Source organism: Bidens hawaiensis, unplaced genomic scaffold, assembly GCF_021521415.1.
Source record: "Bidens hawaiensis isolate Kalapana, Puna unplaced genomic scaffold, B.hawaiensis_p1.1 tig00025169_1, whole genome shotgun sequence".
In the NCBI taxonomy this organism is placed as follows: Eukaryota; Viridiplantae; Streptophyta; class Magnoliopsida; order Asterales; family Asteraceae; genus Bidens; species Bidens hawaiensis.
The window spans coordinates 30,796-102,884 of record NW_027493997.1 but is presented as its reverse complement, the minus strand read 5'-3'; the positions used below and the strand labels follow the sequence as shown (position 1 = coordinate 102,884).

The window sequence follows — 72,089 nt, the reverse complement described above, 5'->3', positions numbered from 1 at the left end:
ACCTATTCTTCATTACCTATAAAACAATTATAAAAATACGTCAGCAACACATGCTGGTGAACACGCTGACACAAAACATTTAAGTTACTTAGTTATCCCCTCGGGTATCTTATGACCCGGCCCATCTTGGCTTAGGAAACAACCAAGTTAAATTTACTATTATAAACCTCCAGTTATACTTGAAACCTCTCAGCGATACCGCAGAATCGAGGTCTTAGCAACTATCAATATACACGAGATAATCCCCTCTCGGACATTACTTAGGTTCGGCCCAACGTGGCGGAGGCATTAGCAAGTGTGGGGTGGTGTGCCCACCGTCTATCCACATATGTAAGGATCCAAACAAACGTATACAATAACCTGAGGGCCAGCATTACTTTTGTTTATAAAGTTTTAAGGATATATAATCCCATGCAAACATTCAAGACTTGTTTTATAAAAAGTTGGACGTATTCACCTTTCTTCTTGGTTAGTGTTTCTCACCAATTTGTATAGCCTTGTTACCTCGGACCTATAGTACGAGAATAACGTTTTATAAGTACTAGATCAATGATCTAGCTTCAGACCTTTAGTCCGATTGCATAACCTTTACCTTGACATTTTATCTCTTTATAAATATAAGGACCTCTAGTCTTTACTTTTGTTATCATTTATAAACTTTTGTTTCTTTTTCGTGAAGAAATGTTTATTTCAAATTTCTTTTACTATAAGAAATATTTAATAAATTCTTTTATATATAATAAAGAAGTATTATTTATCTATAATCTCGACTTTATGAAATCTTATTTTTACTTTATAAAAGCAAGGTACGGGCTATATCCCCGACTAGGGTCTAAGCCATTTATAATATAATAACTGACAGAACCCCTACCTTGAATGGCTTATTACTCGAAATGCTTATGCTTTACTTAGACCGCACTTCTACTTGGAAGAAGGTCGAGAGAGTAACTTAGGAAGAGTCACGGCACGCATTTCAAGGTAAGACTTATCGGGATATCGCCATATCGGGGTCGTGGCACGCTTATCGAGGTTAAATATGTGATTTGGAGTGTGAGGACCACCCCCCATGGCCGGTCTATTTATAGAAATTTTTCTGCATCTTCGCGTTACGCGAAGATGCACTAGCTTCGGTGAGTCGTCGCGTAGGCTTGCCACGTGTCGCTACGGTATCGCCACGTGATGCAACCCAGATTCTTTGCGTATTGCGAAGATGCAAAACTTCAATTCTGTGCGAAGTGCAAAGTGCGCCATCAAAGCGCCACATTGCGCCCATCGCCTTTCACCCGAGCCCGTGCGCGTCGGGTGCTTCGCACCCTCCGCTAGGACTAGGGAGAGTGGTTGGCTACTTAAGAACATTATCATGGAATGTCCTCTCCTTATAAAGTGCTTAATATTTCTTTCTTCTTCCGATGTGGGATGGAGTATCCTTACTTCATTCCCTTAACATAAACTACTTCCATTCTTTGTCTTATTTTCTCTTTACTTTTACCATGAATATTTTTAGTCCAAAAGTTTTATTAGTTTGTGAAATTTGGACCAAATTTTCGTGATGTTACATCAATGGTTATGAAAACAAACTTGTACAAATAATAGGCTACCATCTAATTAGGGTTAATGAATTGAAACCCAACAATTCACGCATGATACTGAAATCAGACAACGATTTTATCGTATCTCTTACAAGGAAACTGAAGCTTTCGGGTATAGATGCTGAAGTTTTATATCCAGTTAGCCCTAATTTCCTCAACACAGATTCAAACCAAATTAACACAAATCAATCACCCAAATCAAACATAAACCAGTCAAATCAACAACTTACCGGCTGTTATTAACCGTGAGAAGCGAGATGTCATCCATCTCTGGCCTACACACCGCGAGCTGTGAGCCGGATGGCGTAAGTGAAATGAAATTAAGGGGGGCTCATATTAGGGGAAAGTTCTGGTTCGTCGTCCTTGTGAATTGCGATAACAATGGTTTTGGTGTTTTGGTTTAATTATTTGATATATATATGGATATAGGGATAGAGAACTGGATGAGAATGCTCTTAGTATGCTACAATTAAGGAAGAAGAAGAGGATGAAACGGTTTTGTATATAACAGATGAACACGTGTGGAAAAGAGTTAGTTTTTAATCCTTATCAAACGGTTAATATTCAATCTTGGTTCTTATCGGACGGTTAATATTCAATCTTGGATGTCCTTATCAAACGGTTAATATTCAATCTTGAATTTTAATTCAACGGTCAGTTTTGAATGAGACTCTATGATAACCTATTAGTATAATTTCAAGTCACAGCCAAATTATTTAGAAACAAAAACATGTTTTAATAGGAAGTTTCGGTTGTGTATTAGACATTTTTTTTTCAATAATTCAAATCTAGGATGCCATGAAAATTAATATATGATCCAAAATCAATTATTTTATTGCAATTGGAGATATTTTAGCTTGTACATCAGTACATCACTTTATTTAATTTGTTCACGCGTTTATAATTATTCGTTTTCTTTTAGAAAAGCATTGGGTCCTTTATTACCCTATTAAAATAATCACGGGTCCATTACTCCAGGTATAATATTTAAATCCTAATATTATCTTGGTTAACGTGTTTATGAATTTTATTATCTTGTTACGATCAAGAATATAATCTTGGTTAACGTGTTTAACAATTTAAAGTAACTTTAAAGGCCATTGTGTTAAAAAAGATGAGGAAATTACTGTTTGCGTTCATATGGTTTTAAAGCGGAGGCTCAATGAGTCTTTGAAAATTTTTTTGAACTGGTTGAGTCCCTGTGGTTTCAAAAATGAACAATTTGAGTCCTTTCCGTTACTTAACTTTCAGGGCAAACTTTCATTTTATTGAAACAACATGGACTCAAATTGTTCGTTTCTGAAACCACAGGGACTTAAATTGTTTGTTTATGAAACCAAGGGGACTCAACCAGTTCAAAAAATTTTTCAGGGACTCATTGTGTCTCCGTCCTAAAACCACAGGGACGCAAGCAGTAATTTTCTCAAAAAAGAATAAATGGATAACTCACATATAGCAAAAAGCCGACATATATAACGAAAAAACAAGCCGTTCAAATAAATAAATAAAATAATAAAAAAACAATTAACATAACGTAGAACAACCAACTTACAATGAAAAATTTACGAAGTTGAATTTGCACCAACTTTCCCTTAAAAATGATTTTTTTTTTTATTTCGTTTATCATATTGGCCATCATGAAAGCTTTACCCTTGAAAATTTTGTCATTCATTGATTTCCAAATCATCCGACAAGTAATAGCCGAACCCACGTGTGCCGCTAGCAAGGCATTCCTGCTTGTTACTTTTGTGTTTGCTTGGATATTCCTGATTGAGCCGAGAGACTTGTTTTGGGACTTTGACACAATCCTGAATTATTGACCAAATCACCTTGGCAAGCGAACATCGCACGATCAGATACAGAGCCGTTTATAGGACGGTTTAAAGTAACTTCTACATTAGCATCGGAATCATCCTAGTTAATAAGTGTTATTTCAACTTTTATATGCAAACTAGATAGATTCTTTAAACACTTTTTGTTTGATACTATTACATTTTAGTCTGCCATAGTCATAGAATTAGTTACACTAAGATATATATAGCCCCTAAACTGATATATGTCAACTGTGACTGTTAATTAAGTGGATATGAAATAAGCAATTCTACATATTGCTTTTCCTTTCTATAGACAAAAATTACCGGCCACCACCTTATTCAGAGCATGTTTGGGATTGAGTTTGAAAGGTGCTTATTGGCTTATTGTTTTTTCAAAAAGCCATTTTGAAAAGCTAGGATTTGGGTTTTTGAAACCTGCTTTTTAACCCTTTCAAAAAGCTAAAATAAGAAAGATTTTTTGTGATTGCCAAACATTTTAATTTATTGGCTTTCTAAAAACATTAATAAACCAATAAGTATTTTTTCAAACGCAATCCCAAACATGCTCTCAAACCGTAGTTTTAAAATAACCAAAACCGTCCATCCACATGAGACAACTCTTCACCGTTGCCCAACTGATGTCACATGAAACATACACATTCTTAAAGAAGACATAGAATATGTTTTAAGAAAATAATGTCAGGCACGAGGCCTTAGTATAGTTTCTTATACTCGTTCTTTGCATTATTGTTACTTCAATTGTATAGTTAGTTTTTGAAATGTGTTAATTTTCATTCCATATAAAATTGTGAACGGTACTCTACTCGTTAATCCAAGTCTATGTATCTTATAACTTAATTCATATTTATTCTCAAGGGAACATTTGTGGTGGTAAAGAGTATTCGATCGCTAATGGTGAGTGTTCTAATCATGCAATATGCATGCTGGATGATTTAGTTAATAGGATAATTTTGGTCTCGTTTAAAAGAAAATTTATTCATATATTTTGGAATTTGATATTCCTTTTTACTCCACATTCCTTATTTTTTTAAATTTTCAATTTAAAATGTGGTTGTGGTTGGATTTTTAGTTTTTTACTAATAAAAACCAAATTGATGTTTTGGTGCATGCAAATAAAAACGATGAATCTTTTCCCTATAATTTAGTAGTCACCTTTAAATAGTCCTCAAATAAAAATTAACCTAACTTTTCTTATTCATTTTAACAATTATGTCAAACTCAAAAACCTCAATAACGAGGGTTAAATTATTCTATAAAAGAAGACAAAAATAAAAAAGGATGAGAAGAATTTATAGAAAAAAAACCTTCCAAAAAAGATAACAAAAAATTAATAAAAAAAAATCATAACTCAAGATTTAATAGAAAAACGAAAAATATAAAAACACAAAAATGTTTCCACCGTCTTCATCGTTCACAAAAAAAAATTTACTTAACATTGTGTTATATTTTAAGACATATTGTGTCTTTTTTTTATTTATCATTGTGTTGCTTGTTCATTTTTTACGGTGGGTATTTTCTTGATAATAATGTGGCAAAACCGGGAGGTAAGGCTAATGATGATGAGTTAGCCAAGAAACTATGTGAAGAAACACTAATTGACCCCGGATAGATTACGGATAATCTGGGGGTTAAATAGATGTTTCCCACGAGGGTTAGGTCCGGCAAAGATGATTGTTCTTCTGATGACCTGCAAAACAGACACTGTGAGCTCGTCACTGAGAAGGGGAGGGTACCTCCTTGTGACCACCCTCCGGTGTGAGAATCAGACTAGATTGCTCTGAATATAAGTGTATATATTGAGAGATTGCTAGAGAAGATAAGATAAGATCAGATAATCCTACCATTCCAAGGTGTTGGAGTATTTATAGCCGAAGGTAGGTTTCCAAGAAGGTACAGCCGGCTGAATAGTATTCCTGTTCTGCCAACTGTGGGCTACGCATATGCCATGCTGGTGGTTGGTGGGTAGGCAGCGGCTGATAGTGACCAGGCCGGCTGTGTACTATTCCTTTTCCACCAACTGCAGACTATGCACGTGCTACGACAGGTTGGTGAGTAGGCAGCGGCTGATAGTGACATTAAGTAATAGAGCATGCTGCTCGTTGTACTGTTGTCAGTGAGCTGTCGCAGCTTTGGTCAGATCTTTTGTCCATACCTCGTCAGGTACAGTACAAAAGATCCTCCAGTATCGTACGAACTGGCTCATTTGGGCGGGAGTATTCCCGGCTTTGGGCGGGAGTGTTCCCGGCTTGCTCATTCCCTCTTCAGGTGACATTACTGAATTATTTGAGAGTTAAGTGCCTTGTGCGTGTAGCCTTGCTGCGCGGGTAGCCTTCCCTGATGGCTAGTATCCGTAGCTGCGGGAACAGGCGGAGTACGTCACCATTGGGAGGCTTTTCCTGCGGAAACAGCTTGCGTACCGCGCGTAAGGACGTCACGTCTCTGAGCATGGTTGGTCCTGCGGATCCAGTTGGTTTCTGCGCAGACGTCTCTCTTCAAGGTGAGTCTTGCGAGTTTAGCCTTTGCGCAGACGTCCCTGTTGAAGGTGAGTCTTGCGGGTTCAACTGCGCAGACGTCCCTCTTTGAGGTGAGTCTTAAGGGTCCAACTGGGCTCTGCTGGGACCTACCTCTTCAAGTCCCCCCCAGTCCAATGTTCTTCTCATGAATTGTTAATAAGTGAGGTGAACTTTTGGACTTAAGCAAAGGGTTTTGAAAAGGGTTTTTAGTTTTAAGGTTTTCTATGGGGATTCTTCCCGCGGAAGTCCAAATGTCACGTGCAGAAATTCCCGACTTTTCTGCTTGATCTTTGGGTATGATGCGGGTAGGTCTGTAACCTCCTCGCAAGTCAGGAGCGTTGAGTTCCACTTGTGTAGATTCTCCATGAGGTTTTGGTAGTTTTGAACATAGTGATCAATTATGTTAAAACAACCAATTCCATCTTGGAGCCTCAAACAATCTAGTTCTCGACGTTCCCGCTATGCGGGGATGTTATTCCCGTTTCCGCAAGCATGGCCCAGAAGATCCTTCTTGGTTTCAATTCCCTGCGGAGTGCTAGGTATGTGAAGGGTTTCGCCTTGACACTGTACCCGCACTCGTCTTATAGTTACTTTACTTCCAAGGTATTCCTGGCTTCAGTTCCCTGCGGGTGCTAAGTATGTGAAGGGTTTTGCCTTGACACTGTACCCGCACCCGTCTTATAGTTACTTGGTTGCCGAGGTATTCTTGGCTTCAATTCCCTGCAGGTGCTAAGTATGTGAAGGGTTTTGCCTTAACACTGTACTCGCACCTGTCTTATTGTTACTTGGTTGCCAAGGTAAGGGGTATAGTCCTGCTTACTTTTGAATCTTTTTGAATCTTTTTGAAATTCGAAGAGTTGGTGAAAGGATAAGAACAGTCCAAACTGTTGAAGGGACGGTTGCGTAGTCCGACGGTTTCTTCTGACAGTTTCAGGACGTGCAGGAAGTTATGGCGTCGTGACAGTATTTGGTCGTTCCAGACGCTTTTTCAGGCGCGTGGGCGCGAATTTTCGGGCGCGTGGCCGCGAAGTTTACGGCGCGCGTCCTGTCAACAGCTGTTGCCAGCTTGCTTTTCCACGTGTCATAGTTTCATTGCACCTGCGTTTTCCTCTCTCTTCCGCATTAAATTCATCGCATTCATTGCGATGAGTATATAAAGGGAGGAGGGGATGCATCTCAACTCACAGTTTCACTTCTTCTTCTTCTAAACGATTTCCGGTGAATACTCTAACCTTTCCGTCGAGCATTCTCCTGAAATCGTTCTTCACATCCAAAACATGTCTTCCGTTCATGATTTTGAGGCTACCACCGAGGAGTCTGACGTATATGCCGAGAATCCGTCGTCTACTTCTGATAAGGACGATAAGAGTGCTGCTGGTGAGTGCCAGTGTGCTCTTACCGTCGACCGGTACCAGTACATTGTTAGGAAGTTCATGCTCGAGCCTTTCGAGCCTGAGTTTCCTAAGCCTCATCAGACGGTGTACGATGCCCCCAAGGGCAAGATAGGGGTGTATGCCGCATTCTTCGTCTATTGGAATCTCAGGTTCCCATTGATGAAGTTTGTGTACCGTGTTTTGGAGAGACACGGTGTACATCCGACGGAGGTACACCCAATGGCGATCGCCAAGATTCGCCATTTTGAATGGGTGTGCCTCATTCTGGGCGTGGAGCCCCATGTCAACCGCCTGATGACCTTCTATTCCTGGAGGTGCATCCAGGGGTGGTATACCTTGGTCACTCGGATCAAGGGTTTGAAGATCTGCGCTACCGAGCGCAGTCTTCGGTCTTGGAAGCGGGAGTTCTTCTATATCTCCGCTCGCGTCGTCCCCATAGCGATGACGTTCAAGAACGGGAGAGCTCTCCCGAACCTTCACGCCTCCAACTACCAGGAGGCGGAATGGTTCTCCAAGATTTCCCGGGTCCAGTCTCCGGTTTACCGCTTTGCGGAGTCCGGGATGGTGATGCTCGGGATGAGCCAGGTGTGGAAGGATGCTGGGGCGGAGGCGCCACAGGTTCCCATCGTCCTTGAATACGGTTTGAACTCTATCCCTTACGGTATGCTTCATCTTCTTTGCTGATTTAAAGTTTTCTTCTAACTGTTTTTCTTTTGTTTTCAGAGGGAAACGACCTACAATCTCCTACATCCGCGGGAAGCTGGTGGTCCCGCTCGGATGGGTACCCGTGCTCTTGATGAGAACGATTTGCCCATCTTGGAGCAAATGGCGGATCGGTTTGTGGAGGTCTACCCGCCGGGCCACCCGATTCTGAGATCCACGCGGCCAGGTAAGGAGTTATTTAACCCTCGCCCTGTCAATGCTCAAACCTCTGCTGGAATTCCTCTAATTTTGTCATCTTCTGATGAGGAATCCGCAGATGGTCCTTTCTTCACGCGGAAGAAGAAGGCTGCTGGCGGGAAGGGTAAGGCGAAGGCTGCCTCCACTGCCGATTAGGGGAATCGGTCAGAGTCGGAGACCGAGAGTGAAGAGGTGGCGGGGAACCCTGGTGGTGATGAGACCACTGTTCCGGAGGTTGAGACAGCTGTCACCTCCGGGCAGCCTAGTACAACGACGGTGACCGGCGTGAAGAGGCCGGCTAAATAGGGTTCGTCCCCGCTTATTCGCACCTTCAAGCTCAAGAGGACTCGTAAGTGTAAACTTTAACTTTAACTTCATATCTTTCCGCCATTATATTTAAATATGTTTTCATGCAGGCGTGGATGCAACCGCATTCCAAAGTGGAGCGGGGAGGAGCACCTCTGGACCCATGACGGTAGGTTTGGTCAACCTATCCGAGGCGATGACCCAGGCGGCTGCGCCTGCTTCAAGTGTTGGTTCAGTTGCTCACTCGGTTGAGGCAACTGTTCTAACTGTGACGTCGTCTCCGCCGGCTATCAGTGCCATATTCACTGATTCCTTCACTGAGTCGGCGGTGAATTTTTCTGCGGGCTCTTCCGCAGCGGCGACCACGATTGTGAGTTCACCTCCGGTGAGTTCACCTCCGTTGGTTTCTACGACGGCGGCTTCAACCGTGCCCCCGGCACCGGCGACTACCTCGTCCCCGGCCGGTTCAGCAGGTATGTTCGGGGCTTCTAGCCAATCTCTGCCTCCTTCCCATCTGCCTGACCTCTTGGATGGATATCCGTTAGGTTCGGGTGATGGGTTTGGCGGCTACCGGCCTACTGTCGACCCTATAGGTGCGTAGGGTTATTTTGGCCTTTTTATATATATTTTTGTTTTTTATCATCTTTTCCTAACTGCTTTTTGTTTTTGCAGTGTCGGATTCGATTGAGGTGTTTGTTCCGCGGTGGAACATCCGCCGGGGAACCACCCTTCGGACGGCTGTGGACTGCGTCGAGTGGGGTGCACTGGGAGAGGCTATGTCCAGCTACCAGGAGGGTAGGCTGACAAACGAGCTTCGAATTCTCATTGCCCGGATGCAGCCGCGCGTCGAGCTGCTTTGTCGTGAAAACGACAAGTTAAAGGCGGCTCGTATCCAAGAAGTAGCTTAGGCGCGGGCTATCCAGGAGGAGAACAGGAGACTCTCCGCCGTTGCTGCGGAGAAGGAGAAGGCCTTCAAGGCCCTCGAGGTTGAAGTTCAGGCCCGTCTCAAGGCCCGTTCCAAGGCTGCCCAAGCTGTTAACGAACAGCTTCGGTTGGCTAAGGAAACTGCACGGAACGCGACTGAGAGGGCCACCAAGGCTGAAGCCGTTGCTGAACCTCTGCGCGCCGAAAATGAGGAGCTCAAAGCCAAACTAGAGGGGCTTCAGCAGGCTCATGATGCTTTGGCTATGGAAGACGCCAAGAAGCTTCAAGAAATCTTAGACCAGAGGGGTATGCTTGACCATACTGAGCGTAAGCTGAAGGGCGTTGAAGAGGCTGCTGCTAAGGAGGTGTTGCTTGCCAACCTTAACAAAAATAAAGCCGAACGCGCCCGCAACCAAGCTCAAGCTGCCCTCCAAGAAGCTCTGATTACCAAGGAATGACTTCTACGAGAAGCGTTGTCGCAGGTATGCATAGTTTCATTATGTCTTTACGCTTTTCATGATACTTAGAAAAGGTTGACACTTGTATTTTTGTTTTGTAGGTTGTGCATCGGGTCTGAACGGACACATCTTACGACGATGCCATGAGCGCAGCCCTCAACGCTTCTCATGAGGATGGGGAAAAGGCTGGCTTCTTGCTTGGTCTGGGGTTTGTTGAGAAGGGCATCCCGCCTTCCAACTTCCCTCTATATGATGTGGATACTGAAGCTGCGTATGACCAAGCAGTGAACCAGTATGCTGCCTTCCCGCATCCGGTGGTGGAGAAGGTGAACGAAGTTGCTGCTGCTGATGATGGGTTAACCATTCTCAAGACCTTCCTTGAACCGCCAAAGCCAACTGATGGTGCGGGTACAAGTGGGTTTGGAGGGAGTGGTCCTGAAGCTTGACCCTTTAGATCCCTTCCCACTGTTAGGATAGGTTTATGTTTTTGTATAGATTTACACTCTTGTGGGCGGGTAGATACCCGGCCATTCTTGTAATACTTGGATTTTTATGAAATATAAATGTTTGTGCGGGTAAGACCCCCACTTTCACTGTATGACTTGCTTTATAAACGTTATATGACCTGCTCATGCATATTATAGCTTAATTTGGTACTTGTTTTGCCGCATAAACAATATATGATTCGCTTGTGCATACTTTAGTTTAACTCAGCAATTTCTTAAGTACTTTGGATAAGTTAACCTTTCAACGTGGTAGATAATAGGTTAAAGTTTTGCTTCCTCTTTCGTGATTGTGCGGGTAAGACCGTCACTTTCACTTAGTAGGATGGCTAAACTTTACCTATATCTGGCCTGCGTGGAGGTTTTCCTCATCTTTTCCTTAGAATTTTTCTAAGTGTTTTGAATAACTTAACCGTTCGACGCGCGATTGTCAATAGGTTAGTGTTCAGTTTCCTCTATCATGATTGTGCGGGTAGGACCGTCACTTTCATTTAGTGGGATGACCTATCTTCACCTATAACTGACCTGCGTGAAGGTTTTTTGTGTTTATGCGGGTTTTGCAGCCGTCCACACGCAACGACTTTTCACACTTATTTATGCGGTGAAAACCGGCATATCAGTGTTTTGAATAAATTAACCGTTCGACGCTCGGTTGTCAATAGGTTAGTTCGGTTTCCTCTATCACGATTTGTGCGGGTAGGACCGGCACTTTCATTTAGTGGGATGACCCAACTTTACCTATAACTGACCTGCGTGAATGTTGGCCGTTTTTTGTGTTTATGCGGGTTTTGCCGCCTTCCACACGCAACGACTTCTTCACACTTATTTATGCGGTGAAAACCGGCATATCAGTGTTTTGAATAAATTAACCATTCGACGCGCGGTTGTCAATAGGTTAGTTCGGTTTCCTCTATCATGATTTGTGCGGGTAGGACCGGCACTTTTATTTAGTGGGATGACCCAACTTTACCTATAACTGACCTGCGTGAAGGTTGGCCGTTTTTTGTGTTTATGCGGGTTTTGCCGCCTTCCACACGCAACGACTTACTTCACACTTATTTATGCGGTGAAAACCGGCATATCAGTGAGGAAAGTTCATAAAGTATAAATGTAAGATCATCAGCGTCAATGTGATAAGGAGAATCATTTCCATTAGAAGTGGCTCTGGGCCTTTTCTTTTACAAGTTTGGAATTGATCTACATGCAGACTGTGTAATTGAGCTCCCTTCCATGTTGTTTGTACGGGAGTGCCATCGAGCCGATATGCACTTGGTTCGGAATCTCGTTGTTTACGCAGTATGTAGTCTCCAACATTGTAGCTGCAGTTTCGTCCGTGTTTTCCCCAACTGGGGTTCTACACGCGTTGGCCTCCTCAGCATCCTTTACGCCACGAGGTGTGCGAGTTCTCCATCTCTGACGAATGTCTCGATGATGTCCTTCAGATCTATGCATTCGTCGGCGGTGTGGCCTTTTGTCCTGTGGAAGTCACAGAATTTCCTCTGATCAGCGTTGTGACATCTCGGATTATTGGAGCCTTTGGCCATGGGAGCCTCTCGGTGTCAAATATTTCGGTGACGGTTTTGGTGAGTGGCGTCCATCTGGAGTTCCGGTTCGACGACCGCATGTTATCCTTTCCGCCTAACCGAGGGTGCGAGCCGGATGAGGTGTCAAAGTTTACCATTGACTTCCAAATACCTAGCTTCCTCTTTTTGTTTAGTCGGGCGGTAAGGACATTGTTTTCTCTTGTTTTCTGGGTGTAGAGGTTTGTGCTCTGGGGAAGATCTCTACCCAGTTGCTTTTCCGTTTTCGCGAAGCGTTTAGCTGCTGTCATGATGGCATCCCATGTGGATGACATGCCATCTTTACCCGTTAAGGTGCGGATGAGCTCTGGGTCTTTCGCGCCCTGGAAGAAAGCAGCGCGAACAAGATCTTCGCTAATACTGCCCAGACTTAGCTTCTTTGAATTGAAGCGCGTGATAAAGTCTAGTAAAGACTCATCTTCCTCTCGGATGCAGTTGAGGATTGTCCATTGCTCTTCAGTGTACTTTCTTTGTTGACTGAAGTGTTGGCTGAACTTCTGTTGGAAGTCTGCCCAATCGTAGATGTGGTGGACCGGTAGACGGTCGAACCACGGTCTGGCTGCTCCAACCAGCGTCATCTGGAACATATAACACCACGTGGGTTCCGTCCAGTTGCTGACGGTTGCCCCCGCTATGAATCTGTTCAAAAGATCGTCTGGGTCGGATATACCATCATAATTGCCGATGTTGGACATCTGTTTGGCACTTCTTGGGGCGATTGCTTCTGCAATGTCCCTTGCAAACTTGGAGGTTCCCGCATTTGCAGCGGTTGGTCTGAAGGTTTTAGAGAAGTCACGTGGGTTTCCACCCGCGTTTTTTGGTTTGAAGGTTTCTCCAAAATTCCTTCTCGGTTGGAAGTCTGTTTCCTTACGCTTCCCTTTCGCCCTATGGCGAGGGTTTGCGTCGGAGTCGGATTCCTCCGAATCATCGTCCAAGTACTCGCACTCATTGCTCATGTTGAGCTGTTGAGTGCTTCCGAATTCGTCAGCCTGTTGGAGTGAAAGTAAGCGTTCATCCAACTCAGCTTGGAATTCTTTTTGACGTGCTTCCGCCCACGCTTTAACTTGTTCAAGTGTTTGGCCGGGGAGCCTCGTCTGTTGTCTCTCCAACTGGGCATTGGTGAATCCCAGTGAAGGATTGTTTACTGCACTTGCCCTGGCTCGGGTAACCGGGGTAGTGTTCGTAAAATTTACTACACTTGCCCCGGCTTGGGTAACCGGGGTAGTGTTCGTAAAATTTGTGTACTCGCCGGTATTCCCCCCAGTAGCTGGGGTTTTAGTTACCGGGGTTTCTTGGTTACTTGCTGGCCCTGTGACCGGAGTAACGTTAACCATCTTTCTAGAAGTTTTGAAAAAACTGAAAAAGTAGTTCTAGCTTTTATGCACGGATGGCGCCAATGAAGAAACACTAATTGACCCCGGACAGATTACGGATAATCTGGGGGTTAAATAGATGTTTCCCACGAGGGTTAGGTCCGGCAAATATGGTTGTTCTTCTGATGACCTGCAAAACAGACACCGTGAGCTCGTCACTGAGAAGGGGGGGGGTACCTCCTTGTGACCACCCTCCGGCGTGAGAATCAGACTAGATTGCTCTGAATATATGTGTGTATATTGAGAGATTGCTAGAGAAGATAAGATAAGATCAGATAATCCTACTATTCCAAGGTGTTGGAGTATTTATAGCCGAAGGTAGGTTTCCAAGAAGGTACAGCCGGCTGAATAGTATTCCTGTTCTGCCAACTGTGGGCTACAAACATGCCATGCTGGTGGTTGGTGGGTAGGCAGCGGCTGATAGTGACCAGGCCGGCTGTGTACTATTCCTTTTCCACCAACTGCAGGCTATGCACGTGCTACGACGGTTGGTGGGTAGGCAGCGGCTGATAGTGACATTAAGTAATAGAGCATGCTGCTCGTTGTACTGTTGTCAGTGAGCTGTCGCAGCTTTGGTCAGATCTTTTGTCCATACCTCGTCAGGTACAGTACAAAAGATCCTCCAGTATCGTACGAACTGGCTCATTTGGGCGGGAGTATTCCCGGCTTTGGGCGGGAGTGTTCCCGGCTTGCTCACACCTTCTTCAGGTGACATTACTGAATTATTTAAGAGTTAAGTGCCTTGTGCGTGTAGCCTTGCTGCGCGGGTAGCCTTCCCTGATGGCTTGTATCCGCAGCTGCGGGAACAGGCGGGGTACTTCACCATTGGGAGGCTTTTCCTGCGGGAACAGCTTGCGTACTGCGCGTAAGGACGTCACGTCTCTGAGCATGGTTGGTCCTGCGGATCCAGTTGGTTTCTGCGCAGACGTCTCTCTTCAAGGTGAGTCTTGCGAGTTTAGCCTTTGCGCAGACGTCCCTGTTGAAGGTGAGTCTTGCGGGTTCAACTGCGCAGACGTCCCTCTTTGAGGTGAGTCTTGCGGGTCCAACTGGGCTCTGCTGGGACCTACCTCTTCAGTATGCCTTTGACCAATGTTATCATGTATTGTGCATGATTCATTTCACATGTCATACTTTTGTTTCTCCTAGAATAGATTTTCATTATGGAAAGCATTTTTCTAATTCTTGTAATGTAGGACACTTTCATTTGGCGAATCTGTTGTTGGATACGATGAAAAATACTGCTAAGAACTGTGGACAAGAAGGGAGGATTGTCTTAGTTGCATCAGACTTTCATAAGTTGACTTACAAAGGTGGAATCATGTTTGACAAGCTAAATGATGAAAAAAGGTATTAACTGTGAAGTATATTTAATTTCCTTAATTAGAGATTAAAACAGGATCCACTTAAATCATTCCAAACTTAATGATGATCAATTTCTTAGATTTGATAATATTTATGATACTAGAATTCAACTAATATATTCCTTTGTGTCAACTTTTCAGCTACAATAGTTTGTATGCTTATGGGCAATCAAAGCTTGCTAATATTCTGCATGCTAAGGAGCTAGCAAGGCGCCTCAAGGTAATTCTTAGAATTTTTGGTTTTAGTTTAGTCAGTATTTTGGTCTTAGTTTTGTGTTGTGACTAAAACATGTTTATAACCGAGTACAGGAAGAAGGGGCCGATGTAACTATCAATGCATTGCATCCTGGAATCATTGCAACCGATATCTCACGTCATTCGAACTTTTTGTCAAGTAATTACAAATTTTTCCATTTTAGTTTTTCTGAACAATTATCATTTTTCTTGTTCAAGATGTTAAGCTTATTTTTCAACTTTCTTGACATATGTAGTCTGCATATACGGAGTCTTCAAACATGTTCAAAAGAATGTCCAACAGGTTTGTTCCTTTTCACTTTTTTACATTTTTCCATGATCTTTATTTTTTTAATATGGATTAAATGGAGACCAATTGACCAAATATTGGTGTATAACATATCATTGTTACTTGATTTTGGTTTCAGGGAGCTTCAACCACATGCTATTTGGCATTAAACCCAAATGTGAAAGGAGTTAGCGGCGGATACTTTCTCGATAATAATAAGGCGAAACCCGGCAGTAAGGCCAGAGATAATGAGTTGGCAAAGAAGCTATGGGAATGCAGTATGGAGTTGACCAAGTCAAAGTGAATACAATTATAAATGGTGTTTCCTATGTAATATAAGCCCATGTATTTATTCTTTTGTCACTTATTTTATTTGTGAACATTGTGAATGATTGTTTTGAGTGTGTGTTTGGCTTGTTTTGTATAGAACTGGGGCTTTGTGGTGTGATGTGCAAATATCCAATTATATGTAATGGTGTATTTGAGCATGTATAATTTTTTTTATTATTATTAGGTTGTTTATTTAGCTTGGTTAAGAAGAATAGATATTAATTAACTTATTGTTTCTAATTAACAAATTAAAATAACCCATCAACAGGAGTTGATGGTCATGGCGTAACTGTAATCGTTACGGATTTCTCTCTCTAACTCTCTCTGTCTATATATATATATACATATATTTTGCAACTTTTAGGTGATTTTACTAAAAAGAATTCATCTGCGACTTACTTTATCATTCACTAGGGCTATTTTTGAGGGTGCATGGACCCTTAAGGGCCTATACGAGTGAAAAAGAATGAACATAATTTATTTTATAAAGTTACACGAATTGTGAGGCTCCTTTACCAATTTTTTTAGAGCAATCAACTCTTCATATATTTTAAACTCTTTAATATCTCGTTCTCGGTAGATATCAATGTAAATCCATTAAGTCTTTCTACATATTTTACTAGGTTATAGACCCGTGTATTACACAGGTTTGAAAAATTAAATCTCATTCATTATCTTATAATATGATTTTGGTTCTTCAAGTTGCAATAATCATATACAAAAAACATATCAAGACTCTTGAAAAATCACAAGAGTTGAAAAATGTAAAGTATTTTGTTGTGTAGTTTCAACATATCTTGTTACTGAATTAACAACTGCAAGAGTTTATATCGAAAAAAAAAATTACCAAAGGATTCTAATTGACGGTTTAATGATATTAAATTATTAACCATTCATAACCAACAAAAAATAAACTTGTGTGGCTTACTTCATATCTTTTTTTCTAATTCATGCCTTAGGTTTTAAAATTAGAAGGAAGGGCAACTACATATTTGGTAATATCGGCAAAAAAGTGTAATAATACTAAAGTTATATGTATTTCATCGATGTTTTTTTTTTGTTTCAAGCATGTCATCTTACTAAACTTTTAATTTTAGATGATCTTGACACACTTTGATCAACTCCAACATACAAGAAACTAAACATTTTTAGTGAGTTTTATACTTGTGTGTAAAAGTAAGAACAAAAAAGTGTAAAAAAACATGTTCCGAACCAAAAGTAATATTTTTCTTAAAATGGCCAGTTTTGACCCTAACTTGTACCGACCAAACCGGTTCTTATGCATTGCGCTGATTGACATGACCCGTCCGTTTTGCCAGAGAAAACAAGTAGCAAATTTGACCCGTTTACTTAAAGGGTCGAATACAAGTTTAACTTGCCCAAAATGTTCCAAGTCATACTAAAAGTGGGCCTGTTTCAAGTGAAACTTGTTGTGACCATTATGTAAATCAGAGTAAAAAAACCGTTGGAAGGTTTTATTTACAAAAAATAAGTATCTCATTGAAAACCAAACCAACATCCCTCCCATATATCAAACAAGTTTGAGATTCTTGTATAGATGATAGAACACAAACAAATCATAATAATAAACAACCATCTTAAAAGAAACAAATTAATATCTTGAACACACGTTTGCTCATGATCACCTCTTACAATGATTTTTGTATAAAATCGGATTCGGATTGCAACACACATAATTACAATCATTTTCCTATCATTTATAATAGTCAAGTATATTTTATGGCATTAACTTGCAAGATTTGAAATTAAAAAAAAAAAAAAGTGATGTGCCTATAACTAACAACACAATGTCTTGCTTCATGAAAACTAATATGGATATAAACATATTATCAAGGAAACAAAACTCACTATGACACCACTTGTAACATTCGTTACTTTTCAAACATGAAAACCCGACCCATTTAAATTTTCGGTTTTTGTTTATAAATATATTATTAATATTCTCAAGTTTCACTTCATGTGACATTTGTCATTTTTGAGTTAGTATTGTGTTCGTTAAACCGACCCGGTTTTTCATTTTAATGTACTCTTGTTCGTCGTTTATCATACCTTCATTTTCTATTCGTATTGAATTCCGAGGATTTACGGTTATCATTTGTCGCTTTCAATTCATTTGCGCAATTAACGAAAGTTAATGTTTTAAAGATAAAACAATTTGCAAACTGTGCGGGTAAAATATAAAAATATCCAAGTTATATAAATTCTATTTCATATAGATTGCACCTCAAAATTCAAGGACTAAAGAGTAAATATATTTTGAAAACTAATCCGTTTTATTAGTCGAGGTGATCCATTTAATTATAAATACAATCATATGTTACATATTTCATATGTAATAGCTTTTCCTAAAGTTATTTAAACATATTAACCATTACTAATATATATATATATATATATACACTTTATTCAAATGTCGCATAGATAACGTTACTTACGTATAACCAAAGTACATTTTTTTTATTATTATTTAATTATGTCACATTTTTTTTTATTTAGTTGGTTTTAAAAGATGAAGAAAAATACATTCCTACTACATTTAAATCTTGGTCAAAATTCTTTATGATGATAATAAATGTGTTTGAATATAAATTGTAGGTTACAATTTAATTTTTATGACCAATTACAAGTTTTAAATGGCATTCATGACCCATTAAGTATTTTGACCAATTTAATACAATTGAAACAACTCTAGCTCACTTCACTTATAAATAGAGCTCCATTCATTCCTATTTCCTCACAACTCAATTTACAAAAAATTCTTGTTATTTTCTCATTTTGGTGATTTTCACATACTTTGATTTATGAAGTCAAACCGTGAAATTCAAGATTTCTTCTTTTATTATCTAAGTTCTTGTTCCGGGTATGTTTTTAGTTTCTGCTTGTTCGTGTCGTTTAGAACTTAATGTTATATTATTTATTTAACATTAGTGTAGTTCATCAAAAACGATCTTGACTCGCTTATGTATTTATTCGGTTCGGTTTAGTTAATTTATTTATCCAACATCTAAAACTAATTCTTTTCATCTCACTCTCTAAAATATAATACCTTTTACCATGTCGGAAACGAACCCAACCTAAAGTTGAGTCCGGGTCCGACCGGAAATGAACCGAATTCTTTTAAGTCGTCTTTATTATTAAATAAACCAAATAGATTATTAAAAATTATTTTAAATCAAATAAAATCATTTTAACATAAATAAATTATGTATAAATCTAAGTTTAACATTTTTCACCTAAAAACTAACGTTCACCTTCATTAAACCCGATAAAATTATTTTATTTTTCCGTTTCGTTGACTATAGCTCGTTACCTTTTATAAATTGTAAACATAATCATTTTTTTTAGATAAAACTATAGTTAAAATCCGTGATTCGCAAATATCATAATTCTCGTATGAGCGTTAAGTTATTAATAAAATATTAATTTAAATCGTTAAAGCTTAAACAATATTATTAAAATATAAAAATGCCATAAAATAATAAAAGTTACATTAAATAATGCTTAACTCCGTTAACAAAATAATTTTAACCTTTTCAATCCCGATAGTTAGACTTTGCTTTTATTTTAATTATAGTTCGAGAAGTTCAATCGTTTCGGATTTCTTTAACGCATGTTCAACCGCTTCGGTTTCGTTATCATGCTTTCGGTTTTCATTGCAACGTTTATCTTCAATTTCAAGGTGAGTTTTTCACCACCCCTTTTTAATATTTTTATTGTTTTGGGGTAGCATATGTATCCATATTAAAATTCAAGTATTGTTACTTCTAGTACAAAACTACAATTCGTATATGGACTTGTGTGTTACTTGTATTACTTGCACAAATATTACTTGCACGAATATTACTTGCACGATTGGGAAGCCTCATTAAGTATGATCATACGCCCCCCTTTGCACTCCGGTCCATTTGTATCGAGTGGAAAAGGGCCTCATTATCCGAGTACGTTGATTGCTATCAACTGGAAAGGACCTTACTTGCGCGATTTCTCGAGTACGTTGGTTGTTACCAATTGGAAAGGACTTACTTGCTCGTTTATCACTTGTCCATGAGTTGTATGGTTTTGACGTACGTATTTAAACTGTGGAAGCTCACCAGCTATGTTCGTAGCTGACTTTATTATATACATATGTTACAGGTGTAAAGATACGAGGATGAAAGTTAGAAGACACATAGCATGCCTATAGGATATTCAAAGAATAACTTTTCATTTGTTTATTTATTTGTTACAACTTGTATTATTTGATAAACTTGTGTTACATGAAGATTTAAATGAAGTAATGTTATTATGGTCACCTAATAGTGTCACGTGTGTTTGAGCAATCTGTACGTCACACTCAGGCGTTTCCGCTTTAGCCGGGGTGTTACACCACTCTATTTTAGGGATCAAAAGAACTCATTTTCCATATCAGCTTGGCCTGAAACTTTAGTTAATGCAAGTTTATGACAATGAATAAGCACAATGAATTTCATTATTGGTTAAATGTGACAAAAAATGCACATAATTATTAGATCTGAAAGAAAGAGTAGAAAGAGTACTGATATGCACCATTATCAATCTACTATTCACTGTGAGTACAAAATTATGTCACTTTAGCAAAAGTTATCAATACATATAAAATAGTTTATTATATAAAATTAATAGCGAAAAATAATCAAATGAGATGAACCAATTTTTGCATTGCTCAGAGTAAAGACGAATCGTGTCACCTTCTGAACCAGTCACTAATAAACTAAAAAATGCAACAAAAATTTACACACACTAAAATGAGTTTTAGAAGTTTTACATCCGTTTTTTTGTTTCTAATTTTTTTTACTTTATTTAATACTATAAAATTATAGATATATCATTAATATGGCATGTTTAAAATATATATTAATTGCTTAATTAGATAGTTATGACTAGGGATGAGCAACAATCGGTATGATACCGATTGGTACCGGTACTGATTTTTGGTACCGTCGGTGCTGAATCGGTACCAAGGTTTTGAGTTTTCGGGACCGGTGCGGTACAGTACGGTACTGGTATTTCCTAAATTTTAACTTAAATACCGGTACCAAACAACTTGGTACCAGTACAAAAAATTTACGATTTTCAGGATCGGGATTTTCGGTACTGGTACCGGTCGGTATCGGTACGATACCGAGTTCATCCCTAGTTATGACTTTCTAAATTGAACAATAATAATGCCACTTGACAAAAAATGAGACAATTAAGTGCCATGTAACACAACAATGATTTTTATTTATTATAATAGTAGATACTCTTTTAGTTAGATGCTTTTTAAATAATAGTAGACAACATGCTTTGTAACATTTCGTTTAGTATCAGTTTTTGTTTAAAAGACAAATTATATATAAAATATATATAATTTTTTGAAATTATGGGTCACTCGGTTTAGTGACCTCTTCGCACATACCTAAAGACGGCTCTGCAATTCACTAGAAAACAAGTCAATACACGATGAACATTGAAAAGAATCTTGATTTGTGCTTTGCTTTATGAATCAAGTGGGTTATGAATATTGCTTCTCGATTTGATTTAGGTATTGCTTAAATCTTGTACAAGTTGAGTAATATAATTAAGTGGGTGATGAATGTTAATTGCGCCAATCATAGCTTGCAACTTATTGAAACTTGATTCATGAAATGGAACACCAAATTAGATGGCTTTACTGATGGGGCCAGAGGACCAACAAACACTTTCAATATTAATATTAGTCTATTATTCGTTTTGTCCACTGACAATAAAGTTTTATAATTTAATGCTCAAACTTTGAAAAACTCACTCCTTTAGACCAGTTATGTATTTTATAAATGGGATTTTATGTAAATAATGACCAAACTTTGAAAACTCACGCAATTGCAAAAGACTGGGACCGGTAAAACATAGCTTACACTTTCTATAGGTAACTTAAAGATCTGGAGTTTACATCTTAACATTTTGTACTGTATACCGGATTAATTAGTATTGGTTCGTTGGTTAAGCCCAATGTCCATAAATAGTTATACGTATAAACATTTTGAATTTATTATATATATATATAATTTTTGACATCTAAAAGATTTGTTGTTTTTAGGACCTACAAGTGGTATTGGCCTAGAAACGTACCGTGCGTGTGTTAGCTTTGAATGTGGAAGCTATGAATGTGGAAGCCGCTGCAAAATGTAAGGAAACCATAATAAAGGGTTGCCCTAGTGCTACCATTGATGTTATGTAGCTTGATTTAAGTTCACTGGAATCTGTGACAAACTTTGCGAATGAAACATTTCAATGGGTCTACCCTCAACATCTCATGTAATTTATATAATCAGAATCATACATTTACAAAGTTATATTTATATATAATTCAACTCCCAAATTGGTAAGAACTTAAGATAGCATTTGGGAAAACATTCTACACTTTCTAATCATCCATCAAGCCTTCAATCACAACGCCTCTTCGACTGATTTTTTGTTGCAAACACTGGCTTTTCTTGCCGCGTGGTGTTTGTGGATTAACGCAATTTCACAAGGTAAATTTCTTCCGGCTTAGACACATGATGGCGGTATGTGGGGACCAGGGGTGTCCGTGATACTCTTAACTTTCTTGACGAAGGGCAATTTTATGCATCTTTACCTCAAAACTTTAAGATCCGTCATTTTCATATAACAAAACTCTTTCTTAATACAAAAAAAGAATTTCTCTTCTATATCCGTCTCTGACACTTCCCTTGTTTTTGTTCAAAAATTAGCCACATATTATCCTGTTTCCAATTTTTAAACCATGCATTAGTTGTCACTCTCTATTTTCTCCATGTTCTCTATATTTTTTTAATTTTACATGAAAAATTTTCCATAAGTGGAGAATTTGTCCCCCACGTACACACCTCTACAAGATCAACCAACGGTCATTAATCCAACGGTCACTAATTAGTAGTATTAGCGAGTGTGTTATGTGGGGGGGGGGGGGGGAATTTTTGAAATTTAATAACATCATGATTCATATGTAACCAGCAAAAATTATAATATCAAGTATACCCATTTTTATATTTTTGGCATAAATAACTTTCTCATGTGTGCTACAAATGTTTGTATTTGATATTACATTTTTTTAGTTGATTAATATCATGTCAAGGGTTGAGTTATTCTATAAAGACCAACAAAAATGAGAAGTGTAAGAAGTCATAATTAATTGGCATGTGTCAAGTATAGACAAAAGAAAAAAATGGTATAAAAGTAATAGTATACATTTTCGCTCTTCACATGCAAGTCACATGTTAATTTCCCAATCATTGTAAAGCTTCTATAACTTTCTCCACAATGACTAAAATATAATGATAAGTAGAAAGACATATGACAAACAAAAAAACACAATGACGTAATTTTTGTTTTAATTTTTATCTTTAATATGAGTACCAATTGAAAAACACAATAATCAAAATCTATAACACAATGCATAGAAAAACATAATGAACAACCAAATAACACAATATCAAAAAACCCACTACTTTTTTTAATTTTTATATAAAAATATGATATTCATATTAAAGATAAAAAAACGTTTGTTATTATGGTGAAATTTTTTTTTAAATGCCGTATGAAAAAGTTATGGACGTTTAAAATGATAGGGGAATTGACATATGTCTTGCATGTGGAGAGAGAATGTCATCATAAGTAAGTTATTACCTTTATGTCATTTTCATCAATTTTTATTTTTAAATTAATCTCCACCATCCAAATCTAAGATCAATGAATCAGATACATTCTCACCCTTTTTATTTTTGTTGTACTTTGTATTTTAACTTTACCCTCATATTAATACATGGGTATATAAGTATATCTGAAATTGGTCATACATATTATCTATATATAGAAGTAAAGTCGAGGGTTGGTGCCGCAAGGCCCTAATTGGGCTAAGTGGCACCATCTCAATGGTTCAAAATTTTGTTTTTATTTTTTTATTGGTCAAATGTTTTTTCTTTTTGTTTTTTTTAGGTTCATAACAAACATTATGTTTTTTTGTTTTACTGAAATCGTGTTGTCTTACCGTCACATCATTCGGCACTGACAATGCTCGGGTTTTACCGACTGACCGTGCAACGTCCGAGACTAACAATGCTCAGGTTTTACCGACTCACCGCGTAACGTCCAATACCGACAACACTCGGATTTTACCAACTCCCAGGTTTTGCCTAACTTTATTTTAGTTCCGATACCGTAACAAATTTAAACGAAATCTATGAAATTTACGTTGACCCACCGCTGAAAAACTCGAATTTTTACCAGCGCCCCCGTGTTACCGACTCACCACCACAAACGCCCGAATACGAGTCGACTTCACGTTTCGATGATCGGATTTTACCAACGCTCGGGTTTACTGACCAAATAAACATTGTTTTAAATATGGTAACAAAAAAAATATATAATATGTTATACGAGTGTCCTAGAGTCACTACCTCAGCGTATGGGACCGACTGACGTCACCCTATTGGCTCACCTTAATTTTAATTTTAATTTTTTGTTTTTATTTTGTTTTAGTTCCAGTACCATAATGAACGTAACTAATACTGACTAAATTCGCGTTGCCTCGCTGCGGTCATCTGGGACCAACCGATGCCACCCTATTGGCCTACCTCAATTTTTATTTTTATTTTTTTGTTTCCATTTTGTTTTATTTCCAATACTGTGACGAACACAGCTACTATTGACTGAATTCGTGTTGATTCGCCACTGTAACACCTGAGTTTTGCTGACCGATATTACCGCGCAGCGCACGGATAAATCACTAGTTATATGTAAAACAAAAGAAAGGAAGATGTTACTACCCAAAAAATGTAGTCCTTATTTGATGTAAAGAAATTTCATTTATTATTTTATTTATAAGAAATTTCCGGTGCTCTTAAATGGGGTAATGTATCCGAAGCCACCATTGCTGACCAACATTTTTGTATGAGTAGAAGATATTGTTTTACATATTTCTCTGGTTTTTTTAAGAAGTCAATGATTAAAAAGTCATGCAGGAAATTTCCTCCTTATTTACTTGATTATTTCTTTATTGATTTTAATTTGGATACCACATCATCTCACACCTCTGTATATTCTCCACTTATACAGATCAGAGCACATCAATGGCATCTTCATCGTCTTATTCTCAACCCACACCAGCCACTTCTTCTCAGTCATGTAATTACGATGTATTTCTTAGCTTTAGAGGAGAAGATACCCGTAAGACCTTTGTAGATCATCTCTACACAGCCCTTGTAGATCGAAATATCTATACTTACAAGGATGATGAAGCACTTGCCCGAGGTGAATCCATCTGTCAATCCCTCTTCAAGGCTATCAAAGGATCGCGGATTGCTGTCATTATATTCTCAAAAAGTTATGCAGACTCTTCTTGGTGTTTGGAAGAACTTGCATATATTATGAAATGCAAGGATCAAAGAGGGCTAATTGTTGTGCCAATATTTTATGACGTGGTTCCCTCGGAAGTCAGGAAACAAGAAGGGGAGTTCGGAAGAGGATTTTCCAAACAAGAGGTGCGGAACATTAGCAAAGTAGAATCATGGAGAAAAGCACTTGTTGATGCATGTGAAATTGCTGGATGGGAACCAAAAAACATTGCAAACGGCTACTTTACTTTCGTTACTATTTGAAAAGTTTTTACATATGCTTACGCACAATGCCATTATAACAAGTATGCGTAAAGTTGATTTTGGTGTAGTGGTCCTGGTTCATTTACAGATCTAAGTTGCATTATAAAGCATTGCCTTATTTTGTTGGTCATTAAAACTGCGAACAAATGTGAGCGTACACTAATTATCTATCTTATTTGATATGCAGCCATGAATCGAAAGTAATCAAAGAAATTGTTGATACAGTTTCTGATAAGCTATTTTCCATATATTCATGTGTTGAGGAAGACCTTGTTGGGATGAGTACTCGCTTGCAAGAGCTGGAGGCACAAATAGATATTGGATCACATGATGTGCGCATGGTTGGGTTATGGGGGATCGGGGGCAGTGGTAAGACTACTCTTGCATCTTCACTTTATATGAAAATTAATCGCCATTTTCAAGGTCATTGCATTATTGACAATATTCGAGAGGAATCAAGCAAACGTGGTGTAAAAACTCTGCAAGAAAATTTGCTATCGAGACTTTTGAAAACAAAAATTGAATTGCAGAGTGTTGGAGAAGGAAAACACATGATAAGAAGTAGGCTAAAACATAGCAATGCCTTAATTCTTCTTGATGATGTTGATGCTTGTGAGCAACTAGAAGCTTTAGTTGGATCACACAATTGGTTTGGTAGTGGGAGCCGAATAATCATTACAACTAGAGACGAACATTTGCTAATAGCCCACAAGGTAGACCTTGTATATCCGGTCACATTATTATCACATGAAGAGGGTCTTATGCTTTTCAATAAACATGCATATAACAAAGATAACCCTGTAAATGATTATGAGATGCTTTCATCACATGTGGTTTCATATGCTGCCGGGCTCCCGTTAGCACTCAAAGTTTTAGGTTCCTTCTTATATGACAAAAACAAGAAGGAATGGTTGAGTTCCTTGTCTAGACTAAAAGACATTCCAGAAATGGAAATTGTCGAAAGGCTCAAAATTAGCTATGATGGACTTAAAACTGTGGAGAAACAATTATTCTTGGATATTGCATGTTTCTTTAGAGGGAAAAGCACAAAAAACACTCATGTTATTGATGATGCAATAGAGGTATTTGAAGCTTGTGGTTATCATCCTGATATAGGAATAAAGGTGTTAAGACAAAGGCTCTCATAACTATCGTGGACGGTAAGTTTGATATGCATGATCTAGTCCAAGAAATGGGACATTACATTGTTAGAGGGAAACATGTGTCTTGGGGATGCAACAATGGTATACATTAAGTTATCCAACTTTTCAAAATACAAACTATATGTGATGCACACGCACACTTAACTCCATCATACGTTGATTTTTTCCTCTACTATAGGAAAATGACAAAACTGAGGCGATACAACATCTACATCACTTTCCTCCTTACGGTCATTTATCACTTTTTTGCAAGAGTGTATCAAACATGAAGAAACTAAGGTGGCTTAGTTTGACTCTGTACAATAATTGTAACGAGAATGTCGAAGGACCTACTTTTCTTTCAAATGAGTTGCAATATATTAGATGGTACAGTTATTCCAGAAGCCCATTTCCGGACTGTTTCCAACCTATGAAGCTTGTTGTTCTTAAACTGTCTCACAGCTTGCAAAAACAACTTTGGAAAGGTTACAAGGTATTTCAATTCCTCATTTAATTAAAATATATAGTTAAGAGGATCTCGGGTGGCTAATTCAATTCACACCTTAATAATTGGCGTACATGTATTAATACAACCTCCAAAGAGGTAGCAATGAAACCTTGAACCATGCTATCTATAGTCATAATAGTTTTCATAAATTATGTTATTAACTTGTGTATTCTTTTGCATATTAATAGCACCTACCCCGTTTGAAAGTGCTTGAACTCCAATACATGAAGAATCTACTCAGCACGCCAAATTTTGATGGAATCCCGTGTCTTCAAAAGTTGACACTCCATGATTGTGAAGAGTTACAAGAAATTCACCCATCACTTGGAAAGCATGCCTGTCTTGAACATGTTAGTGTAATGTATTGTTGCATGTTACGAAAATTTCCAACGATTGTCCATATGGGAAAACTTGAGACCCTTGTAATCGCGCATTGCCACAAAAGTTTGGAGTTCCCAGAGATCAAATCAAACATGAAAAGCTTGGTAAAGTTGTACTTGGGTAATATGGGGATAGATGTTCTCCTCGCATCAATTGGAGACCGATGTCCTAACCTTATCTCTCTAGACTTGGCTAACTGTTCTTACTTAAAGAACAAAGAAGTCAACTTTTATGGATTAAAACATTTAGAAGAGTTCAGATTACATGGATCGAGTCGTTTGAAGACGCTTGACTGTATTTGTAGCTCATGGCGTATTATTAAAGTTGTTTGTGGAAGAGATTGGTATAGAAGTCGACTTTCTAACTTTTGGTTGTGGTTGGTGTTCCCGCAATTGACGCATAACTTACAAAAGTTGAATCTGAGTTGCTGCCATTTGAAAGATGGAGAAATCCCGTGTGATATTGGTGAATTATCCAACTTAGAAGTGTTAAATCTACAACACAACGATTTTACACGATTAGATTTTAGCCTCTTGCAACTTACTCGCCTCAAAATCCTCACCCTTAGTTATTGCAAGTGGCTTGTTGAATTGCCCAAGCTCCCACAAGGTATAGTTATTTTAATAGCAGACACTTGCAAATCGCTTGCAACAGTAGGAGACTTTTACACAAATTGTAAATGGTTATGCCATGTCTCACTTGTGAGAGGAGGTGATGTAATCAACGGCAACAGATTTCTACAATCCATGCTGGCCATGCTTGAGGTATGTAATATGTATAGCCTCTTTTTTTTTGTTTTTTTTGAATATTTATTAATAGGATCAACTGAATTTGTGTTTATTAATTAGGTAAATGCTATTAAAAAACACTCTATGCTTCTGAAACTTGAAGGCCTTGAGGTTGCAAACGGGTTTAGACCTCTTCTTCGAGGAAGTAGATGTAGATTAATACTTCCAGAGAATTGGTTCAATGATTTTTCTGGATTCTTAATGTGCGCGGTTGGGGCATATGACGACTCCTATATTGCTCAAAGGATAAGTATGGAGCAGGAGAATAGTGGTATGGATTCGGAAGATGATGTGGTCTGGGAAGCGAGTGATAGTGATAAAAGAACGTTAGTTTGGTATGTTCCATTTGCTTCATTCAGGCACATTGCATGGTGGGACTCGACAAACAAAGAGATTTTGTTCTCCTTGGGACTTGGAGATGCTAATAGGTCATTTAGCGGGTTTGGAGTAAGATTGGTTGCCATGAAAATCGGAAATGGTCCGTTAGAAACATCAACAACACAAGAAGAATCTGAAATTTCTAATTATACACCTAACTTCAGTATTGTGCAAGACTCGCAATATGCTTTAAAGATCGCGTTCCCATGTAAGTATGAAGCTTGTGGTGAGTGGGGGTATGCACTATGAAGATGTGGATTGGATTGAGGATCGACTCAAACCCAACCCGCAACATTTTTGTCCAACTTTTTGAGTTTAAAAGTAGTATTTAAATATGATAACTAAATAATTTTATTTGTTCTATGAAGCGATTTAAAAGTATGTGTTTGAACAGTGGCGGAGCCACGTTCTTTCCACCGGGTTCAGCCGAACTCGGTATTTTTTCGGTTTTATATATAACCTATAGTGTCGAATTAACAAGCGAACCCATTCTTTTTCGACGAACGAACCCAGTACCATTCTAAAAGAATATAGTCGAACCCGTTGTTTGTGAAAAATTTAGTTATATTCTTTTAGTAATGAATATTCTTTTTATAAAATACAAAAAGCTTTTAGAAAAACTATAAATTTTATTAACACACATCATATATGGGCTAATAATAATCCATATATAGATTATTAAAAACCCAAAATTACTCATAAAATGGGTCAATAAGCCCAACCCAATTAGCATTTTTAAACATATTACTTAAATAATAAATAAACAAACAAACAAAAACATCGGTCATTGCTTCAGCAACCAATCAGCTTCTTTTTGTCGACCAAACGATCATTGCCTCATCACCTTTGCCGGTTCGCCTCAAGGTTTCAGCGATCGCCAACAACCAATATCCATTGGTCTATCGTTTCTGAAATGTTTTTTTACAATGAAGTATGTGAAGACGAATTTGCGTAATTATTTGGGTGACAATTATATGAATGATGCTTGTATTTGTTATATTAAAAATGAGTTCTTTTTTACAGTCATGATTGAAGATATTGTTTTCAAAACATATAAGCGCGTAGAGAACAATTATGATATTTAATATTTTTTAATTTAATATGACTTTGTATTTTATTGATTGTTAAAGATATATTTTTGTTATGATAGTGATATTGTATTTTATTTATCGGACCCAATGATCGACCCGAACCATTCAGGTCCGAAAACTTTGATGCTGGAAAAAAATCAAGCGCTAAAAAATTTCCGAACCCAAAAGAAAAATTCCTGGCTACGCCACTGTGTTTGAATACAATTCATGTTTAGCTTGTATCATTTGTTAAATGTTCTAGTTCAACCCATTTGGCCCGTTATTATAGAAAAACTTATTAACAACACATCTGTAAAAAGTGGGTGGAAGTTGCCACCTCAAAGTAATACTACGCGCCTACAATCACGGGTCTTAATATTATATAACATATCAGTGTGAAATAAGCGAATTAAAATAAACCTCTTAGCATAATAAATACAAAAGAAGTCATTGAACTTAATTGAACCTAAAACGTACATGTTTAACTTGTTACACATCCCATTTTGTCACGCCACACACGGGTTGAGCAACCACGATTTAGCGATTCCATGAAGTTTGACTTTGACCCAATGGAAAAAAAAAAGAAAGAAAGAAATTATAACTGTGAGTTTTTTTCTTGGTTTAATAGAAGAGAGTCATTTTTCTCAGCTCAATCTTTTATCATTTCCTTCTCTATAATAATTTCTTCATTGCTGCATTAATCAAATTAAGGGTGGCAAAACAAACCCATTTGGGTGGTTTTAGGTCAATTTGAATAACTTTTAAAATTGAGATGGGTCAGGATGGATCAAAAAAATTTTGCAAGAAGGTCAAGATGGGTTGGGAAAATGCTAGTGACTTTTTGTGATAGGTTAGAATGGGTTTGTTTATGGGTTAGAATGGATTAAAACAAGTTTTATCTAATTTTATTTCAAACAAAACCCACGGAACCGAATAGAAACCAAGAAATCGAAACCGAAATCGTTGAAACCGAACATATACCGAAACCAACCGAAATGAAAAAAAGCAAAACCGAAGCGACAAAAAACTAAAAAAACCGAATCTGAACCGAGACAAAACCGAGGTTTTTTTTTATGAACGAGAAAGACGGGTGAAACATTTTAGTTATTTTACTTTTTGTGTTTTCGATTTATATTTTGAGTTATTATTTTTTTATTAATTTTTTTGAATATTTTTTTGAGGGGTTTTTGAACCCTTTGTATTTTAACCATTACTTGGTTCAAGATAGAGGTTAACTTTACCCATCTTGACCTATATCCATCCTAAACCGAATGAAACCGAGAAAACGAAACCAAACAAAAACCAAAAACATTGACACCGAACAGATACCAAAACGAAAAAAAACAAAATCGAACCGAAAAAAACCGAGCCTAAACCGAGACAAAACCGAATTTTTTTTTAATGAATCGAGGACAACGCAATGACATTTTAGTTATTTTACATTTTGCGTTTTTGATTTATATTTTGAGTTATTAAATTTTTTGAATATTTTTTTGAGGGGTTTTTGAAACTCTTTGCATTTTAATCTTTACTTGGGTTAAGATGGATTAACTTTACCCATCTTGACCCATACCCATCCTAACCCTCTATTTTAAAAATCCATCCTGACTCATACCCATCCTGACCCAAACTCATCCTAACCCATCACCCAAATCCAACCCAACCCACTCATATTACCACCTCTAGATAAAATTATCTCAAAATCAATTACAGTTAGCAAAACAAAAACTAGAACAGTAATTTCAATTCAAAACCAGGTGCACATATATAACTCATTTATCCATAGACCTAATTGTGCTCTTCACCAAATAATTTTACTTCGTAATTTAAATTCATGAAATTTAAGGAACTAGGATGAATGGATGATGTACCTTAATTGTCATGTCTATTCCTAGACAAACTATCCTTGTGAGTTATAACTGGCAGTAATATTGCTATTCAAAGTTCACGATGTGGCCATGACTTACTTGAGCGTAGGAGCCTCCTCGGCCAGGGCCGGACCAAAGACTATATTATAAACAAGGCCATGTATGTGGGGACCAGGAGTGCCTGGGCGAAGGCCAATTTTATGCATCTTTCGCCTCAAAACTTTAAGATCCGTCATTTTCGTATAACAAAACTCTTTCTTGATATGAAAATTAAAAATTTCTTCTATATCAGCGACATCTTGATATAACTTGACTTTCCCTGTTTTGGTTGAAAAATTAGCCACATTTTACTCTGTTTCCAATTTTTTAAACCATGCATTAGTTGTCACTCTCCATTTTCTCCACATTCTCTATATTTTTTTAATTTTACATTGAAAGTTTTAAATAAGTGGAGAATTTGTCCCCCGCGTACACACCTCTACAAGATCAACAGTCATTAATCCAGCCTGTGTGTACATAACTGATCCATGTTGGCATACATGACTTGGAGCACAATCTTGAGCAAACTACTACAAAAACCCTAATAGTATCCGGTTTTGTTGTCACCCTTTTTCTGCTAATTCTTGTAACAAAACAGTGTAAAAACATGCCTTGGCTATTTTGATTTAAAGGAGAATCCGAGTTCTCTGCCAAAAACACAGCTGAAGATGTTACAAAAGGAGTTGATGGCCATGGTTTAACTGCTATCGTTACAGGTTTCTCTCTCTCTCTCTAATAGTCTGCGACTTTTTAGGTAATTTTACTAAAACAGGTACCAGAGATTCAAGAAAGATGATAACAAACAAACGAAATTTTATTATAATCGAGAAAAAGGAATTAACAAACTAACTCATGATACAAGCCCTAACATCTATATAACAGAGACTTGTTTACAAAATTGCATAACAAACCCTGACTTTACTTGGAATTACAAACTGACCCCTGCACTCTAAAAAACTCACCTCTAATTCCAAGTCTTTATTTCATCAGCTTTGTAGATTCTCTACCCCAAGCATAAATCTCATGTAACATCTCGAAATTTCAAGATAATATTAATTATATTACTTAATAATAGAGGGAAAGTTTACTCGGGTTATCTGGAAATATATAATAGAATAGGAGTTGGTATGGGTCGGGCTAGCGTTGGGTATCGGACGTGGGTTATGGATTTGGATTAATAGAGATGGGTTAAATGAGAATGGACCTTAGGTCCATGGGATTTCAGGGATATAAATATCCCCTAAACCCAAAATATCTTTCATTTTCACCAAACTCCCTAACACTCCAAAAACACACACACACACCGCACACATACCGCCGGCCGACCGAGCCAAGGGAAGAATCGGGCAGGACCGAGAGAGAGCGATTAGTGTGCTAGCAAGTTAAACAAGATCCAAACAAGCTCAAAAAGGTATGATTCTTGGCCTTTAAGGTTTAAAGATCCAAGGTTTTTAGTGTATAAGCGACCGAAGATGGTCGGGAAGCGTAGTGGGTGATATTGAACCATAGCAAGGGTGTTAAAATCGCTCAAAATGCTGGAAAGAAACTGAACAGCGGCTGTCTGGATAACTTCGCCTGCATCTGGGCAACTTCGCCTTCAACGCGATGAACTTCGCCTGCAAGCTAAGTTCGCCTGATGAACTTCGCCTGCAAGCTAAGTTCGCCTAATGGCAACTTCGCTGTAAAGTTAAGTTCGCCTAACTGGTAACTTCGCCTGAGGCCAAGTTCGCCTGATGATAACTTCGCCTGAAGCCAAGTTCGCCTGATGGCAACTTCGCTGTAAAGCTAAGTTCGCCTAGCTGGTAACTTCGCCTACAGCTAAGTTCGCCTAAGCTAACTTCGCCTAGAGCTAAGTTTGATTAGAAAATAAATTATAAAGCGATAAGTTAAAGTAAGCTAATACTAGGCCACTAGATTAGATCAGACGAGTATTGATACGTGTAACTTGTACAGTCAGCCGAGCTCAGATAGAGAAGGGATTTACAGCTATCAGAAAAAGAAGCAGAATTCAGGTGAGTTTCTAGCCCCATTTATGTGTTACGTTTTCGGGGCTGTGTGCATACTCAATATGTTTGTTAATACACTTATCCTAAGAGATAAGTGTATGCCTTATATGGATAATGTGAAATATATGAATGAATGCTTGATGGTACGTGAACGATCTTCGGATATTGCACGTACTGTCAGGTTGCAGCGCTAAGAATAAGGTAAGTATGTTATGTAGGTTTATGTGTATGAATATGATAGAGATAGTAGAAGAAAGAAATGATAACGTATGGTTGTATGGTTACGAAGAGGGTACCGAGCCCTAGTAATACTCGAGGAATGTAGGGCGTAATGCTCTTTATAACGTAAGATATGAAAGTAAGATAATACAAAAGAAAGTAAGAAAGTATGAACGAAAGGATATAATTTTATGTGTATGCCGTGTATGGTATATGTGATCGATATGAATGATTGCTTGACGGTACGTGAACGATCTTCGGATATTGCACGTATCGTCAAGGGAAGTGACTAGCTCCTTACATGGATATTAAATAATAAAGTATAGTGTTCCTTTTATGGAAGGTATAGTGTTCCTTTTATGGAAGGTATAGTGTTCCTTTTATGGATAGTAAAGTGTTCCTTCTATGGATAGTATAGTGTTCCTCCTATGGAAATTATATATGGTAGGGTAATGGTAATGGTTCTTTTAATAAATATTACGTGACGATCCTCCTATGGATAATTATACAAGGTTAAGGTAGTAATATGTGTCTTCGGATACGGGAAGTAATATATGGGAATAAATTGTATGATACCTGATTAACTAGAACTCACTCAGCGTAGCTGACTTTTAGTATGCACGCAGGTGAGCTGATTACAGAGCTAGCAAGAGGATGACGCATGGCATGGATTGAACGGCTGGCATCTGAAGAAAGAAGTAAAGATGTTTTAAATATAAAGTTTTGTGTTATGGTATCAAAGAAAAGATTTAATGTTTTGTAACAAATGATTGATGTTTTATATTCCGCGAAAAGTTTTAGTAAACTCTGAATTGAAGGACTGTGTTTATGAGTAAATCCGACGCTAAAGTAGGGCTACCGGGTTCGGGGCCTTACATCTCATCTCTGCAAATTTCAATCTACCCAATGCTTTAGTTAGTACATCTGCTCTTTGCATATTACCACTTACAAAGTCAACAAGAATTTGACCTTTCTCTATACTCTCTCTAATAAAATGGTATCTTGTACTTATATGCTTACTCCTCCCATGAAAAACTGGATTTTTCATAAGAGAAATAGCTGATTTGTTATCAACCAACAAAGTCACTATGTCTTGTTTTTTTCCAGTAATTTCTTCCAATAAACCATTTAACCAAATGGCCTGACAAGCTGCAGATGCAGCTGCCATGAACTCTGCCTCACAACTAGACAAAGCCACTGTTTGTTGCTTCTAGGAATGCCATGACACTGCAGCTTCATTGTAATAAAACACATTCCCAGATGTACTCCTTCCATCATCAGTATTTGTCAAGTGACTGTTGTCACTATATCCCACCAAACCACCACCATCTATCCTCCCATATTTTATACCAAAGTTAATTGTACCTTTAACATATCGGATCAGTGTTTTACAGCTTTCATATAATCTTCTTTAGGTTCTTGCATAAACCTACTAACATAGCCCACCGCAAATGCTATATCTGGCCTTGTTTGTGTTAGGTACCTCAATGATCCAACCAACCTTCTGTAAACTGTTGGGTCCACATTATTTCCACCTTCTTCTTTAAACAATCTCAAGCCAGGTTCCATAGGTGTCTTCGTCTCATTACACCCCTATAGTCCTGCCAACTTTATCACTTTGTTAGCATACCCTGACCGCTTCACAAAGATTCCATATTTGTTTTGATCAACCTCAATTCCAAGATAATAACACAACAATCCTAAATCTGTCATTTCAAATCTAGATTTCATCTGTTGTTTAAACCCTTGTACCTCTTCTTGATCACTTCCTGTAACTAGTAGATCATCTACATACACAGCCACAATTAGTACAGAACTTGCTTTAATCTTTACATACACTGCCTGCTCATGCTTGCACTTTTTAAATCCCAGTTCTTTTAAGACTGCATCTAACTTCAAGTTCCAAGCTCTTGGTGCTTGTCTTAGACCATAAAGTGCTTTTGACAACTTATAGATCTTTGACTCAGCTCCCTTTTTTACATATCCTTCTAGCTGCTTGACAGACACATCTTCCTTTAGATCACCATGGAGGAATGCAGCTTTAACATCCATGTGATATACCTTCCAGTTTCTTTTAGCTGACAAAGCAAGAATCAGCCTGATTGTCTCAATCCTAGCAACTGGAGCAAATGCCTCCTCAAAGTCAATCCCCATTTGTTGCACATACCCTTTGGCAACCAAACGGGCTTTATACTTTGTCACATTTCCAAGTGCATCTTTCTTTACCTTGTATACCCATTTTAGACTAACTGGATTACACTTTGGTGGCCTTTTAGTTAGTACCCATGTATGATTCCTTTCAATGGCTTGTATTTCCTCTTCCATTGCCTGTTTCCACACCTTTTCCTTGATTGCCTCTTCAAAAGACACCGGTTCTTCTTCTTGTGCAAGTGACAGTTCAAGATTATGAGGTTCTTCTTCTCTACTACTCACATAGTTTATCCCACCACTTAGAACATAATCGTTTAGTCTAAATGGTAAAATATGTGTACGAGTAGACCTTCTCACATCTAACTGTTCTTGAGTAGCAGGTATTGGTTCTTGTGCAGATTGACTTTGACTATTTGAACTCTGACCATGTTTATATTGTTGTCTTGAACTCACTGTTCTTTATGTAAGCTCATCCCTGTCAACACCACTTTCTTGGTCCAAATCAAAATCCTGAACAAAGTCATTCTGTATAGAAAAGTCAACCCATTTAGGACTGTTATCACCCACAGCTTTTAAATAGTTTGACCAATCCCATTTCCTACCCTCCTCAAACTGCACATCTCTACTAACCACTATCTTTCTTTTGGAAACATCATACATCCTATAACCCTTTGTACCAGCCTCAGTGCCCAAATGAACCATAGGAACACTCCTATCATCCAACTTCTTTAATCCAGGTCGTGTTATCTTTACATGCCCAACACAACCAAAAATTCTTAAATGTTGCAGATTAGGTTTCTTTCCTTTCAAAGCCTCATAAGGAGTACAACTTTTCAAGGCTGTTGTATAAACTCTATTGAGAATGTATACTGAATGCCTTACTGCTTCTGCCCAAAAATCTTGTGGCATTCCCATTGCTTTTAATATGCTTCTTGTAACATTGAGAATTGACCTATTCCTCCTTTCCATTGTACCATTCTGTTGAGGAGAGTAAGGAGCAGTTAATAACCTTACTATTCCCTCCTTCTCACAGAAATGGTTAAAGTCTAGAGAGGTAAACTCCCCTCCACGATCAGATCTTAGTGCTTTGACCTTGAAATTGTACTCACTCTCAACTTGCAACTTGAATTTTCTGAAAGTGTCAAAGGCCTGATCCTTCGACTTGAGTATATAACACCACATGAATCTTGTACAATCATCCACTATTAGCATAAAGTACCTATTTCCAGCTTGTGTAGTAGGCAGTATTGGTCCACACAAATCTATGGAGACCAATTTCAGAGGATAATCTGCCCTGTACACAGCTTGAGATGGAAAAGGTTTCCTTGTCTGTTTACCTGCTAGGCAGGCTTCACAAACTTGCATAGGATGACTAATAATGGGAACTCCCTTCACCATTTGTTTTCTAGTCATGTAGCCTAAAAACTCAAAATTGACATGTCCCAACCTACCATGCCATAACCATGGTGACTTATCCAAATGTGCAAGAAAACACATCGGACTTCCTACTTTCAAACTAATCTTATACAACCTATTTGGTGACTTTTTCACTTTCATAAGAAGTTTCCCGTCCTTCTCAAAAAGCCACAAATAATCATCTTTCATCCAAACTACACAACCTCCTTCAGTAGCTTGCCCTAGACTTAAGATATTGTTTTTCAAATGAGGAATATAGTACACCTTTGTGAGTACCCTTTGTTCATTATTCTTACCCTCTAAGACAATTGAACCTCTTCCCTTTATGACCACACAAGATCCATCTCCAAACCTAACCGTACCACCTACATTCTTATCTAGATCACAAAATATTGAGCCATTACCTGACATATGGTTTAATGCTTCATTATCAAGAAACCATACTTGCTCATCTTTTGAATCTGACTCAAACGTTGCAGGTTTTACACTTTGTTCATTCAGAAATACCATTTCCTTCTTGTCTTCTGACTGCATCATATACAAAGCAGGTTCTTCATCCTTTCCTCTTTCTTCAGTTTGTGTTAAGTTGGCTTCCTGGTTCTTGGCATCAATTCCTGGACATTCACTGGCATAATGTCCAAGAAGGTCACATTTGAAACACTTAATCTTGGACTTATCTTTCTTTGTACGATCAATTTGTTTTCTTGAATCATTGTTTTTACCCTTTCCCTTCTGGTTAAACCGTGAACTATTTCCCACATCATCATTGTTCTTATTCCATTTCTTGCCTTTAGACTCATTCTTTTGCCTATTTTGCCACTGAGAATAGGTAAGCAACAATTGATCTTCATCTTTACCTAATGATTGCTTACTTTTCAAATTAGTTCTTTCCTCAAACGTTTTCAATCGACCTATTGCTTCTTGAAGGAGCATAGAGTCAAGATCGATGAATTGTTCGATTCCAGCAACTATATTAATGAATTCTCAGGTACTGAATTAAGAAGTTTACTAACCAATACATTCTCTTCGTATGGTTCACCCAGATTGGTAGCCCTAGATGAAATTGCACTGATCTTGCCTGCAAATTCATCAATTGTTTCTCCCTTCTCATTCTTAGGGTTTTGAATTCGTTTTTCAAGGTTGCCAATCGGGCCTTCTTAACACGGTCAACTCCAACAAATCTTGTTTTGAGAAAAGCCCAAATCTCTCTCGCAGTGGTGAGATTAGCGACTTGAAGAATCATGTCTTCCGGCATGGCCTGAAATAGGTAAGCAATTGCTGCGGCGTTCTTCTTTGCATCGACAACCCCCGGAGTTGTCGGCTCAACCACCTCCCATAGGCCGTGAACACTGAAGATTGCCTTCAGTTTCACCGCACAGATTGTATAATTTGTTGTCGTAAGAACAGGGCATTGTAATGGAATCGTCATGTAGTTCTCTCTGTTGTTGTTTGCCGGTGCCGAAGTGCCCATCTTTGATCTCCGATCGTACTTCCTTCCAAATCGAGAATCAGAATCCAGTCCTTTGGATTAATTGAGCGATTAATCTCCTTCGCTCTGATACCAATTGAAACAGGTACCAGAGATTCAAGAAAGATGATAACGAACAAACTAAATTTTATTATAATCGAGAAAAAGGAATTAACAAACTAACTAACTTATGATACAAGTCCTAACATCTATATAACAGAGACTTGTTTACAAAATTGCATAACAGACCCTGACTTTACTTGGAATTACAAACTGACCCTTGCACTCTAACATTTACTTCAAGAATTTATATGGGATTTTCTTTATCATTCACTAGAAACAAGTGAACACATGAACTTTGTAATTAAAGAACCTTGATTTGTGCCTTGTTTGATGAATATTGTTTTGTGATTTGATAAACTAAGCTTGCACAAGTTGACTAGTTTGGAGCAATCACAGCTTGCAACTTTTCCACCATATTTCTTAATTTATACATAAAAGATTAAAACTTGTATCATGAAATGGAACACCAAATTAGAAAATGTAGATAGGCTTGCTAATGGGGCCCAGGATGAAGTCTGAAAAACATATATACAGTCTATTCTTCGTTTTGTCCATGGCAATAAAGTTTCATAAATTAATGCTCAAACTTTGAATACTCACGTCCTGTCCTTTCCACCAATTATATTTGTCCACCGTGTGAAGTGAGAGCGATGACATTTTCTTAATTAATGTTAGCAAATAACTATTATATAACAACATAACTATTAACTAAATTAATAATAATTACGCTATAATTTACAAATATCATAATTGTTATCATTACTTAAATTCATTTTGTTGTAGACTAACAATTATTATACTATAACAACGTAAACTACATACCATAGTATCAATAGAGTGATCAATTACACTAAAGTTACACATGGTGTAATTATTATTACTTTACCTATATTTTGTTGTAGCGTAACTACTCTATTCATAGTAATTACGAAAGCGTCGATGTGTGGACTTTTTTTTTTTCACTTCGTATACTTCGAAAGCTTAAAGTTATTTGTATATGATCTCAACCCTATATATATATATATATATATATATATATATATATGCTAAGTATAAAATGAAAACCTACTTGAGCTGTGAAAACTCTAGAAACTCATTCTCAGTCACATGTTTTTAATTAATGTTTAAATCTTGTGGTCCACAATTAAAGTGAATAAAAAATGTAAATATTACAACATATATTAATGTAACAAAAAAAAAACGATGTTACATAGGGTTTTCGTGAGTTTTTATTTTCACCTTACCCTATATATATATATATATATATATATAGACTAGATTTTATCCCCCGTATTACGGAGGTTGTTTTACATTTTCGTTTTCAATATTTATATATGTATATTTGGATTTTAATTTTATTTATTGTAAGAAAGTTAATAATTAATATACTTGAGGTTTGATGATAAAATGGTTTCACAAATAGATGATATGTTATAATCCGGTTTAAAAGCTATCTGGGTTTGGTGATACTCATTACCCGTTTATTTTCTTTATTATAAAATTATTTCTTATTATAAATAATAACTTTTTTTAAATAAAATAGGATATTATTTTTTAGTATATCCATGTTTTATAGGATTTTCATATCAAATGGTTTTATGAGATTAATTTTTAATATAATGAGATGTTACCCGTTTAAGAGCTATCTGGGTTTGGTGAGACTTTTACCTGTGAATTCGGGTCAAATGTGTGAGAAGCCTCCATTTACAAATAAAGCAATTTGATGGCTTGAGAGAATGGTTGTTTTACATTTTTTATTTTTTAATATTTATTTTTGGGGTTTTAATTTTCTTTATTGTAAAAAAGTTAATAATATACTTAGGGTTTGATGATGAAAGAGTTTCATAAATAAATGATATGTTATAACCCGTTTAAAAGCTATCTGGATTTGGTGACCCATGTCCCGCTTATGTTTTTTACTATAAAATCGTTTATTAATTATAAATAATATCTTTTTCTTTTTAAATTGGATATTAAATTTTAGTATATCCCTGTTTTATAGGATTTTCACATCAAATAATTGGTAAGATTAATTTTTAATTTAATGAGATGTTATAATCCGTTTAAGAGCTATTTAGTTTTGGTAAGACCCATACCCATGAATTTGGGTTAAATTAATGAGAGACCTCCATTTAAAAATCAAGTAATCTGGTGGCTTCCATAAAAGGGGGGAGCGACCACATCGCGACACATAGGATTTTTGGGTTTTCGTTTATATATATTATAGATATAGGCTAAGTATAAAATGAAAACTCATTTGAGCTGTGAAAACTCTAGAAACTTATTCTCAACCACATGTTTTTAATTAATGTTTAAATCTTGTGGTACACAATTAAAGTGAATAAAAAATGTAAATATTACAACATATATTAATGTAACAAAAAAAACGATGTTACATAGGGTTTTCGTGGGTTTTCATTTTAACCTTACATATATATATATATATATATATATATATAGGGGAAGGTTCATGTGCATTTTAGTCTTAACATGAGAACGTAAGAAATAATACCAACTACAGTACCAATCTACATAAACAATTATTTTATAATAACAAAGAAAAAAACCTAAAAATTACAACAAAAGAATCAAAATCAAGAACAAAATAATAACAGCAAATACCAACAAATATTTATATCAGCAAAAGAAAAAAATCTAATAATAACAATAAAATATAAATAAGCAAATACTTATAACGTCTCATAATCGAAAATTAGCAAATACGAACAAAAAATAACATCAAACACTTATAAAAATAAACCTAATAATAACAGCAAATTGATTCTTACTGTTTTCATGTTAAGAATAAAATGTATTTGATCATGTTTCTATATATATATATATAATTTTCATCATCTAAGAATATTGATGTTCCCAAGACCCACGAGTGGTATAGGCCTAGAAACCGTGCGCGTGCTAGCTTTGCGCGGTGTACATGTAGTTGTGGCGGCTAGGAATGTGGAAGCCGCAGCAAAATGTAAGGAAACCATAATAAAGGGTTGTCCTAGTGCAACCATTGATGTTATAGAGCTTGATTTAAGTTCATTGGAATCTGTCACAAACTTTGCAAATGAGTGCATTTCCATGAATCTACCCCTCAACATCCTTATTTAAGATACATTACACTTTTCATTGATCGTATCCAAAATTTGATTAAAATATATAAGTCTAGACAATTGATTTTTGTCGTTTTAGTTGTAATGCAGGGGTGTTCGCTCCTCCATTTTCCCTTACCAAAGACGGAATTGAGAGTCAGTTTGCAACTAACTATCTTGGTACGTCTCTGACCAATGTTTTCATATATTGTGATGATTTGTTTCACATGTAATATATACGTTTGTTTCTCCAAGGAAATATTTTCACATTGAAAAACATGTTTTCGTCTTATAATTTAGGGCACTTTCATCTGACGAATCTGTTGTTGGATAAGATGAAAACTACTGCTAAGAATTGTGGACAAGAAGGGAGGATTGTCTTAGTTTCATCAGAAGCTCATAACATGACTTACAAAGGAGGAATCATGTTCGACAAGATAAATGATGCAAAATGGTATTAACCATTATGTATATCTTCCTTATTACAGATTAAAACGTAACCCACATTTAAAATTCAAACCATACTATTGAAGATTTGCTAGATTTGGTACATTTATAGTACTAGAATTCACATAATATCGTTTTCTCAACATTTTAGTTACAATAGTTTGTATGCTTACGGGCAGTCAAAGCTTGCTAATATTTTACACGCTAAGGAACTAGCAAGGCGCCTCAAGGTAATTATTAGTGTTGACAATCTCAAGCATAATAATAAACTAGCTAGGCTACCTTTTTATCTGTAAATTTGGCTTAGTTTTGTCAATTTACGGGTTGTTTCTTAGTTGTTTTGTGACAAACTACATGCTTATGATCATGAGTATAGGAAGAAGGGGCTGACATAACTGTCAATGCATTGCATCCCGGTCATTGCAACTAATATATCACGTCACTCGAGCTTTTTGTCAAGTAATTACAAATTTTTCCACTTTGGCTTTTCATAACAGTTCATTTTTCTTGTTCATGATGTTAAGTTTATTTTACAACTTTCTTGGTATATATATAGTTTGCATAAATGGAGTCTTCAAACATGTTCTAAAGAATGTCCAACAGGTTTGTTCCTTTTGTCTTTTTGCATGTTTTCCTAATTTCATTTTGTGGATAGCCCATCATTGTAACCGATAGCCATCATTGTTACTTAAATATGATTAAATGAGATAGTACGGCCACACGATGTAACTGATAGCCCATCATTGTTACTTAAAAATGGTTTTAGGGAGCTTCAACCACATGTTATTTGGCATTAAACCCAAAGGTGAAAGGAGTTAGCGACGAGTATTTTGTTGACAATAATGTGGCAAAACCAAGCTGTAAGGCCAGAGATGCCAATTGGCAAAGAAACTATGGGAATGCGGTATGGAGTTTACCAAGTCTAAGTGAATCAAACATGTATAATATGGTGTGTCGTTTGTAATATAGTCCATGCTTTCTATTATTTTGTCATATTGTTTATGCGAATATTGTGAATGATTATTTGTTTGTTGTTTTTGCATGTTCTTTTTTAGAACCGAGGTGGTGTGGTGTAATGTGTGTGTATCCAATTATATGTAATGTTATATTTGAACATGTCTGTCAATTGATATGTATGTCAAACATTATAAACCAGGGTTGGTAATTAGCTTGAATTTGTTCTTAGACTACATTAGAATATTTTATAGAAAAAAAACTTTATTCTATTATTATCTAATCTAATCTAACTAATATATTAAAGCAACACAATTTTGTCCACATGCCCTTCATCTAGGTTGTTCACATAGACTTCCATGTCATCAACCTTCCATAAATCTAATTTCCACATATTCACAATAAAATTTTAATCAATGATATTAACTTTTATATTTTTGTAATTTATTAATGTAATTATGATATTAATTAGTATTGTATTTTAATATATAATGCTCAGGTGAATTTTAGTAACGATTTGGTAAATCATACATATAACCAAATCTAAATAATTAATTTGCAAACTTTAGCATGTAAAGAATGTTTGTTTGCTTAGTTTATTCTTACTCTTTAAGTTTATTGACTGATCATAAAAAAAACATAAAAATGATGGCTGATCAGTTCTTTAATTTCTATCGAGACATTGGTTCAATGTTTACTTTTGTTTAGCATGCTCCATGTTTGATACATTAATGATTTTATGAACACTTGAACTAATCATGTTTATGGTTAGGCTGCATCGCATGATTAATGACATAACTTCTCATCTATGGTCAATTCTTTCATTTCGACAGAGATAAGTAAAATAATCCGTTACCTTTATTCAAATATAAATGTATATGCATGTTTAATTGACTATTTTTTATATTTCCACCCGTAAAATACACGGGTTAATAACCTATAAACTAATGTAGCAATGTTTTACATGTGAATGATAAAACTATGATAGTCATGTGCTAATTGATTTCCAGCATTAAATATACATCAGTTCGACAGTTCTAGAAACACTTTGGCGGAGTCGATGGCCAAGAATCAAGATAAGTGGAATGTTTGTTCACATCTTCAACTTAGAAGTCATTTTTTTTCCATACAAAAGAGATTAGAGAGTGTATATATTGCTTGTGATTTGATCTACTTAATGCTTAAAGCTTATGAAAGTGGACTAATTAATTTGGAGCAATTGCAGCTTGCAACTTTTCCACCATTTTTCTTTGTACAGAAAAGACTGAAACTTGGAACATGAAATTTTGTTTACATTTTTGGTAACACAAGAACAGAAATGGAGCACCGTATAGATAAAAACCATTACCTGGTTCACATAATTTGCTAATTTTGTCATTGAACCATGTTTTCTATATTGGGATGTGTTGGTCAACTTAATTTCATGAAGTCAATTTAGCTAAGCGAATTACTTAGAAGTTAGAACCAAAGAGAACCATGTTTTCTATATTGGGATGTGTTCTTAAACAGTTTATTCTATAAACATTATGGACTTTGTTATGTTTTCATATCATATGAGTTGCTTTCAGGTGCTACAAGTGGTATTGGTCTAGAAACCGTCTAATCGATTACTTTTATCGTTTGTAGTTGTAATGCAGGTGTGACGGCTCCTCCATTTTCTCTTTCTAAAGATGGAACCGAGAGCCGTCTTTAGAAAGAGAAACTAGATAATACTCGGGCGTTGCAACAACTATTCGACGCGAATTCAGTCAGTATCGGTTAGATATATTACGGTGCCAGAACGAAACCCAAATAATAAATTAGTAAATTAACATTTTTAAAACAAAACAGAATCAACAACAAAAGTTCAAAAAACCCTAGACATTTCGGCAACTATTCGACGCAAATTATCAACAGCCTTCGGTTGGTATGTTCGTTCCATTCCGCGTATACCCTTTCTTTTAACACATTCTTTCGTCCCCAAGAGCAAGTGCAATGATCACCAATTAATCATGTTATTATCATCCCTTATAACCTCTCTCAAAGAATCAACAACTCAATCCAACTTATCAAAAGCCTTCAACACATTCTCTCTAATAATAATCCACCACACCCAAAAATCACCAAACCCTGACATCTTATTACACTCACTAGCTTCTTTAATCGCATGCTGCACCCAGATTAACGCACTTTCACAAGGCAAGCAGCTGCACGCCTACGCAATTTCATCTGGGTTTCACGCATCCCCTGTTTTAGTCCCAAAATTAGCCACATTTTACTCTGTTTCTAATCTTTTAAATGATGCGTTAATTGTTGTAAAAAGTTGTAATTTTTTACACCCTTTGCCTTGGAATGTGGTGATTTCTGGGTATGTGAAAGCTGGGTTTTGTAAAGAAGGGTTGCTGGTGTTTCGAAAGATGGTTTCGAAAGGGGTTAAACCCGATAATTTTACGTATCCGTCGGTTCTTAAAGCGTGTGGTGAAGAATTTGATTTGGGGTTTGGGAGGGAGGTTCATGGGCATGTTGTGGAGTCCGGGTTGGAGTGGAATTTGTTCGTGTGTAACGCGTTGGTGTTTATGTATGCGAAATGTGGTGAATTGGACGTTGCGCGCCGGGTGTTCGATGAAATGCCGGTGAGAGATTGTGTGTCTTGGAATTCGATGATTTCGGGGTATGCGTGTAAGGGTATGTGGAGAGAGGCATTTGAGGTTTTTGAGTGGATGGAGAATGAAAATGTGGAAGTGAATATGGTCATCTGGAATACAGTTGCTGGAGGGTACTTGAAGACCGGTAAGTATGGACAAGTGTTGGAGTTAATGTCTCGGTTGAGGGCGTGTGAGTTGGATTCCGTGGCGGTGATTAATGGTTTGGGTGCGTGTTCTCATCTTGGTGCGTTGAATATAGGTAAGGAAATTCATGGTTTAGCTGTTATAACTTGTTGTCATGATTACGATAATGTTAAAAACGCGTTGATCACTATGTACTCAAGGTGTAAGGATCTTAAATATGCTTGCATTGTATTCGATTCGGTTGAAAACAAGAGTGTGATCACTTGGAACTCGATAATATCAGGTTTTGCACATTGTGACTACTCAGAGGACGCCACTTTTCTATTTCGTGAAATGCTAGTTTCCAATATTAAACCTACTTACGTGACGATAGCAAGCATACTACCCGTATGTGCTCGAGTGGCAAATTTACAACATGGTAAAGAATTCCATTGTTACATTACAAAGCATGAAGAGTTTAAAGACTATTTGTTATTGTTTAACTCACTTATCGACATGTATGCACGATCGGGTAAAATCTTGCTTGCTAAAAGACTGTTTGACTCTTTGACCAATCGAGATGAAGTGACCTACACTTCACTCATAGCTGGTTATGGAATTCAAGGCGATGGCCAAACGGCTGTTGACTTGTTTGACGAGATGATTTGGTCAAACATAAAACCAGACCATGTGACCATGGTTGCGGTTCTGTCAGCTTGTAGTCATTCGGCTCTTGTTGACCAAGGTCAAACTTTATTCAAAAAGATGTATAACGTATATAATATAAAACCTCGTTTGGAGCATTATTCTTGCATGCTTGATCTTTATGCGAGAGCTGGATTATTGAGTAAAGCAGAAGGAATAATAAGTACAATGCCGTATACACCGACACCTGCCATGTGGGCGACTGTGATCGGAGGGTGTAGAATTCACGGAAACAAAGAGTTAGGGGAAATTGCAGCCGAAAAACTGTTGGAAATGAGACCGCGAAATGCAGGGTATTATGTTTTGATGGCTAATTTGTATGCTGATTACGGGTGTTGGGAAAAACTAGCTAAAGTTCGGGTTTTGATGAGGGAATTGGGTGTGAATAAGGTCCCTGGTTGTGCTTGGTTAGATGTCGGGTCGGGATTTACTGAGTTTTTGGCGGCGGATACTAGAAATATTAAGGCGGTTGAGATTTATAATTTGTTGGATGGATTGAGTCAACAGCTGAAAGAAGCTGGGTATATTATGTCTTGTGATAAAGATGAGTTTTTGGAGGCATAAATGATGAGTTTATCTGGTTGTATATGTATTGTTTGGGTATATGGGTTTAATACAAGCAACATGGATTTGTTGGCTGCAGTACTATATTATTAGAATATAAGAATGCTGATTGGTAGTATTAGTGAGTGCATTATATAGGGGAAATTTCTTATTATCATTTTTGAAATTTAATAACATGTATACCCATTTTTCCTTGATTTTTAGGAATTGTTTCTTGGTTATAGTTTGGTTTCTCACTTTCTTCTATGGGTTCTTGTTTCTGCACTGTTTTAACCTATATTTATGTTTGCATCTTTTTCTATTCTATAAAATGTTGTTCAAAAATATTAATTAATTGCTTTTAAAGTATACTACTTTAGTATTAAGAGGGCCTCATTTGATTTATTTTGATACTTCTATTTTAACTTAGGGTATGTTGGTCTTTGAATACAAGCTTCACAGATAGTTAACGTTAATCCATTTCAAAGACTAAATACGTTACATTCGTGCAAACTATTGGTCTAAATCTGTAATTTCTCAAATATCATTATGCAACATATCATTCATGACGCGGCCTCCATTGACTTGAGCGTTGGAGTCCCCATGGGGTTTAAGCCACTGCACCCTCTAGCAAGTATCTTGTGGTTGCGTGTTATGACCTTATAGCAAGTATCTTGTGGTTGCGTGTTATGACCTTAGAAGAGGATAGCGATATCGCATTCACACCAACAACAATCTTAATCGGAGTTGTCTTCTCCTAGCATTGCTGCCAAGTTGTTGCTATAGCAAAACGCCAACAACAATAAAGTCCTTAGATTTCAGTATTTCACTTGTGGTGTAATATTCTTGCCATCAAGATTCTCACAAAGGTTATTATAACATATACATATAATAATAATAATAATAATAATAATACTAGAGAGAAAATAGAGAGTATTCATTAATTATAGCGCGTCACCATTACTATCACAGCCATAACTATATACACGTACAGCTCAAACCACAAAACACTCATATAATAAGCCGGGGCCATAAAACGACTACTTTCTAACATTATAACAATAATAAGATTCATCTAAAAGTTTCTTTTTTTTGAACGACCAACAAAAATTCCATTAAAACCAAATGAAACAGCAAGTTGGCATCCAGGCCCACCAGTACAAACACCACAGCTTACGCAATCGGAAACCAAAAACAACTAAAGACAACACTAAAAGTTACAAATTAAAAGTTGTTCAATTTCCCTCGTAATCACCTCCGAATTTGATAAAAAAAAACCCAAAGGTTTTATTCCTCCCACCTGGTAATCGCCCCAGCTAATTTGCCACACTTATTTTTAATATTAAGATACTAGGTTATATCCTGTTTTGCACACAGATGAAAAAATATATAAAACTTCATATATATGTGTGTGTACGCGCACATGTGTGTTATATACATTTTAACAAATTGTAAATGTCAGATAATCTGGCATTATTATTATAAGGTATTACATTGTTACTTTAATTAAAAGAACCCAACATATAAAAACAAACAGAGCAAAATAACAATTTAAAACATAATTTTAAGCTATGTCACATATTTCTAATTTATATCATGAAAAAAAAACATATTAGTTAAAACTTCATCATCTATTGAAGTTATATGTTATAAACTATGAACCGTAAACATTTAGATGTTATAACATAAGTTGTGTGTTACAAAAACTATTTTTATTGAAATTATAAAACATTTAAGTATACAACATAAAAATGATAAAAATATGAATATAACAATGAGATATAATTATAATTTTAATTAAACCGCGCGTTTAATAAAGCAACAATATAATCCAAATCTCGTGACTTAAACACCCATTTCAATCCAAACATCCAGTCCAAATGTTTATAAATAATTTCCTAAAATCCAAAAAATAATAATAATAACGTCTCAAAATTTTTTTTAAAAATAACAATGAAAACAATTAATTATCTCTATTACCCAATAAATGATGATTTTAACATTTTTTTTTTTTTTGAAACTTTTTTCAACTTAAGAGTTAATGTTCAAATTAACATTTAAAAAATTAATGAGTTGGAAGGCATGCATGTGTCATATGAAATTTTGTAAAGCTTCAATGGTATAACAGAAAGAGTAGTAATTAATTTATAACATTTATTTTCCTTCCTGTATATAAATCATGTTTTTTTCTTTTGGTCGCCGCCGGAATACGCAGATTATCAACCTAGTGCAAGTGACTGACTAAACACACTTTCCCTTTGTTTTTCTTCAAACCTAGGGTTCAAATTGTCGCCACAAGAACATGTGGATATTTGGTCGAAAAGGAGCATCTGGGTTTTCAGCTTCTTCAACAGCAGAAGATGTCACCAAAGGAATCGATGCGGCTGGTTTAACTGCCATTGTTACAGGTACTTGCTTTGTTTTCTGTAATGTATTGTATCCTGACACTGATAACAATAATAATATTTGACCAATCAGTGAGGGTTTTTAGAAACATAGGGTTTCATTCTGCTGAGATTTTGTGATGTTATGATATCGATTCATGTATAATTTGATTCATGATTCTAATAAATTCTGCTTACTAGGGGTGTGTACAGTTTGGTTTGGGCTGGAATCGAAAATCTTTGAATTTTAGAAAACCGTGAGGTTTCGGTTTTTTTTTTTTCGGTGTGTGCGGTTTTGGCCTAAGACCGCAACTTTGGTTTTTGAATTTTTGAAAAATCGTTTGGTTTCGGTTTTTTGGTTTGGGGCGGTTTTGGCCTAAAACTGAAAGTTCCGTTTTTTTGGTTTGGGTTCAGTTCGGTGCGGTTTCAGTTTTTTGGGTTGAGCTTGGTTTTTTGGGTTGAGCTTGAAAGTTTTGGGCCGAAACAAAGTCTTTGCCCAAAATAATAAATTTGGGCGTAAATCAATTTGGGATTTAATAACTAATTGATTATTATACATTTTGGCTGAAATATTTTAGTCATAGTTATCAAATGCGCTAGGCTCACTCAGGGCGCATAGGCCTCGCCTGGGCCTAGGCGCAAGAAAAATGAGAGACTAAGGAAAAATAGCGCACTTAAATAAAAAATATATTACGTGTATGAAAAATAATACCAATCTTCAAATAGAATAAACAAAAGCTATTATATAACATATAATATCATCTAATTAGTACAAAAGGTTCTAAAATAGTCATGATTCAAATGCAAGTTTACCTCTCTTAGACCTAAGCTTCAATAGCACTCCTTGCGTTTCTTTTTCTAGGCTTTTATCTTCTCATGTTCTTGGCATAGATAATGCTGAAGCGCTCGCCTAGGAACTAGACGCGCATGTATTGAGCCTTGCTTGAAAAGTGGGCCTAGGCGCAAGAAGCGAGGGCTTTTAATAACTATGATTTTAGTTGCCTAGCTGTTAAAATCTTTTAAATTACTTAAAATAAAAGATAAAATATGAAAATTTATAAATTGTGTTCGGTTTCGGTTTTTAGTACATAAAAAACCAAAACCGAACCATAAGTTTGGTTTTTTACAAAAATGTAAAGCCAAACTGCCGGTTTTGGTTTCGATTTTTTTTCGGTTTCATGCACGCTGTGTTTACCAGTTTACTTCATATTTTGTGTATGTTCAGGAGCTTCAAGTGGTATCGGTCTTGAAACGACCCGTGTGCTAGCATTGCACGGTGTACATGTGGTTATGGCGGTTAGAAACACCGAAAGCGGTCAAAAAGTCAAAGAAACTATAGTCAATGAAATCCCTACTGCTAAAATTGATGTAATGGAGTTAGATCTTAGCTCTCTTGCATCTGTTAGTAAATTTGCAGCTGAATTCGTGTCTTCAAACCTTCCTTTGAATATTCTCATGTAAGAAACTGTATATTATTATCATTATATTATGATTATGATTTCTGATTATAATTGTTTTGTATTCTTGGAAGTAATAATGCAGGGATTATGGCTTCACCATTCATGCTCTCAAAAGACGGGATTGAACTACAATTTGCAACGAACCATATAGGTCATTTTCTGTTGACACAACTTTTACTCGATACCATGAAGCGTACGTCTCATGAACAGAATAAAGAAGGAAGAATAGTCAACGTGTCATCCGAAGGTCATCGGTTTGCTTACAAAGGAATATTTTTTGATGATTTAAACAAAGAATCGAGGTATATTAAATTAATGAATCTATATATTTTAATTAGCTAATACAAAACCAATTTTAAATATACAGAACTGAATTGTACTATGCAGTTACAACCCGGTATATGCATATGGACAGTCAAAGCTTGCCAACATACTGCATGCTAAAGAACTAACCAAACACTTCAAGGTGAAATTTGTGATGTCTGGCTTACATGATTTAATAATTTATTAAATGTGAAATAAATTTTTTTGTATAAAAAATCAGGAAAATGGAGTGAATATAACTGCAAATGCGCTTCATCCGGGCTCGATTGCAACTAATCTTCTACGTTACCACAACTTTATCAATGGTAAAAATCAAAATCCTTCGAAAGTTTAATTTAGACGCTATTTTATTAAATCTTTTGTTCAAAATCTTGATTTGTTTTTTATTTAGGTGTGGTTGAATGGGTTGGGAAGTACTTTCTCAAAAACATTCCACAGGTTCGATAAAATTCTTAAGCGCTATTATCCATTTATTATGTTTTAACTGAATAACAATGTGGAGAAAGTAATATATTTAAACTTAAATGATGTTTAGGGAGCAGCAACTACATGCTATGTCGCGTTGCACCCGCAAGTTAAGGGGGTTAGTGGTGAATATTTCATGGATAGTAACATAGCCGAACCGAATTCATATGCCAAAGATGCAAAACTGGCTAAAGAACTGTGGGATATCAGCTTGACCATGGTGACTCCATAGTATATATATTGTTAAATGTTATGGTATGTTTTTGAGGGCATATGGTGGCCAGTTTGATATGTATTTTTATGGTTGGATTTTGTCACATTTTTCTATTTATACAAGACAAATGAAAGTTTTATATTTTGTTAATTTGTTAGCTATAGGTAATTGTGTGTATACATTCATATGTGAATATTTTGAATCATCTAAACAACTTATTCAAACCAACTAGAAAGGACTAAGGAGGTTATTTATTACTTGCATTTAAGTATTTAAGTTGGAGGCTCACCAAACACGAACTGGTCGGTCTCAAAATTTTTAGAACCTTAGAGTCCATGCGTAATTGTGTATGTACGTTTCTACATATGTGGCTGTGGCTTAAAGTGGTAAAGACTGAATGGACATTATCTATTACACATGTTTTTTTTTTCTTAGAAAGAATGACGATGGCGTGACAAAAAATGTCCGTAAGGGATATTAGCCGTTATGTATAGTCTAAGTGAACGATATATGGTTTTCACTACACTTATTTAATTTTTATTAGGGAAAATTCCCAAAATAAGTATTTATGAAAACAAAGTTCTTATTTTAGGTATCATTTGTAAAAAATTCCAGAAATATGTATTATAAACTAATCGTGACGAGTAGTTTGCAGAACCAATTAAAAGTTGCCATGTGTCCTTAAACTAACCGTAACGAGCACGTTCACTAATCAATTACTCGTCACGACTAAATAAGTTTCATGCCTCGTAATCAACGTCCACAAGTTATTTATAAATCCTTTAGTCGCGACGACTAGTTTACCTGGTTTACATTCCCTACACGAGTAGTTTATTAGTAGTTAACTCGTCGCGACTAGTTTAACCTTATAATCTATTCTTCGCGACTAAAGAACTTATGAATTACTCGTGGGCGTTGATTACGAGGCATGAAACTCATTTAGTCGTGACGAGTAATTGATTAGTGAATGTGCTCATTAAGGTTAGTTTAAGGACACGTGGCAAGCTCGAATTGGTTTCTACAAACTACTCGTCACGACTGGTTTATGTAACAACTCGGGTTTTTTCACACCTTAATTTACACCTACTACCCGACCCGTTTTAGGTTCGGGAAATTTTAACACTAAAAAGTATAACGTTTGTTGAGGAATTTCTATACAATTTATATTTGTTTGTTATATTTATTTAATATATATATATAACTTTGAAAGATATACATTTTTAGCCCAAATTAAACTTAAATCCCTTATTGTTCCCACCTTGGAAACTCCAAGGACTTTTAACTGCAAATTCTATAAAATAACTTATCACCCATTGGCCTGAACCCGTAACCCATGGCCCGTATACCAATTCACGACCCGTTTAGTTAACTTGTGCCACAATTATCGTCATAAACTAGGAATCAAATCGTGTTTTTGATTTCCTTTACTATATGCGGCCTAATCGTTTTAACAATTTAAGAAACAAGATCCTGAATAACGTGAATTGCTTTATTTAATAAACCGTCATGTCCTAAATCGATTATATAACTTCGGATTGATCATAATTAAATTCCTCACGGATGCGCGCTCTTAAACACAGCGCCAATCAAACCCCCATGGTTAATTTAATTATCGACACCTCGTGATACATGTTATTCGTCCTTGTTTCGCCGACCCTGTTGACTCACAATTGAACCGTTTTCAATCAACAAATCAGGTAATAAATTGTATGTATAAGTTCATCTTGATGTACTTCTTAATAGCCCTAAATCAATTTACATAAACGTTAAACGGATTAATCAATTGGATAATCTAAGGTTTATGATCAAAATTGGGGTTCTATTAGTTCTGTATATAATAATTCGTTTCCAGATCTTAACCAACTAACACACCAGCGCGTATGGCTGGTGTGTGTGGGTTCAAGTCCCGGCCCATTTCTTTATTTTGATTGTTTTAAATTGTTTTAATGATTTATAATATATTATAATTAATATTAAATAAACAATATTTTATTTAACCGATTTCATAAAATAAACGTTTCGTGAAAATTAACTTCATTACAAATTTTCGTGTATATATATATAATTATCGTATTAATAATAAACCGTCATTATTAAAACCCGACATCAATATGGAAGTTTCTCAAACGTCTTTATCAATATGTTCATGGTTATTATGTATATATATTATATATATAAATATGTGTATATATTTATATGTACTATTCGTTTTAAACAAAACTATAATAAACATATAAAACATATTAAAAGTATTAATTATATTTTTACCATCGAATTTCGTTAAAGATTCTAAAATATAAATTTTTATGTTAATTATATATTTAGGCGTTTATCATTATATTTCTCAACTCATATTTATTTAAACTAATTAAATGTAAATTCAATTATACAATAAACAATGATTCTCACGATTAAATGCTAATTAATAATATCATTCAATCCATAACATACCCAATTATAAATATAACTCAATCCACATCGAAATCCTAAATTCATTATACGTATTATATCATTTATAATTCACTCATAACCTTATATTATTTAATTAGGATTCTTGTTGGTAATTCTCGAGGAGTGTGATTATCGTTTTCTTGTCATATTCATTCTCGTTTGGCTTATTCGATCAGGTGAGTTTATCATTCCCCTATTTTACAATTTTACTAAACGTTTTGGGGACATATGCGTACGTATTAGTATTTCATACTATATATATATATTCAAACAAATGCATACGTGCTATTGTGGAGTGATTTAATCAAACGCACGTGCTACTTGCTTACTTGTGTTACCATTCAATCAATCACATGTTGGAATTACTATTCAATCAATCGCATAGCGGGTATTCCTGCTGGTGATCAATGCCCGATTCGCTTGGCAACGATCTACATACTTGTTTGTGTTTTGATTATATTTACCGCACTTATCACGTTATGCTTATTTATTGTATTGAGTCAAAACTGGTGATATTTTCACTCAACTTTATGTTGACAAAACTCCATTTTATACGCATATGCAGGTTGCTTATATTGAAGATTGAAGCTTGGATACGTAGACAAGGCTTTAGGATATAATCAAGTTAAACTTTATTGAGCTTATATTTGTTTATTTAAATTGTCTATTGTATTTGAATATTGTGTGTATAATTGAAATCAAATAATTAATTAGATATTGTCAATTTTAACTTTAATAGTATCTTTGAGCTGTGAGTAATCAGATCACGCCCCGACATTTCTGCCTTAGGTTTGGGTGTGACAGTTTATAATACATATTTTTGGAATTTTTTGCAAATGATACCTAAAACTAGAATTTTGTTTTCATAAATGCTTATTTTGGGAATTTTCCCTTTTTATTATCTTAGTTAGACACATTGTCCACTCTCTTTAATAGTTTAACGGAGTTAAGTGCCATTTTAGTACCTATGGTTTATCCAATTATTCAACTTTAGTACCGTCTTTGAATTTATTACAAATGGCTACCTCACTTTTCTAAAACTTGCAATTTTAGTATTTTTTTTCTAACCCCGTCTATTTTGTCTAAGTCGGGGCAAATTAGTAATTTCGATTTTTTTTATTTATTTTCTCTTTTAGCTAGGTGCCATTTTCATACATGTGGTTTGTTCAATTACGCAAATTTAGTACATTTTTTTGAATTTATTGCAACTAGATAACTTAATTAATTTTGGATAGACAGGAAAACCAAGAGAGACATTACATATTACAATTAAAAGATCATCTCTAACCCTAAATGAGCAGATCAACCCCCCTCCTCGCTCTCATTGATCCTTCAAACCTAACCATTGTTCATCTTCAAGTTCAATGAATTACGATATATTGTTTTGTCTATGTGATTCGTCAACCGTCATTCATCTACAAGTTCAATTGATGTTATACTAAGAGGTGCGAAGTTGTGTGATTGTTACTTGGCTTGATCCTCCTATGTGTAAAGAGCTACTGCTATCATACCCGAACTTTTGAAAAAAAAAATCAATGCACATAAAGAAAATGCAAAAAAAATGGATAAGATGAACTCGAATCTTGAGCTACTAGAAGTAAATTGGCAATCAAGAACAAAAGGCTAAAAAATATGTTATACATTCCATGGTTGTGTTGCATCTTCTATCATGTATTTAGTTATCTTTTAATTGTAATATGTAATATGTAATGCCTCTTTTGGTTTGTTTATCTATCCAAAACTAATCAAAGTATCAAGTTGCAATAAATTCAAAAAAAGGTACTAAAGTTTCATAATTGAACAAACCACATGTATAACAATGGCGCTTAGCTCAAAAGAGAAAATAAATAAAATAATTAAAATTACTAATTTACTCTTGACTTAACGGACAAAATAGACGGGGTTAGAAAAAAGTACTAAAATTGCAAGTTTTAGAAAAATGAGGTAGACATTTACAATAAATTCAAAGACGATACTAAAGTTGCATAATTGGACAAACCACATGTACTAAAATAGCACTTAACTCTAGCTTAATGACTAGCATGCAAATCAACTTTCCTACTCCAATTTACTACTTTCATTAACTTGTTTATAAGATAACATTAAAAGATCATTTCCATCTACGACACCCATAAACGCATTTAGTCAGCCGTCACATCATTTTCTACCAATCATTCAAAAACATTTATTTTCTCTACATTCTTATAAACATTCTTACATTTTCAAATCACCACAATTTTTTTACGTCTATTTCTGATATAGGACTACTTGATAGGAATAATAAAAAAATCTGAATGTACTCTTTTTTGTTTTTTTTTCTTTCCTTTTTTTTTTTTTTTGAATGTTAATGCTTTTCTCCTACTATTTACATTATACCACCATTGCCAGGAATCAAACCCTGGACCTCTCACCCAAAAGCCAAAGCCTTTTCTTTCCTGCATTTCGGTATAAGTTTTAACCCTCTAGTTCTAGGTAATGGCGTCCAATGTTTTCTTATTATAGTTTGGCTTAGTTCTAGGTAATGGTATCCAATGTTGTTTTTTTATTATAGTTTGGCTATAGATTATCGTAGGTACCAGGTAGAGTAGTTGAAACGAACATAAAAGAAAATACTGTAACTTGTAATCCGTAGTTTATACGTCTTTGAAAGCCGTAGGCAGTCACATATAACTAGTAACTAACAAAGCGATTACTAAACATTTATAGTAGCTATATCAACAAGGCACCGTCAACACCTAACTGTTACAGGACCCATACATAAAAATGTCAAACCGCTAAGTGTAATCAACGTCACAAAGGTTACTCATCTTAGCATATATCTGTAGCAACAATTTCTGGTGACATTTATTATGCACTTTATTTATTTTAACCCCCATCTGTTTATTCTCCACATATGTTCCTAAAAGAGCATCATAGATATATTCACATTAAACACTTTAAATGTTATGTATAAAAAATTAATATTGATATAAAAATGTAGAAGTTATAAACAATAAGTAAAAACTTTCAATCTTAAGCAATTTGTATATATGATTTTATTACTAATACCAATACTCTAGAATTAGTGGTTAAAGAGCAAATGGTTGAGTGTTGGTAATATATGTCATTACTTTCATGAAATAATAAATAGGATTATTGCTTTTCGTATTATCTTTAAACTTTCCATTCCAACAACCGGTGTCCATAGCGTGTAGCAAAAGCGTGATTTCTATTTAATAGCCTCCTCTTTTGTTGCTTATAAATACCTTCCAATTTCATTTTCATTTCTCCCACTTCCAATCTCTTCCGGCCTCACTCTATTTATGTACCCAATTCTATCATTTTTAAAGTAATTTTAATCACTAAATCTCTCTCAATTCTCTCTCGATGACAGATTCAAGATTTTTGTCGCATGAATCATTTCTGTAAGCAGTTTTTTCTAATAGCTAGTATTCTACTTTTAAGAATATTCACATCCAATCACTATATTCCACCCCGTAATTTAACTAAAAATTATATTTTATCTCTTAGTTTAAAAAACCTATCACATCGCATTCCATATTTCTATCTTTATTTTACTTATAAACACTTATTTTTTTTTACATTTCTCGTTTTTATATGCTCTATAATTTGATAAGGATGCATATTAGTTTTTCATATATGAAAAGTTATTTTAACACCAGTTTTATATAAAAAGAAGTTGTAGCAGTTTTTTTTTTATAAATTAAGGTTGATATAGAGAAATGAGGGATGAGATATAGAGCATTTTTAGAAGTTTTTTCTAAATACACATAACATGTCAACTACGGGATTAAACCTTAGACCTTTAAAAGAAAAAAAAAACACATATTACATTATCAGATACTATTAGACCAAATGCTCTTTGTTGTTAGCAGTGTTGTTCGACATTTATATACACATACTGTACACTATTATATTTTACAGGTTTTGTTGGTGATGGGTGTTGTGGTGTGATAAGGCCTACATAGATTTGTGTTTGCCTCATTTAAGTGAACACCTTCAAATGGACTCAACAACTATGTTTCTCATTTTAACAGCAATAGTAACATACACCATTTGGTTCAAGTCCATCGTACGCCGTGCAACCGGTCCACGTGTCTGGCCGATATTCGGTAGCTTACCTAGCTTAATCCTAAACGCTAACCGTATGCACGAATGGATCGCGGAAAACCTCCGCACGTGCGGTGGCACGTACCAAACGTGCATATTCCCCATCCCGTTTCTAGCCCGAAAGCAAGGTCACGTGACGGTCACGTGCGACCCCAAAAACCTCGAACATATTCTCAAAATCAATTTCGATAATTACCCAAAGGGTCCCACGTGGCAGGCTGTCTTTCATGATTTACTTGGTGATGGGATAGTTAACTCTGATGGTGACACGTGGCTTTTCCAACGTAAGACCGCGTCGCTCGAGTTTACAACTCGTACGCTTCGACAAGCCATGGCTCGGTGGGTGAGTTTAGCCATTAAGCTGAGATTCGTTCCCATATTGGAAACGGCTCAGCGGGAAGCCAAGCCGGTTGATTTACAAGATCTTTTGCTTCGGTTTACTTTCGATAATATATGCGGCCTGGCTTTAGGAAATGACCCGCAAACTTTGTCACCCGAGCTACCCGAGAACGGGTTTGCCGTGGCTTTTGACCGAGCCACGGAAGCCACTTTACAAAGGTTTATTTTGCCGGAGATGATGTGGAAGGTGAAGAGATGGCTTGGGCTTGGGATGGAGGTTGAGCTGAGCCGAAGTATGAGACACGTGGAGGAGTATATGACAAACGTGATTAATAAACGTAAGCTTGATCTGATGAGTCAGATGGAGTGTGGGAACCCACATGATGACTTGTTGTCTAGGTACGTTGTTTGTCGGGCCGGTTTTTGTTGTACGCCGTTCAGGTTATTTGGTTTTGGATATTATGCGGTAAAAACCAATCCGAATGACTGAGTTTTTATTCAGTTTGGTTTTTTATTTTGACCGGATAAACATGAAAGCTTTTTTGTATGTATATAATTTAAGGCGGACAGTCAAATGTCATAAACCAACATTTGTTTAATTTGCGTTTTATTTGTAAAAGGCCCCTAACAATTTTTTACACATAAGAACCCAACATATGCTACATGTTTTTCTCGTAAAAGTTGTCTTAACAATATTTTTTGCACATAAAAAAACAACGTAATTCTAGTTTTATCATAAAATTTAAAGATATATATTTTTTAATTTTTTTCAAATTTAATATGTTAACGAATTTTTATGAGAAAAACAGAAAGTATGTTTTCTAGTGTTTTATGTGCAAAATAATGCTAAGCGTCTTATAAAGTACGTTACTTTATAACGTGAAAAAAAATTGTTAAAGAGATTTTTAGTAGAAAGAATAGAAAGTATATTGGTTTTGATGATATATGTACCTTTTCTTTACTATGTGATATTAAATTGAATTAGTTTAAATAAGAGTAGGTTAAAATTGTAACTGAATCACCTATTCGATTTGGTTTAAAACCAAATTTAATCCGGTTTCGCTTTAATCGGTTTTATTTCAGTTTAATTAGTTTCAAACTGAATAAAAACACATCCCTAAATACCTCTATCTATAGGTTCATGAAGAAGAAAGAGTCTTACACAGATACGTTTTTACAAAACGTGGCACTCGACTTTATCCTCGCTGGACGTGACACGTCATCCGTAGCACTGAGCTGGTTCTTCTACCTCATCACCCAAAACCCTAGAGTCGAAACAAAAATCCTCACCGAACTCCGCACCATCCTAACCTTTACACGTGGACACGACACGTGTCAATGGGTCAACGAACCCCTAACGTTTGAAGAAGTTGACCGTTTGACCTACCTCAAAGCCGCCCTAACCGAAACCCTCCGTCTCTACCGTCCGTCCCCGAAGACTCCAAACACGTGATCAACGACGACATCCTCCCGTCAGGCGATTTTGTCCCCGCGGGTTCATCAATCACGTACTCGATCTATTCAACCGGGAGAATGAAGTTCATTTGGGGAGATGACGCGTTGGAGTTTAAGCCCGTGCGGTGGTTATCGGACGACGGGGCGAGATTTGAGATGAAGGATCAATACAAATTCGTTTCGTTCAATGCGGGTCCGCGAATTTGTTTAGGAAAAGATCTGGCGTATTTGCAGATGAAGTCGATAGCGGCCGCGGTGTTGCTTCGACACCGAATATCCGTCGTTGAAGGTCACCGTGTGGAGCAGAAGATGTCGTTGACATTGTTTATGAAGTATGGGTTGAAGGTGGAGCTTCGGCCTAGGGTTTTGACGCCAGATTTGGCGGGAGTTTGATGCATGTGATGGGTAGTTATGCTTGTTGTAACGGTAAACATAAAATACTACGTTACTTATACTTTATGCTGATATGATATTTATAATAATTTCTTAATTCAATCACTACAAACATTTTGTTTTTAATTTTTATCTAAACTATTACATCATTTGTTACGTCATAGAATTCTGTTTTTGTGGTGACACAACGACTGTCAAGTGGCAGTTAGCGGTATGGTTTCTTGGGGAACGCACAAGTCAAACTCTGAAGTCAGCATAAGCCCGGTTAAGACATAATAGACTGGCCAGAGTGAGGCATCGGAAATCCCCAGATTTGAAGAGTGCGATAACTTGACTAAACAAAATAAAACTATTAATACACAGATGTGGTTAATAAAACCATTAATGCCTAAATAGATGTGTTTTGTGATGGCTCTAAAGAAGGTAAAACGGTCCGTTACATCACTGCGACATATGTGAAAAATGCTTCACAAAAGTGTGTAACATTTCACATTTAGTGGCTTTGTTTCATTTTCAATTTTTTTTTTAAATATGAGATGGAGTTGTTTGATTAATAAAAAAAATAAAACAAAGAAAACATTCCGCCCAGAATGTCATGGTTTGCCCCCATCATGCCATTACCTAAAAACGCCTCTATGTAGAATGGTGTATGTTAACTTTATTTTGAGCTTTCTAAAATGTATTAAGGAAGCAAACTATAAAAAAGTACGAGGCAATGAAAAAGTACGAGGCAATGAAGAAACACTAATCAACCCCGGCAGATTACGGATAATCTGGGGGTTAAATAGATATTTCCCACGAGGGTTAGGTCCGGCAAGATGGTTATTCTTCTGATGACCTGCAAAACAGACACCGTGAGCTCGTCACTGAGAAGGGGGGGTACCTCCTTGTGACCACCCTCCGGCGTGAGAATCAGACTAGATTGCTCTTGAATATAAGTGTATATTAAGAGAAATAGCTAGAGAGAAGATGATGATACCGTTCCAAGGTGTTGGAGTGTTTATAGCCGAAGGTAGGTGTCCAAGAAGGTACGGCCGGCTGTATTATATTCCTTTTCTACCAACTGTGGGCTACGCACGTGCCGTGCTGGTGGTTGGTGGGTAGGCAGCGGCTGATAGTGACATGGCCGGCTGTGTACTATTCCTTTTCCACCAACTGCAGGCTATGCACGTGCCACGACAAGGGTTGGTGAGTAGGCAGCGGCTGATAGTGACATTAAGTACTAGAGCGTGCTGCTCGTCGTACTGTTGTCAGTGAGCTGTCGCAGCTTTGGTCAGATCTTTTGTCCATACCTTGGCAGGTATAGTACAAAAGGTCCTCCAGTAGCGTACGGACTGGCTCATTTGGGCGGGAGAATTCCCGGCTTTGGGCGGGAGTATTCCTGGCTTGCTCATTCCCTCTTCAGGTGACATTACTGAATTATTTGAGAGTTAGTGCCTTGTGCGTGTAGCCTTGCTGTGCGGGTAGCCTTCCCTGATGGCTAGTATCCGTAGCTGCGGGAACAGGCGGAGTACGTCACCATTGGGAGGCTTTTCCTGCGGGAACAGCTTGCGTACTGCGCGTAAGGACGTCACGTCTCTGAGCATGGTTGGTTCTGCGGATCCAGTTGGTCTTTGCGCAGACGTTCCCTTTTAAGGTGAGTCTTGCGAGTTCAACCGCGCAGACGTCTCTCTTCGAGGTGAGTCTTGCGGGTCCAACTGCGCAGACGTCCATGTTTAAGGTGAGTCTTGCGGGTCCAACCGCGCAGACGTCCCTGTTCAAGGTGAGTCTTGCGGGTCCAACTGGGCTCTGCTGGGACCTACCTCTTCAACTCCCCCTAGTCCAATGTTCTTCTCATGAATTGTTAATGAGGTGAACTTTTGGACTTAAGCAAAGGGTTTAGTTTTAAGGTCTCCGCGGGGATTCTTCCCGCGGGTTTCCTAATGTCACGTGCAGAATTTCCCACTGTTCTGCTTGATCTTTGGGTATGATGCGGGTAGGTGTGTAACCTCCTCGCAAGTCGGGAGTGTTGAGTTTCACTTGTATAGATTCTCCACGGGGTTTTGGTAGTTTTAAACATAGTGATCAATTATGTTAAACAACCAATTCCATCTTGGAGCTTCCAACAATCTAGTTCTCAACGTTCCCGCTATGCGGGGATGTTATTTCCCTTTTCGCAAGCATGGCCCAGAAGATCCTTCTTGGTTTCAATTCCCTGCGGAGTGCTAAGTATGTGAAGGGTTTTGCCTTGACACTGTACCCGCACTCGTCTTATAGTTACTTACTTCCAAGGTATTCCTGGCGTCAATTCCCTGCAGGTGCTAAGTATGTGAAGGGTTTTGCCTTGACACTGTACCCGCACCCGTCTTATAGTTACTTGGTTGCCGAGGTATTCTTAGCTTCAATTCCCTGCAGGTGCTAAGTATGTGAAGGGTTTTGCCTTGACACTGTACCCACACATGTCTTATAGTTACTTGGTTGCCAAGGTAAGGGGGTAAAGTCCCGCTTACTTTTGAATCTTTTTAAATCTTTTTGAAATTCGAAGAGTTGGTGAAAGGATAAGAACAGTCCAACTGTTGAAGGGACGTCAGCGTGGTCTGACGGTTTCTTTCGACAGTTTCAGGACGTGCATGAAGTTATGGCGACGTAACAATATATGGTCATTCCGGACGCTTTTTCAGGCGTGTGGGCGCGAGTTTTCGGGCGCGTGGCCGCGAAGTTTACGGCGCGCGTCCTGTCGACAGTTGTTGCCAGCTTGCATATTCCATGTGTCATAGTTTCATTTGAACCTGCGCTTTTCCTTCTCCCCCGCATTAAATTCATCGCATTTATTGCGATGGGTATATAAAGGGGGAAGATGATACATCTCAACTCACAGTTTCACTTCTTCTAAGCGATTTCCGGCGAATACTCTAACTTTTGTCGAGCATTCTCCTGAAATCGTTCTTCTTTCCATCTTTCAAAACATGTCTTCCATTCGTGATCCTGAGGCTATTGCCGAGGAGTCCGAAGTATACACCGAGAATCCGATGTCCGCGTCTGATAAGGATGATAAGAGTACTGTTGGCGAGTGCCAGTGTGCTCTTTCCGTCGACCTGTACCAGTACATCGTCAAGAAGTTCATGCTCGAGCCTTTCGAGCCTGAGTTTCCCGAGTCTCACCAGACGGTGTATGATGCCCCCAAGGGCAAGATAGGGGTGTATGCTGCATTCTTCGTCTATGGGAATCTGAGGTTCCCATTGACGAAGTTTGTGTACCGTGTTTTGGAGAAACACGGTGTACACTTGACGGAGGTGCACCCGATGGCGATCGCAAAGGTTCGCCACTTTGAATAGGTGTGCCACATTCTGGGCGTTGAGCCCCGCGTCGACCGCCTGATGACCTTCTACTCCTGGAGGTGCATCCAGGGCTGGTATACCTTGGTCAATCGGATCAAGAGTTTGAAGATCTGCGCTATCGAGCGCAGTCTTCGTTCTTAGAAGCGGGAGTTTTTCTATGTCTCCGCTCGCGTCGTTCCCATTGCGATGACGTTCAAGAACGGGAGGGCGCTCCCTAGCCTTCACGCCTCCAATTACCAAGAGGCGGAATGGTTCGCCAAGATCTCCCAGATCCAGACTCCGGTTTACCGCTTTGCGGAGTCTAGGATGGTGATGCTTGGGATGTGCCGGGTATGGAAGGATGCTGGGGCAGAGGCGCCACAGATTCCTATCGTCCTCGAATACGGTTTGAACTCTATACCTTACGGTATGCTTCATATCTTTTTGCTGATTTAGGGTTTTCTTCTAACTGCTTTTCTGTTTAATTTCAGAGGAGAACAATTTACAATCGCTTCTGCAACCGCGGGAGAGCGGTGGTCCCGCTCGGTTGGGTACTCGTGATCTTGACGAGAACGAGTTGCCCATCTTGGAGCAAACGGCGGATAGGTTCGTGGAGGTCTACCCGCCGGGCCACGAGATTTTGAGCGCCACGCGGCCAGGTAAGGGTTTCTTTAACCCCCGTCCTTTCCATGCTCAAACCTCTGCTGGAATTCCTCTAATTTTGTCATCTTCTGATGAGGAATCCGCAGACGGTCCTTTCTTCGTGAGGAAGAAGGCAGCTGGCGCGAAGGGCAAGGCGAAGGTTGCCTCCACCGCCGATCAGAGGAACCGGTCTGACTCGGAGACCGAAAGTGAGGAGGTGGCGGGGAACCCTGGTGGTGGTGAGACAACTGTCCCGGAGGTTGAGACAGCTGTCACCTCCGATCCGCCCAGTACGACGACGGTGACCGGCGTGAAGAGGCCGGCTCCATCGTGTTCGTCCCCGCCTGTCAGAACCTTCAAGCTCAAGAAAACTCGTAAGTGTAAATTAATCTTACCCGCAATTCTTTCCGCCATTATTTTTAATATCGTCTTTATGGAGGCGTGGATGCTACCGCATTCCAGAGTGGAGCGGGGAGGAGCGTCTCTCGACCCATGACGGTAGGTTTGGTCAACCTACCCGAGGCGATGACCCAGGCGGCCGCGCCTGTTTCAAGTGCTGGTTCAGTTGCTCACCCGGTTGAGGCAACTGTTCCAATTGTGACGTCATCTCCGCCGGCTGTCAGTGCCATCTTTACTGCATCCTTCACTGAGCCGGCGGTGATTTTTTCTGAGGGCTCGTCCGCAGCGGCGGCCACGGTTGTGAGTTCACCTCCCGTGAGTTCACCTCCGATGGTCTCTACCGCGGCGGCTTCAACCGTGCCTCCGGCACCGGTGACTACCTCGTCTCCGGCTGGTTCAGCAGGTATGTTTGGGGCTTCTAGCCAATCTCTGCCTCCTTCCCATCTGCCTGACCTCTTGGATGGATATCCCTTAGGTTCGGGTGATGGGTTCGGCGGCTACCGGCCTGTTGTCGACCCTACAGGTGCGTAGGGTTATTTTGGCCTCTTTTCTTTTTTTTTATATATCATCTTTTCCTAACTGTTTTTTGTTTTTACAGTGTCGGATTCCAATGAGGTGTATGTTCCACAGTGGAACATCCGCCGGGGAACAACCCTTCGGACGGCTGTGGACTGCGTCGAGTGGACGCGTCACGCGGCCCCTAGTGGCGCGTTGGGGGAAGCCATGTCTAGCTACCAGGAGGGTAGGCTGACGAATGAGCTTCGGATTCTCCTTGCCCGGATGCAGCCGCGCGTCGAGTTGCTTTGTCGTGAAAACGACAAGTTAAAGGCGGCGTGTATCCAAGAAGTGGCTCAGGCGCGGGCTATCCGGGAAGAGAATAGGAGACTTTCCGCCGTTGCTGCGGAGAAGGAAAAGGCCTTCAAGGCCCTCGAGGTTGAAGTTCAGGCCCGTCTCGAGGCCTGTTCCAAGGCTGCCCAAGCTGTTAACGAACAGCTTCGGTTGGCTAAGGAAACTGCGCGGAACGCGACCGAGAGGGCCACCAAGGCTGAAGCTGTTGCTGAGCCTCTGCGCGCCGAGAATGAGGAGCTTATAGCCAAACTAGAGAGGCTCCAGCAGGCTCATGATACCTTGGCCATGGAAGACGCCAAGAAGCTTCAAGAGATCTTGGACCAGAGGGGTATGCTTGACCATTCTGAGCGTAAGCTAAAGGGCGTTGAAGAGACTGCTGCTAAGGAAGTGTTGCTTGCCAACCTTAACAAAAATGAAGCCGAACGCGCCCGTAACCAAGCTCAAGCTGCCCTCCAGGAGGCTCTGATCACCAAGGAATGGCTTCTACGAGAAGCGTTGTCGCAGGTATGCGTAGCTTCATAATATCTTTACGATTTTCTTTGTACTTAGAAAAGGTTTTGATACTTTGTATTTTTTCTTGTAGGTTGTGCATCGGATCTTCACGAACACATCTTATGACGATGCCATGAGCGCAGCCCTCAACGCTTCCCATGAGGATGGGGAAAAGGCTGGTTTCTTGCTTGGTCTGGGGTTTGTTGAGAAGGGCATCCCGCCTTCCAACTTCCCCCTTTATGACGTGGACACCGAAGTTGCCTATGACCAAGCAGTGAACCAGTATGCTGCCTTCCCGCATCCGGTGGTGGAGAAGGTGAACGAAATTGCTGCTGCTGATGATGGGCTAACCATTCTCAAGACTTTCCTTGATCCGCCACAGCCAACTGATGGTGCGGGTACAAGTGGGTTTGGAGGGAGTGGTCCTGAAGTTTGAATCTTGAGATCCCTTCCCACCGTTAGGATAGATTTATATTTCTGTAGGCGGGTTGATACCCGGCCATTCTTGTAATGTTTGAATTTTTTATGAAATATAAATGTTTGTGCGGGTAGGACCGCCAATTTCACTGGATGACTTGCTTTATAAACGTTATATGACTTGCTCATGCATATTATAGCTTAATTTGGCACTTGTTTTGCCGCATAAACAATATATGATTCGCTCGTGCATACTTTAGTTTAACAGCAATTTTCCAAGTGTTTTGAATAAGTTAACCGTTCGACGCGCGGTTGTCAATAGGTTAGTGTTCAGTTTCCTCTATCATGATTGTGCGGGTAGGACCGTCACTTTCATTTAGTGGGATGACCAGTCTTCACCTATAACTGACCTGCGTGAAGGTTTGCCGTTTTTTGTGTTTATGCGGGTTTTGCCGCCGTCCACACGCAACGACGTCTCCACTTATTTATGCGGTGAATACCGACATATCAGTGTTTTGAATAAGTTAACCGTTCGACGCGCGGTTGTCAATAGGTTAGTGTTCAGTTTCCTCTATCATGATTGTGTGGGTAGGACCGTCACTTTCATTTAGTGGGATGACCAGTCTTCACCTATAACTGACCTGCGTGAAGGTTTGCCGTTTTTTGTGTTTATGCGGGTTTTGCCGCCGTCCACACGCAACGACGTCTCCACTTATTTGTGCGGTGAATACCGGCATATCAGTGTTTTGAATAAGTTAACCGTTCGACGCGCGGTTGTCAATAGGTTAGTGTTCAGTTTCCTCTATCATGATTGTGCGGGTAGGGCCGTCACTTTCATTTAGTGGGATGACCAGTCTTCACCTATAACTGACATGCGTGAAGGTTTGCCGTTTTTTGTGTTTATGCGGGTTTTTGCCGCCGTCCACACGCAACGACGTCTCCACTTATTTATGCGGTGAATACCGGCATATCAGTGTTTTGAATAAGTTAACCGTTCGACGCGCGGTTGTCAATAGGTTAGTGTTCAGTTTCCTCTATCATGATTGTGCGGGTAGGACCGTCACTTTCATTTAGTGGGATGACCAAACTTTACCTATAACTGACCTGCGTGAAGGTTGTCCTCATCTCTTACAAATTTTTGCCGTTTTTTGTGTTTATGCGGGTTTTGCCGCCGTCCACACGCAACGACTTACTTCCCCACTTATTTATGCGGTGAATACCGGCATATCAGTCGGGAAAGTTCATAAGTATAAATGTAAGACCATCAGCGTCAATGTGGTAAGGAGAATCATTTCCATTAGAAGTGGCACTGGGCCTTTTCTTTACAAGTTTGGAATTGATCTACATGCAACCTGTGTAATTGAACTCCCTTCCATGTTCTTGGGATGGGGGTGTCATCGAGCCTTTCGAGCCGATATTCACCTGGTTCGGAATCTCGTTGTTTACGCAGTATGTAGTCTCCAACATTGAAGCTGCAGTTTCATTTCGTGTTTTCCCCAACTGGGGTTCAACACGCATTAGCCTGCTCAGCATTCATTACGACACGAGGTGCGTGAGTTTACTCCCGCGTTCCTTGGTTTGAAGGTTTCTTCGAAATTCCTCGGTTGGAAGTTCGTTTCCTTACGCTTCCCTTTCGCCCTATGGCGAGGGTTTGCGTCGGTGTCGGATTCCTCCTGATCATCGTCCGAGTACTCGCACTCACTGCTCATGTTGAGCTGTTGTCGAGTGCTTCCTAATTCGTCAGCCTGTTGGATGGAACGTAAGCGTTCGCCCAACTCAGCTTGGAATTCCTTCTGACGTGCTTCCCCCCACGCTTTAACATGTTCAAGTGTTTGGCGGGGGAGCCTCGTCTGTTGTCTTTCCACCTTGGTATCAATGAATCCCAGGGGATGACTGTTTACTGCACTTGCCCCGGCTTGGGTAACCGGGGTAGTGTTCGTAAAATTTACTGCACTTGTGTGACATCTGACCCGATCCGACCCGACCCAGGTACCCGTTTCTCTGACCCGATCTCTTTCTTTTATGATTTAATATTTATACTTATATTTTACTTTTAATAATAATATATATATTTTCCTTCCCGCCTCTTTCTCTCTCTTTCTTTCCGCCGTCCCGTCCCTCTTCTCTCTTTCCGCCTTCTTTTCCCTCTTGTCGCCGTCCCGCCCTTAAGCCTTGTTTCCCTCCTTTTCTTCTAACTCTTTGCTTGTCCTTTGTTCCTTCCCGCCTAAGGTTGTCTGCGCAGCTCCTCACGCCAGACTCCTTACAAGGAAGCCTGCGTGAAGACCACCTGTTACAGCGATTCGCGAGACGAACTCTTCTCGCAGCGCGCTAAGAATTGTAATTCTTCTCGCAGCACGCTAAGAACGGTAGTTCTTCCCGCGACGCGCTAAGGATTTGTAGTTCTTCTCGCAGCGCGCTAAGAATCGTAGTTCATCCCTCGACGCGCGAAGAATTATAGTTCTTCCCGCGGCGCGCTAGGAATTTTAGTTCCTCCCGCGGCGCGCTAAGAAATGTGATTCTTCCCGCGGCGCGCTTAGAAATGTATTTCTTTCCGCGACGCGTTAAGGTTGGTTCTGTCTGCCTTCGCGCTCGCGCTCTCTTGACCTTCTGTGTCTGCCTTCGCGCTTGAGCCTTCTCGCGCTAAACCCTTTGAGTTTTCTTCTGTTTAATCTAGCCGTTTGCTTTTGTGTTGTCTTATCTTTTGTGCTGTTGACCTAATCTGCTTTATGTCTGAAAAGTTACTTTCGGCGCAGCATGCGCACCAACCCCATTGGTTGGCAGAAAAAGTGACTGACATTATCTTTGGAGATCTGCTTTTTCCATGCTTGACCAGTACCTTTATCTGAACCGCCCATGCTTTTTACTGTTCCCTGTCAGCTTTATCTTGCCCCCTGCAGCTGCCATATCTTTTGATATCTTTTGCTTTTGGAATCTTTTACTTTTTGAGATCTTTTTCCCCTTTTCTAGGGATTGTGTTCCCTAGGGTTTCTCTATAAATAATAATAATATTTTCCTAACACTACACACACAAAACACTTAATCTCTCTTATTCTCTCATGTTCTCCTTGCTCTCTCTGCCGCCTCCCTCTTTGCCTCCGTCTTCCTCCCTGTTCTGTCCTGCTTTTCCGGTAATATATATATATATATATAATAATTTACTTATGCTAACTTATATCAAGACTTAAAACCGATCATTAAAATAATCTTATTTATAGGTTAATTTGTGCTTGTTTAAAGTTGGTTCTTGCTTTATCTTACACCGAATCGTTTATCAAGTGAGTAATCTCGTATCTAATCCCTTTTTGCTTTTAATGTTTTGGGATGATCATGTGTTCATACAAACTTAGAGTCTTAAACTGTTTATGAACTTTAGTCGCGCAGTATCCCATGTGTTGAGGACGTAGACTTGGCTGTTTATTTGTATGTGTGGATCATTAACCGTCTTGTCGGTCTATTCCGCAGTTCTCATGGTACCATTAGATGAACACGGGAGAACTATCGTTTATGATTTTCTCTTTTGTTTGCACATGCACAGTTTGTCTTGTTTGTGAGCTCAATTGTGAGCACTGGCAGTCTATGAATCTTAGAGTTGATCCCGATCAGATTACACCCTTGTTGAAAACCAGACATACACATGTTGCGCGCAGATTTATTGTTATCTATGTATTGTATTAAACTTGATTTCTCACCAACACGCAAGTGTTTGACGTTTATTTTAACACATGTTCAGGTTTGCAGTAGCTGTTTTGGAGCTTGTGGACACGTAGGAAGTTTTCATTATTTTGGACCTAGATTAAAATGTATCAAGACAAGTCTTTGCTGTTCGAATATTATGATTTATAATATATTGATTTATGATGTTTTATGTTATCTTGTGTTTACTCTGCGCGTGCGCGAATGAATGTATTTATTAAATATTGACACCCAATAGTGTCACGAGTAATGAAACAATATGTGGCGCCCCGATGTATAATCCGCCTTTGGTCGGGGTGTTACAGATTGGTATCAGAGCTCGTTGACTTTAGGATAGGTGGTTAGACGTAACGGCCTAGAATACCTAAAAGTCCCTTCTCGCGCATGAGAGAAATCTCATGTTTGCGCGCTTATTGTTAATTACTCGTTATTTATGAATATGCTCGCGCTTGCGCAGTATATGATTTTATGTTTTATTTCGCGATATTTCGATTTTTGTTGAATTTCGATTTTTATTGATTTTTCTTAAATATTCGTTTGTTGGGTTTGAAAATCCGAAAAGTCATGGTGATACATGAATAGTTGATTTTCAATTTCCATTTACGATTATGTTCTGAGGTTGGAGACTTGAAAAGTCATGGTGATACATGAATTGTCAACCTCCAATACTCATTTTCTTGTGTATTTTATATTGAAGATTGAAAAGTCATGGTGATACATGAATCGTCAATCTCCAATACTCGTTTACTCGTCATTTTAAATTGAGAATTTGGAAGGTCATGGTGATACATGAATTGTCGATTCTCGATTCGAATTTGTTACCTTTATTAAGTCTGCATTTAAAGTCATTTATTTTACTTTAACTTTTGATAGTATCTAACTCTGCGAAACCAAGCTTTATAAGATTAAAACTTTGCGCTAAAATCAAGATATTAACTAAAATTAAAACTTTTATAGAATGCCTCCACTATCAGCTCGCCATCTCAAGAAGAAAGAAGCCGCGCGCAGACGCTCGCAGCAACGTTCCCAGGAAATGGCCGCCGCGATAGCCCAAGCCTTGAGCCAAAACAATACCTCCAGTTACAACATTAAGTCCTTTAACGCGGGTAACCCTCCAAAGTTCACAGGTCTTGAAGGAGCCACCGTGATGCTCCAGTGGCTTGAGAAAATAGAAAACACTTTCCTCCACACCCAATGCCCCTCAGGCAGACGAACCCTATATGCTTCCAGTGTCCTGGAATCTAGAGCGCTTACATGGTGGAATGGAGTAGCTCACGCGCGTGGCGCGGAAGCTGCTTCTAGCATGACATGGGAGGAATTCAAGGAAATTCTGACGCGAGAATTCTGCCCTCCCAACGAAGTTAAGCGCCTGGAAGAAGAATTTTGGAATCTTAAGCAGTACAGTGGCGAAGCGCGCGAGTACGCGACGCGCTTCCATGAACTAAGTTTGCTTGTCCCTCACCTTGTTACCCC

General features: G+C 37.8%; 2 protein-coding genes and 4 pseudogenes across 5 annotated transcripts; all 6 read left to right on the top strand.

Moving 5' to 3' along the window:
• Positions 1 to 14,560: 14,560 nt before the first annotated feature.
• On the top strand, positions 14,561 to 15,599 carry LOC143570872 (short-chain dehydrogenase TIC 32, chloroplastic-like). Its single transcript, XM_077056406.1, has 5 exons — positions 14,561 to 14,722; positions 14,878 to 14,956; positions 15,046 to 15,130; positions 15,228 to 15,274; positions 15,399 to 15,599. Exons 1-5 carry the CDS (start codon positions 14,604 to 14,606, stop codon positions 15,561 to 15,563), a joined length of 495 nt encoding a protein of 164 aa, XP_076912521.1. The 5' UTR covers positions 14,561 to 14,603; the 3' UTR covers positions 15,564 to 15,599.
• A 9,114-nt stretch (positions 15,600 to 24,713) lies between these two features.
• LOC143570871 (TMV resistance protein N-like) lies at positions 24,714 to 28,776 on the top strand (annotated as a pseudogene). The gene is made up of 5 exons (XR_013142006.1): positions 24,714 to 25,219; positions 25,432 to 26,489; positions 26,587 to 26,880; positions 27,084 to 28,040; positions 28,125 to 28,776. The product of XR_013142006.1 is annotated as a TMV resistance protein N-like (transcript).
• Positions 28,777 to 41,610: 12,834 nt separating this feature from the next.
• Positions 41,611 to 43,214, top strand: LOC143570870 (short-chain dehydrogenase TIC 32, chloroplastic-like; annotated as a pseudogene). The gene is made up of 7 exons (XR_013142005.1): positions 41,611 to 41,852; positions 41,938 to 42,017; positions 42,138 to 42,291; positions 42,436 to 42,514; positions 42,661 to 42,743; positions 42,841 to 42,887; positions 43,051 to 43,214. The product of XR_013142005.1 is annotated as a short-chain dehydrogenase TIC 32, chloroplastic-like (transcript).
• A 1,998-nt stretch (positions 43,215 to 45,212) lies between these two features.
• LOC143570868 (pentatricopeptide repeat-containing protein At1g71490 pseudogene) lies at positions 45,213 to 47,254 on the top strand (annotated as a pseudogene).
• Positions 47,255 to 49,535: 2,281 nt separating this feature from the next.
• LOC143570867 (short-chain dehydrogenase TIC 32, chloroplastic-like) lies at positions 49,536 to 52,239 on the top strand. Its single transcript, XM_077056405.1, has 7 exons — positions 49,536 to 49,641; positions 50,843 to 51,074; positions 51,149 to 51,379; positions 51,465 to 51,543; positions 51,622 to 51,706; positions 51,793 to 51,839; positions 51,937 to 52,239. The coding sequence occupies exons 1-7, from the start codon at positions 49,536 to 49,538 to the stop codon at positions 52,096 to 52,098; spliced, it is 942 nt and encodes a 313-aa protein (XP_076912520.1). The 3' UTR covers positions 52,099 to 52,239.
• Positions 52,240 to 58,534: 6,295 nt separating this feature from the next.
• Positions 58,535 to 60,828, top strand: LOC143570878 (cytochrome P450 86A22 pseudogene; annotated as a pseudogene). The gene is made up of 2 exons (XR_013142009.1): positions 58,535 to 59,379; positions 60,118 to 60,828. The product of XR_013142009.1 is annotated as a cytochrome P450 86A22 pseudogene (transcript).
• Positions 60,829 to 72,089: the final 11,261 nt, after the last annotated feature.

Coding starts and splice junctions, on each gene's coding strand:
- LOC143570867 (XM_077056405.1), top strand. CDS start 49,536: ATGTGGATATTTGGTCGAAAAGGAGCATCTGGGTTTTCAGCTTCTTCA. Junction 49,642..50,842: donor TTTAACTGCCATTGTTACAG/GTACTTGCTTTG, acceptor GTGTATGTTCAG/GAGCTTCAAGTGGTATCGGT. Junction 51,840..51,936: donor TTCTCAAAAACATTCCACAG/GTTCGATAAAAT, acceptor AATGATGTTTAG/GGAGCAGCAACTACATGCTA.
- LOC143570872 (XM_077056406.1), top strand. CDS start 14,604: ATGAAAAATACTGCTAAGAACTGTGGACAAGAAGGGAGGATTGTCTTA. Junction 14,723..14,877: donor AAGCTAAATGATGAAAAAAG/GTATTAACTGTG, acceptor TCAACTTTTCAG/CTACAATAGTTTGTATGCTT. Junction 15,275..15,398: donor TTCAAAAGAATGTCCAACAG/GTTTGTTCCTTT, acceptor TTTTGGTTTCAG/GGAGCTTCAACCACATGCTA.